Genomic DNA, 63,548 nt, shown 5'->3' on the forward strand with positions numbered 1-63,548 from the left:
CTCCAACCTTCTGCTCTCTGAATAGAGGGACAGGTAAGGATGATTCCACCTCACAATCACTGAGCATTTCTGCTGACAGGGAAGGAGCATGTGGGCAGTGCTGCTGGCTACAGAGGGTCCTGGCAGGCCCGGGAGTGTGTGCCCACTGCTGGGGGCTCAGTTCCTGCTGCGGGCAGCTGGCCCAGCCCCTGGCTTTATGAGGAGCAGCCCATGGATATGGTGCTGTCTTAAAGATCCGAGGCACTTTGTGGGCTCTGCCCTGCCTGGCTCTGCCCAAGGGGACAGTGACAAGGGACAAGGCAAGGCAAGCCTGTCCCCGGGATAGAGGGCCCCCAGGGTGGGTTTCAGAACCTGTCTCTGCCCTCTGCTCTCGAAGGCCCCCTTTGCAACTGGTCATGGCTGTGGAGCCCCTGGGCCAAGAAGGCAGCAGCTGCCGCACTGGACATGTCAGCCTCAGCTTCTCTCTGCAGACCCAGAGCTTGGGGTGCTGCCGCCCTGTGTCTGCGCTATTGCCAGTCTCGCCTTCTCTCCATCAACCTGCTCGAGACCCACGTCAGCTCCAAGTTTCAGCACGGAAAATATAGCAGCCTACAATATGTTGTTCTGGCAGAAAGCGACGGATTCTAGCAGGGAGTGTCTGTTACGGGCACCCAGGCAATTAACTCACTTGTCGGGAAATCAGAATTACTAGTTGGGAGCAGCCACTGTAGCTTCTGCTCAGGCCTTTCTTCCTGATGGGCTTGCAGGGGATGGACATGTTGATTTGGGGGTGAGGTGGGGTGGGAGTGGGGTACACGTCTTGCCCTGATTCTGATCCTCTCCTGCTGGGAAGATGGGATGGTGATTTACGGCCATGCCGGGAAATCTTGTGGAGGAATTCCGGTGGGTCTCAGGCTTTGTTGGGGCTTGACTCAACCTTGGCCGGACCTCTCCAGTCTTGCCCCCTCCTGGCGCTGCCACTGTGGTTGACAGGCAGAGCCGGGACCAACAAATAGGCTGAGGATTCCTGGTAAAGCCATTCCTAGGAGCTGGGGTGTCTGTGTGCTGCACCCCACAGCAGGCTGGGTAGGGCTTTGAGACAGAGTAGGGGGGACCAGCATCCGTGAGCCTTACTCAGCACCCCTTTTGCTGAGGCCCTAGAGGTGGGGAAGGGGAGTCCCGGGGAGGGCACTTTCAGGGCTCTGTTGGTCCTGCACTTCCCAGGGGCTTTCCCTGCTCTCACCAGGTCATTTCAGAGCCACCAGCAGATTATACCTTGACCCCCAGGACCCCTGTGAGCTTCTTCCCAGGGCTCTGTCTCCACAGCCTGGCTAGGGAGATGAAACCCAAGGCCGCTCTACCCCCAAACGAAGGTCTTGGCTCCTTGGGAAGTCCTTCATGCAGCAGTCACACAGGTAGATGGGGCATGTGGTGGGCTCCTGGCTTCTGCTCTCTCTTTTTCTGCTGGTGAAGGAGCTCCTGGTTCCTCTTGGAGTCTTTGCGTTCGGGAGTGGAAGCAGCCCCCCCCCCCGCCCCGCAAAAATCCCCCCAAGAAAAACACATGGCCGGCACATCCAGACTCCTGGGCTTTGCACCTCCCAATACTCCGATGGAAGATTCCCTGGGCTTTGCACCGCCTATTTCTGCAATGAGAGTTCCCCTTCCAAGGTGATGGTGGCCCTTGGGCCTTGTTTCTCCTCAGTAAGTGCCCCCCAAGTAAAGTGGACATGGAGGAATGGTGCTCTGCCTGCTTCACGCAGTGCCTCCAAGGGCCCTGGGCAGAAGGCTGCCTGGCGCTTGCTCTCAGGGCTGCAGTCTGTTGGCTTTCGTGGAGGGCCCAGCTTCCACTGCAAAGGCTGCAGCAGCTCCTCTGAGTCATTCCTGGAACCTTTGGGAGTCTCCATGGAGACAGGCCTGAGGGGGCCGGAGCCTGCACACCACTTCTCAACATCCCTCTGTTCTCATCCCCCTTTGCCACTGGAGCTGGAGTTGGGAAGCTGTCACTGTTCTGTTTTTGTTTTTTAAAAAATTGCAAAATGGAAACTCTCAAGGCTCTTTTCCTAGGGTTTCTAAAACGAAACCATGCCCCCCTCTCTCAAAATATATATCCTAGTCTTTACTTGACTCTGCTGAAGCCAGACAATACAAAAACTAGGCTTGCTTGCTTGCTTTTTCTTTCTTTCTTTCTTTCTTTCTTTCTTTCTTTCTTTCTTTCTTTCTTTGTTTCTTTGTTTCCTCTTTCTTTATTTCTCTCTTTTTATCGTTTTTATCATTTTCTCTCTCTTCCTTCTTTTTATCTTTCATTATCTCTCTCTTTTTTTCATTTTCTCCCTCCCTCTCCCTTACTTCTTTTCTCTCTTTATCTCTCTCTTTTCTCATTTTCTTTCTTATTTTTTCTTTTTTCTTCTTTTTCTCTTTTTTATTATTTCCCTCTTTTTTCTCATTTCCTTTCACTCTTTCCTCCCTCTTTCCCTTCCTTCCTCCCTCCCTCCCTCCATCCCTCCCCCTCCCTCCCTCCCTTCCTTCCTTCCTTCCTTCCTTCCTTCCTTCCTTCCTTCCTTCCTTCTCACTTGAACTTGACTTGGAGACCCCAGGTCAAGGAGGCAGGGCCTGCTATACTGGACGATTCAGTCTCAGTTTCTCTTCCCAGACTCAAAGCTCAAGACGCTGCTGCCCTGTGTCCATACCACTTGACACAGGGTCTCAAAATCATGTGCAATCCCATTCCTTGGAGCTGGATCACCCAGTACTCTCCTTATGTGGAGCAGGTCTTCACATGGAAGTGCTCTGTGTACAGCAGGCTTCTCTAGACCCATGTGGATGCAAGCGATTCCACCATTACTGTGCCAGTTACAGGAATCTCACCATGGATCTCAGGGAGTTTTTGCCAGCAGGACTAAGCATCCCAGTGTGTCACCCCTGTAATGAGAAATGCAGTTGCAGAATCTGGGGAATACAAATCCTCAGTCATAACAGCATGACACACCAAGGTCACCTTGTCTGGGAGTTAGAAAAGAGTTTGCACAGCATTAAAACTGACTTGGCTCCTAGACCTCTCCCTGCAAATCCATGGGCATCTCCATGGTGCCTTTGCACAGTGTGGGAAACCTTTGAAGAGGAGTGGAGCAAGGCTACTTGGCTTCTGTGTTAGCCTTTCCCTAGTAGCTCAGTTTTCTCCGGGTTCCACTTCCCCAGCCTCCCTTCAGTGGACCCTGAGGGATGCCAGCAAATCAAACTCACAAAATCCCACATCTTCCGACTCAGGACACCTGCTTTTACAACCGGGTCTTGTCTAATGGCTGTGCGGAGTCTTCAGATACAATTTTTGTTTTGGGGGAGAGGGGGCCTCCAAGCAGTGGTGGGTGGGGGGTGCATGTCACTTCCTAGGAAATTTGGCTCAATTATTTGGGACTCCCAGTTCAGTGCCCAGGCCACAGCAGTGTTGGGGGGCGGGTGGACACGCACAAAAATTCTTGGGAGCGGGAGGGCCATGCAGTGGCAGGAAACAAACCCAGTCCTGGTCCATGTCAGGCATGTGGTTCCAGTCCATTGAGCCATCATCCAGGGCCCAGGAAACAGTTTCTTTACTTTGGAGTAGGGACCACAGAGTCTTTCTAAAAGGTGATAAGGACCTTTCAAAAAGGTGATAAGGATCTAAGCTTTTGAGCTATTTCTTCAGTCCCTAACTCAGATTGTTAATAACCATAAATTAATCAAGTAATTTAATCAGTTAATTAATTTAAGGTTTGGTATTTGAACCAAGCAGTACCAAAGCAGGGCTTAGTCCTGGCTCTGGGCTCAGGAGACCATTTATGGCATGAGGAATCAAACCAGAGTTGGCTGCACGCAAAACAAGTGCCCTAACTCTGCTCAGTACCCTCTCCCCAGCCCCAAACTTGGACTTTGATTAGTCATTACTTATTTTTTAAAATCACAGTTGCAATTATGTTGTTCTATTTTTAAGTCTGCTGCTGTTCCTGTTGGGGCAAAGCCCCCTCTATAGTTTGCGTAACCTTTGTCTGTATGCATACTGCCCTTAAACTTCCAGAGGTTGGGCTAGCCTCTGTGTTGATTGCCCAGGGCTGTGAAAACAAACCACTACAAACTTGGAAACTTCAAACCACAGCCATTTATTTTCTGGCCATTCTAAAAAACCAGACTTCTTAAATGAAGTTGTTGGCTGGGTTCAACTTGCTCTAAAGGCTTAAGGGAGAAACTTCTCTGGCTTCTTTCAGCCTCTGGGAGTTCCAGATACTTTTCGGTTTGTGGCTCCATCACTGACTCCAGCCGTCCCCACCATCTTCCCTTTCTTTCTGTCTCTCTGTCTCTGTCTCTCTCTTGCTCTCTCATGCTAGCTCTCTCTCTGTCCCTCTTTGTCTTGGTTACTGGGCAACATTCAGCTCTGATAAAGACTTACTCCTGGCTCTGCACTTAGGGATCTCTCCTGGTAAGCCTTGAATGATCACATAGGGTGCCTGGGATCAAACCTTGGTTGGCCAGGTGCAAGGCAAGTGCCTTACCTGCTGTACTATTTCTCTGACCCTGTGTGTGTCCTTTTTTAAGATGCTTGTCATTGGGTTTGTGGACCACCCAGCTAATACAGAAGGATTTCTTCGAGGGAGTTTTAGCATAATCATAGCTGCAAAGACCCTTTTCCCCAAAAACCATAGGTTCCAGATATTGGATGTAGCCGAATCTTTGGGGAGACACTATCTACCCCACCTCTGTTATCCCCAGATTCCAACAGTGACTGACTATCTCTCAGAGCTCATGCGTTTGAGCATAAGGATTTGGAATTTAACCTCAGACCTACATACTCTGCCTGCTCCGCTCTGAATAAAGGTGGTCTGTGCTTGGAATTAGTCCAACATGTTCACCATATTCCATATTCAGCATCCCTTGGCTCTTGGAAACAGCTACCAGACTACGTAAATTGTTTCTTGCTTTCCCTAGGGATTTCTGTTAGAGCATTTCATGACATTGTTTTAACTTACCACATTTGAAGTATGCAGAAATTATCTAAAAATTAAGCAAATATGTATGAAGGTCCTTTTTCTTCTTTAAAATGGAGTTTTTGCAGATGTTCAGCACCTGAGAATAAGTTGCATTTTATTTATGGGATAATCTCTAGTGTATATGGTTCATAATATTTATTAGGATAAAAAGTTGCCATTTATAAGAGCATGTCTAAATACTTATATGTAAGTATTTATGTATAAGTTATGTGATTCTCTGATACCAAATAACAAATTGCACTTTTTCATTTAGATGATATTTTTAGAAGGGATGTTTTCTTTCTTTCTTTCTTTCTTTCTTTCTTTCTTCCTTTTTCTCTTTCTCTCTCTTTCTCTCTCTTTCTTTCATTTTTACTGTATTTAAATACCAATTGTTTACAAAGTTGGTCATACTACAGATATTTTAAGCAGTCAATGTCTCAACACAATCCCACCACCAAGGTCACCTTCCCTCCACCATTGTTCTCAGTTTCCCACCACCCACCAAGCCTCACCCTTTATCAGGTACAGAATAATTTATTTTTTATTGCTGGTTACAACAAAATGGCTAATAGAATTATTGAAAAACACTTCAGTAAAAGAACATATGTGAAAATTGTTATATCTCACTATGGGATCATCAGAACTGAGCTGTTTGTTGCTAGTTGAGCCTTCTGTGTTACTGTTTTAGTTTACTGAGTTTTGTTGGCTTCTGTGCTATTTTCCCATCCATGTTACTGGGATGTCAGTATTATGGAATTTGGAGATATTGCATGGCCATGTTTGTGGCCACATGCTCCAGGAATTCCAGGAACTAGAACTGGGCCAATGAGTTTCAGCAGCTTGGCTTGCATCTCTTCCAAGATGACAGGTGAAGCTGTGGATCTGGGCTGTTGCTTACATGGCAGCAGCTTGAGACCTGTTCTTTTCATTCGTAAGAAAATAAAGCTGGTGTTGGAACTGCAGTGACAGTACAGTTAGCAGAGCCCTTGCCTTGCACACAGCCAACCTGGGTATAATACCCAGCATCCCAGATGGTCCCCTGAACACTGCCAGGAGTAATTCCTGAGCACAGAACCAGGAGTAAGCCCTAACACTGCCAGATGTGGTCCAAAAGTGCTGGTGTAATAGCCCTAATAGAGATATAATTGATCTCCCTCTATTCTGGAGTGCAGATTTTAAGTTTTTGTATTTAAAAGCACCAATCTCACTTTCTGGATGGTTTTATTTGACAAGGTTAAAAGTGGCAACAAGAAGTCTGGCTTTGTCAGCAGGAACTTTCTAAAACAACCATAATGTGTATGTAATTCAAACGGTACATGCCTTGCAATTTCATGCTGCTAGTCATATTTTATTTATGAAATGTTTGGAAGCTGGAATCCAAAATTAGTGGAGGTCTAAATTCTTTGTTCCCTATTCATAGTGCAAATTAGTTCAAGTTGTTATATTTTCATTGCTTTTCTTTTAAAAAATCACATTCTCTTACATATAAATCAGAGAAGGGTGCTTAGTCATACTGTTGTGTCTTTTTAAAATCATCATTGCAATTTTCAAATAAACAAGTGATAGACTTAGAAGCAAGCCAGAGAAAAACTGGGTTTCTTGTCTGCAAGGCTCAAAGCATGCCATGAGCATTGGGGAATGGCAGAAACCTATAAGCGAGAGACCCAGGCAATCAAAATGCACCACCCAACATATGCTTATGTGGGAGTGTGGTGGTGAGACCTGAAGTTTAAGATGCGTTAACATCAGGTCTTTCAACTTCAGAGTAATAAAATCCAGCAGCAAGTCAACATCAATCAACTCCATGGGCCCGCGAAAAGAGCCCTGTGGACAGATCCACCTCTAAATGGAAAGGACAGTTAGAATTGCCTCCTTCTTGTCACGCTCTCTGTGCTGCGAACATTTTGCAATTGCCTTTCTTTCTTGCATGTCTTTCAATCCATTTACAAATGGACTGCTGGCTGGTCTGTGGAGAAAGCGGCTGATTTATCTACCACAGAGCTAGTAAGTCTCATTGTTTCAAAGAACTTTGTGCTTGATTTCTAAACTCCCTGACAACCCTATGTGTTTTTAATTAGCTTGTTTGAATTCAGATGTTTTAAACTCAAAGTGTTCCTGGATGAAGATTACTTTTATCGCGTTGTGTTAGTGTGTGTTTTAAGTCTGTGTTAAGCTTTTGTCTTACTCAATGCTGGCTGCAGAGTGGGGAAATCGTTATCTAAGGCTAACTTCCCTACATCGCTTCGTGGTGGGGGCTGAACAAATCATTTTTTATACCGTTCATTGAAACCCAATTAGTTGGGGGATGTGTGCAAGGAGAAGGATCTGCCCTTACTTCAAAACCCACTGTGGTTTCAAGTACATGCAAGAGTCAAAGGTGCCGTCTCCATAGCTCTTAGCATTGCAATAAAGGCTTTGGAAAAACTGCACTTCTGGCTGGAGAGATAGTACAGGGCTAAAGCACTTTCCTTGCAAGTGGTAGATCTGGGTTCAATTCCTGGCATCCCATATAGAACTTTGAGCCCTACTAGGAGTCATCTCTGAGCACAGAGCCAGGAATAAGCCCTGAATACCATTGGCTATGTGTCACCAAAACGAAACAAAACCTCCCCCACTTCTTAAGCACCTCTACCACATAAACATTGGGCCTTACAAATTCACTGTGTACAGCTGTCAATACAATCTTTTGATTGATCATATAGAGGTCACAGAATTTACCATATTTGAGAGTTGACAAGGGTGTTAATAGGATGGTATGACAGGACCACAGGTGAAAACCAAGACATCACAGCATATAGACTTAAAAGTTCTTCCTAAACAGATGGAATTATCTTTTGAAGCTCTGTGTGTGTGCTGGGAAGATTTCTGAACTACACTACCAGGCCTGGTTTCCTTCTGGCAGTGTTTTCTCCTTGGTCCAGTCTGTCTCCACACTCTCTCTGGAACCCAGGGTTCATCAAGCATGAGTCCTTCTTCTGCCTACTAAGCTCCTCTTGTCTTTCTGTCTTCACCCATGAAGACCCTGCTGATGTTTTGTGCCCCTCTTGCCCACCTTTACTGTGGAGAGAGAGCAGGTGGGGAAACTTTGGACACATCAATTCCCACAGTGCTGCATGTAGAACCTTATGACTCTCTTGTCTCTATTTTGTAGATCACCTCCATGGGACTACTCAACATCATGTTATGGCCCATGTATCAGTGTTGTAGTACTCAGGCACAAGTACTCCAGTGCTCACCAGTCCTCATTGGATGTGAGCTCCTTGTGTAAGCAGTATCCATGAGCTTATATTCACGATCACGACCATCCTGTTATTTGTCGATTGCCTCGAGCAGGCCCCAGTAACGTCTCCTTCGTCCTAGCCCTGAGATTTTTAAAATAAGTCTGGCAAACTCCCCGTGGCGTACCCAATATACCAAATACCAGTAACAATGATGGGTCTCATTCTCCTAACGAGCTTATATTAGTTCTGATATTTTGGGTGTATTCTTCTCTAAAATATTATAAGAGGCAAGTGCATAAGACTACTGGAAGCCTTGTTATGTCTGAAAGGCCCACACTACAGCTGTAGTTGAATCTTACCTTCTCCATTTATGTTGCTTTGCAAGCTTATGCAAGTAACTTAACCCCTGGGTTGGGGGGAATAATAGTCCCTACTTCTGAGGGTTCATGAGGACTGCGTCCTCACAGTAAAGAGCACGGCTATATTAAATAATCATGGTCAGTGCTTATGTATTCCTTTAGACTCTAGTTCCCATTGCTGAACTTTTGTTAATATTTTTTAATTACATGACATTATGGCACATGTAATGCAGACAGGCCTTCACACTCAAATATCAGACATACAGGCAATGTCCTCTGGATAGCTTTTGCCCGGATGACTCAAGGCACATGGGACATGCATGGGGACAAACTGATGAAGTGAGGATTGGTTACTGATAGAATCACGAAGTCCTGTTTTTCAATTTTATTTTTGTTTTTAGAGTCACACCAGGAAGTGCTCAGGGATCTATGCTCAGGTATCACTCATAGTGGGGCTGGGGGACCATATGGGGTGCCAGCGATCAAACCTGGATTGTCTAGGTGCAAAACAAGCACCCTATCTTCTGTACTATTGCTCTGACCTCAGGAAGTCTATTAGCCTTGACAAGCAGACAAGGTCACCGCACATTCTTCAAACTCAGGTCAGAGTCATGTTGAGGGACTTGCAATTGTTCTCCTCTGTCAAACGAGTGAGTTATATGCCCCGTCCCTTGGAGCATTCAAGTAAGATTATGATATTATGGGGATCATGATACTATGGGGAGCACTGAACCTGGTTCTGACGGGAAGACTAGCCCTTGGCACAGAGCAGCAGCATTGGTTTCCTGTCCTGGAACATGATGGGATGGTTCAGAGAAGAGTGTTAGGCATCCTGGGAAAGCTGCTGCCTAGGTCCATCAATAGTGGGGAAGCAGTGGCATGCATAGGGGTTGCCGTCCCGCTAACAGCGAAAATGCAAGGTGCCTTCCTTTCCTTAAAGAGGGGACTCCTCCCCTCTCTTAGGGTGCTTAGAACAGGAAGGCTAACATCCGCAGCTGAAACAAGCAGGTCGCTACCAACACCACAATGACCAGTAGCAACAAAAGTGGCACGAGTGAAGCCTACTAAGTCACAGGCTGGGGAAAGACGAGGAATCCCTAGAACAAGAATCGCCCATAGTTGCACCCCCCACCCCCCACTTTTTTTGACATGCCTGGCAATAATAAATGGTTACTCCTGGATCTGTGCTCAGGAATCACTTCTGGCAGTGCTTGGGAGACCATATGAAATGCTGGGAATTAAACTCAGGTTGACTGGATGCAAGCACCCTACCCACTGTACTACTGTTCTAGCCCTGCTTCTCCCTCTTGGAATTACATGCATGAGAAACCATCAATAGCAGTGTTGTAAACCATAGACTCTCAATCAGTAAAAAACAAATAAACAATCTTGCAGAAGAACAGCACCTTCAGGAGGATGGCCAGGGGAAAGAAGGCTGGGAGGACCCACATTTCCTCTGGGTGAGGGGGTCCTTGGAACTAATGGGTTGCCCTTGGCATGACCATTGCATCCTGCACTCCTAGTCTGACTGGAATTGGGGCCACTCCTGGTAGCCTAGAGCCACAGGATGTGCAGTTCTGTGCGCACACATCACAGAACCCTGCTTTGTGGGCAGAAGTTGACTCGTGTGAAAGCACATCTGCATGTCACCAGTTCATCTACCTCGTGCCAAAACTCCTCCAGGAAGGGCAGGAACTCCATCCATTTTTCTTGCACTTGATGCCAATTCTTAGCAATGTTTGTGGTTGTTTCAGTGCCAATTCCTCCCTCAACCCATGTGTGGAGAGACGGCCAAGAGACTGCCTTCTTCCCAAGCCAGCACATCTCCGATTCTCCTCCAATTCAGCTGCCTTCAGTTCATTTACATTTAGTGATGAAACCCTCTGAGTTAATTTCCACTTGGATTCTTTCTGTTCAAGGAGAAAAAAGGACTGTGTGACCTTTTAGCAGGCCAGGCTTGTGCTCCACCCTTTCCCCTGGGGTCGACTGAGCCATGCAGCCCGCTTCTGCAACATCCTTATTTCCAGTCTCTTTTCCCAGCAAAGGGATGATTCATGTGGATCCCCCACATGACCATGAGCTTAGCACAACAAATGCTCATTTGTGCCATATTTTCAACTAGTAGAAGCTCAGCTGTTCTTGCAACTTCCGGGGCTTTGAGCAACAAGTATCACTTTTCCTCAGGCCCCCAAAGTTGAGTTTGTAAATGAAAGAAAGTTCAGAAGTGACCTGGCCCCATGATGAGTCTTGATCCTGCTGAGGTCAGAAATGGACTGGCTTTATGATGGGTCTAGGTTTCGTTGAGGTCAGGAATGGCCTGGCTTCATGATGAGTCTAGGTTCCATGGAGGGTTTGGGTCTGGAGTACTTTGAGCAAGGGAAGGTGGTAAAGGGGGATTTCAAACAGACTTAGACTAAACTAAGGCTGCCCACCCACTGCTTTGGCACTGGTAAAAGTGACTTCACTGTAAGCACAGGCGAAGAGCCGCTGTAGGAGATGGGGCCGGTAGGGAGAATTTTATGATACTATGAAATATCTCCAAATATCCAAATATTTCCAAATATCCAAATATCTCAAACCACGCTTTACTCCATACTTATGAATGGGAACAAGTCCTTAGGTTAGGCAAAACAGTGCAACCTTGGGAACAGTGCCCAGAGAAAACAGTACCTCCTTGAATATTGTGAACTTACCTAAGCCTTATGAATTCCTCTAGAGACCAGAGAGATAGCACAGTGTGTAGGGCATTTGCCTTGCACATAGTGGACGCAGGTTCAATCCCTGGTATCCAATATAGTCACCCGGAGCACAGGAGTAATTCTTGAGTAGAGAGCCAGAAGTAATCCTTGAGCACCACCAGATGTGACCCCAGAACAAAATAAACAAACATAAAAAGTTTCCCTAGATTAAAAGGATAGTGTTTCAATGGTGCAGTTAGGATTGAGACCTTGGCCACAGACTACAACCAACTGAGAAAGGCCCATCAGGAGATTCTGAAATGTGGGATGACAGAACCAGATGGTTGGGCTCCTCCTCCATGGCTCCTTCTTGACCTGCTTCCACTCCCGCACCCAGACACTCCCAAGGAAGGACCATGGATGTGGTCACTATCCTGGGATGTGCACTGGAGGAAGCGAGAAAAGAGAAGCTTCAGATGATCCCATCACTGTGAGGGATGGGGTTCACAGAACCACAAACACACAAGCTCAAGGTTCCCCTGTGATTTCCCCCAAAGAGGAAGTCTCTTTAGACTGACCCCCAGTTAAATGGTAGAAGTCAGGGCTGGAGGCAGCCAGGGGCAGGGAAAGAGAAGCCCAACAGAATGCAGCTCAGTGAACAGGGGTGGAACAGGCAAGAAAAGCAGAGGGCAGGAAACTCTCTGCATGTCTATAGCACACAATGGATCTTAGAAACTGAGAGAAATGAAGACAACCTGAGAGAAATTTTGGCATTAGTTCACAAGGCCCGTGCTTGGCTGGACTCGGTTTGGTTTCTCTGTTAGGGTCATGCTGGGCAAAGACCACACCTGAAGCCAGGTGATGGGTTTGTTACTGTCAACCAGGCCCTCAGTGGCCAGGGTAGGCCCGGGGTGGGTGTTCCCTGGCCATTCAGATGCAATCATATTAAAAAGAATCAATGACTGAGTAGATGTTGGGATTGGGGGTGAGTTCGCAATGGCAAGAAGAGGAGGTGGTGGTGTGACACTAGCTTCAGTATTAGCATGTTTTCTGTGAGTTTCATCATCTCCAGTCAGGAAAGCTGCTGTCCTGGTCTCCTGGCTCTCAGGAGGAGGGTTTGTGACTTGGGTGTCCCACAGCTGTCTCTGTTGTTAGCAAGTAGAAATGGGAGGGGACAGGAAAATGCATACAACATTTAATGGTGTTTTTTTTTTCCAACTAAGTTTTGTTGCTGCCAACTTCCTCCTGGGAGAAGACATGGATTCACTATGGAACAAAAGCCTCATGTCTGTCTTGGAGACTCTCGATTGGTATCTGTTGAAAGGAACGGATAGTTTCCACGAACGATTCCGAAAATGGCTGAGAGGACTCAGAGCACAAGAAGTTAATGTTTTCATGTCTGTCTCCTCCTTCCCACAGATGAGTTTGAAATCCTTGCTGCGGGCCATATGGAGTGGATATTCCAGAAGGAAATTATATCCTGTTCTCTGTTTCTACTCAACTGCTTTTCACTTTGTCAAGAGGATCCTTTGAAGCAGTCCTCTCCTTACCTCAGTTTCTGACATGAATAATTGCTTAATTGCCTCTCAGTCTACACCCGATAAGGAACCATGTCTCAAAATTGCATAATTCTCTGAACTAAACAATAGTGGAACCACCCGGAGCCGTTTTCAAAGGAAGAGAAGACTGCCTCCCATATGTTTAGCATTTTACTCGTTTTTCAAGTGCCTTGCTTGCTCTGTAGCATTTCATTAAGTTGGATCATGCAGAGGAAATACTGTGTAAATTGGATCATGGAGCCCCAATGTAAGATTTTACAACAACAATCAATTTGATTTTCCAAACTAGAAAATGGGAATTCTGGAGAGAAGTTGTAGCACAAATCACAGCAAGTAGGTGGCACGTACTCCTATGTGGGTGGTGGTGCTTTGCTCAACCACATGGCAGTCTGTGTTTTGTTTGGCCCCACCAATGTCTGCTTCGGACCCCACCCAAATCCCTATGGCTCCAGTGAGAGGAGGAACACCTACAACCACATTAGAGGTAGCTAAAAAAGGTGTGTTTCCCAGCCTGGGTTACTGTGCACTGATCACAATGTCTGCCCTCAAAGATTGGAGGCAGAATGTGCCCTTTTTTTCTTGGTTCTGTTGCTGCCAATCACTCCAGCAAAGTCTTTCTTATAGACCAGGCAGAGGAGTGATTGCATTCCCTAAGTGTAAAGATATATCTATGGTTACTTTTTCTTGGCAAAAAACAGCAGCATTGTCTTTCAAAGAATCTCTCAACCCATTCCTCTCTGTACATTCTCCACTATGAGCATATTCTCCGGGGAGGTTGTTGGCTAATGTCAGGTGTGTCAGTAGATGGGCTGGTCAATACCGCTGGGGTGGGTGGGTGAAATCACAGAGGACTTACAGCTTCCACCATTCTCCTATCCCCAGCAAGGATGGAGCCTCCCCTGGGGGAAACAGGTGCACAGCTAAAGAAGTGCCTTCTACCACCTGCTAACTTGTTGGGGGTTGCCAGAAGGAGACGGAATTGGAGTAAACTGAAAGAGAAGGTTCTTTGTGCATCAAAGAACATAATATGCAGGGTACAAGGGCAATTCATAGAGTTGGAGAAAATATTTATAAGTTATATGTTGTAGCAGGATAATTGTGTAGTATAATATTTAGTAGGTATATAGTTAGATATGACATCAATTATTAATAATAATTAATATAATGGATTAATATTTAGGGTAGTGAGTTTATAGGGCTGGAACGATAGTACAGTAGGATGGGTGATGGCCTTGCATGCGGCAGATACGGGTTCAATCCTTGGTGCCATATATGGTCCTATGAGAATGACAGAACAGATCATGGAGCACAAAGTGAGGTGTAACCCCTGAGCAATACTGGGTGTGGACCCCAGAAACAAACAAAAATAATATTAGAGTTTTTGTTTGTTTATATTGGTTTATGGACATTTCCTGGCTGTGCCCAGGTCTTACTCAATGCTCTGTACTCAAGAACCACTTCTGGTGGTACTTAGGAGACCATATGTGGTACAGGGGATTGAACCTAAGTCAATTATGTACAAGGCAAGCACTTTAACCTCTGTCTTATCTCTCTGGCCCTATAGAACAATAGTTTTTAACTTCTAGTCCTTGGACCAGTCCCAGACCAATCTCTTTATTCATAGGTATAAAGAGATTGAAACCCATATTAATGGGTTTATACTGGAATATACTGGGTTTTATACTGGAATATACAGTTTTTAAAATTTTCAAAACTCTCTAAAAGTAAAACCAATACCTAAATTAAAAAATGAGCAAAGAGGGGGTGGTGATGCGCTCAGTGGTAGAGCACATACTTTGCATGTTTGAAACTATGGATTCCATTCCAGGTACCATAAAACAAAAACATGGGCAAAGGATTTGAAGAGACATTTCTCCAAAGAAGACACAGAAATGGTCAATAAGGATGAAAGGATGCTTAAGATCATTAACCATTAAGGAACTGCAACTTAAAGCCACAGTGAAATAGTGCTTCACACGGGTCAGGATAGCTGTTATAAAAATAAGCAAGAGATTTCCTAAACAAGATGATGACAATTGTTGGTAAGAATGTGGAGAAACTGGAACACTTGCCTACTGCTGGGGGCAAGGTAAAATGAGGCAGTCACTATGGAAAACTATATGGCAGTTCCTCAAAAAATTAAACAGAATAATTACATGGTCTAGAAATTCTGCTTCTGAGTATATGCATAAAAATGTGAAAGCAACAACTCAAACAAAAACTTACACCCTAGTGTTCAGAGCAATGTTATGAATAATAGCCAAAGATGGAGTCTAACTAAATGTTCATCGACAATGAATTGATAAAGAATATGTTGCATGTGTGACAATATTATATGATTCAGAAAAATGAGGAAATTTTGACATAATGCTATAACATAGATTTATCTTGGAAACATATGCTAAGTGTGATGAGACAGAGTTAAAAGTCTGATGCCAGTGGGAAGGCAGTCACTTGTAAGTGTTTTGGCTTCAATCTTCAAAAAGGAGGGGTTCTAATAAAATCTCACATAGAAGTTAAGACATAAAAGAAATAACGTAAAGCACTTTGATTGAAGCAAGTCTGGAGACCCCAGTGTATGTTTCCTTCCCTTTTTACAATGGCTCATGATAATGGGACAAAAAGCAACCAGCATCTAATTCTGTAGGCAGTGGGGGTGAAAACCACTCCCCAACTTTCAAATCATGATGGAGGGTCAGAACAGAGGCCCAAAGTCCTGAGGACCTACTCCTTCTAATAGTAAATGACTATTGTTTTGCCTTGAGTCTTCTGGACCAGTTTTGAAAGTCCTAGTTTTTGATTCTGCAAGGAAGGATGCATAGCTTTGTAGAGAATTTGTAAAGAATTTTCTCTAAACTCAATAACTTATACCATTGCCGCTTGTGTTTTGGATATCCATCTACTTCAGATTCTCTCTGAAGACTTAGTAAAAGATGGCATAGTACAAAGGATAATATTCTGGGCTTTAGTTATTTATTTATGTTGTCACAAATATTTATAACAAGCCATATATAGTGGTTACAAGTCTCAGCCATGGAGGAGATGTTTAATATTGATGTGGAATTCTCCTGGTGGAAATATGACCGACATGCAAGAAGCGCACAAGGTGGAGGCCCCATCTGTTCATTCCATGGAGCTGAGAATGTTGAAGAATTTTCTTAAATTGCTCTGCATAAGGAATTCTTTCAATTCCCTTTGGGCTTGGGGGCCACAGCTGGTGGTGCTCAGGGCTTTCTCCTGACTTTGCACTCAGGAATCACTCCTAGCAGTGCTCAGGGAACCAACCATCTGGGGTGCCAGGGATCGAACTCGCATCAAGAGAGTATAAAACAAAAGCCTTAATCCCTATGTTATGTCTATGAAAAACTTTATATCACTGAAAAACTTTGATTTGAATCTTATATTCTTATAGGTATATCACTGTGTAAGACTAGCTAGGGATGTGACTCAACTTTATCCAGGTAACTTATTCATAGGTAAAAGGAATTTTTATCTCTTTAAAGAAATAGGAAATCATCATACATGACTAATGACTTGGGGAAGATAATTTAAACAAGGGGGGAGTTTTAATTTTTAAAGGGCTCTATCATCAGACTATTGAATCCATTTTATTTTATTTTTTTAAAGGTAAATTGAACCTCATAAACATTTAAACTTGCTGCTATCAAGAGTTATTGTTAAGAAGCTAAATTAGGGAAAATATAAAAAAAATAACAGATAAAGGACTTGTACTTAGAATTATAAAGAACTTATAACTTAAAATGTAACAAATAACCAGAAGAATGGGGAGATTTGAATGGACACTTCACCAAAGAAGATTTTTCAGTTGCAAATATAAAAGGGTATTAAATATTATTAATAATTGGGAAAATGAAAATGAAAGAAAGCCATGCACTGTCATTTCATAAACACCATAGTGATTAAAATAGAAAACAATTATGATCCTTAGTCATGGTGAGGATGCAGAGTAACTGGAGGCATTGTCAAGAAAACTGAATACATTATGTCCATATTAAGACGAGTTTTCATAGAACCTATATTCATAGTAATCTCAGCTTGAAATAACCCCAGTGTTCTTTAATGAGTGAATGGGTAAGGAAATTAAAGTATAAATATATCATACAGAATGTATGTGTGAATCCATTTTAAGTTTTCCTGGTAATTTATATATGTATATATACACATAGATAAAAGGGCTGGAGCGATAGCACAGCGGTAGGGCATTTGCCTTGCATGCTGCCAACCCGGCCGACCCAGGTTCGATTCCTCCACCCCTCTCAGAGAGCCCGCAAGCTACCGAGAGTACCTCGCCTGCACAGAGAAACCTGGCAAGCTACCTGTGATGTATTGCATATACCAAAACACAGTAACAACAAGTCTCACAATGGAAATGTTACTGGGCCTGCTGCTGGGCCCACTCTAGCAAATCAATGAACAGCGGGAAGACAGTGCTACATGCAGTGCTATACACAGATAAACACTCCGTGACCTTACCCAGATTATCAATGAGTCTGTTAATTGTCTTATTCTTAAAATATTTATGGTATATAGATTGCCAATTTATGTCTTTAAATTGCCAAAGTATGAGGAATTTCCAGCTCTGATAGAACTAAAAACTGGATTTTGGGTAATATTATTTATTAATTGACTTAAACCCAGCTAATTAGGAGGTAGTTTGCTGGTTGTGTACTCCTTCTCTTTCCCTTCTATCCTTGTTCTCTTTATCAGGCAACCACTTTGTCCTGAGAGATGCAGAAGATTCCAGGGAAGTAATCTTAACCCCAGTTCCAAAGTTGGGTCATGCCATCTAGACCAAACCAAATAGTGCCTTCTGTGCCTCTGGATACGGCATTGGTTGCCGAGTGAGCATGTGACACATGGGGGTGGCAATTCAAAAAAAATCTAGGTACTTTCCTTGGCTAGCCTGGTTAGGAGGCTCTCTCTCCCTGCTGGAGTAGAATGAGGAAGTGCCAGCTGAGAGAGCTTCTGGGAGCCCCAGGGGAACTTACAATGAGGTGAGTCTTAGAATCTGATGCTAAAAAGAACAAAATAAAGAACTGGAAAGAGATTGGACTTTAGTTGACAACGTTGAGCTTCTGGATCAAGCCTTATTTGAAACTATACTATATTTTAGCGTTTTTAGTTAATTAAACTGTCAAATTGCCTTAATGATTTAAGTAATTTTGTGTGATGCTTTCTGTATTTGTGTCCTGATATTGCTTATGAATATAATATTATACAGTTTAGTTCCCTACAAGTCATACTTTCATACTTTATTTTCACAATAATCTCCCCGTAATATTTATCAAAGCTGTTATTCGTCTCAGATTATATGAATGAAGAGACTATAAAGACATTGCCATAGGTTAAACAGATTGGTCAGTAGAAAGCTTATTATGTGAGGACAGAAAGTATGAATATACTTTAGAATAGTATTTTCATCCCTTTTGACCTAACTTGTCAATTATCTATAGTAAATGTTTGTCGAATGAACAATAAACTCCAAGGATAGAGCTGGAATAGTAAAAAGAGTAATATATTTTAATTTTAGTGAATTGTCCAACGTTTACCAAATGCTTACAAAGTACTGGGCATGAGATTTAAGTGTTCAAATTAAATTTTCTTTGTGCCTGTACTTCTACTGAAAAATAAAACAAATATACAGAACACTGTTGATAACCTTAGATTTATTCTGCTTGCTTAAAGGTTTAAAATTGTTGATGTTTCCCTCCTTTTCATTTTCTTTCATTTTCGTTTGTAGTCACAGTATCCAGGGATTGCACCCTTGCTTGTGGTGCTCAACATTCTTGGCACTACAAGAACACAATGTGTTCACACCTGTGGTGCAGATCTCACTGATAGTACCAAGAATCATGCAGCATTGTGCAACAGTGCTGGGGACCAAAATCACTATTGCACACATGCAAGTCAAGCGCTATCCCACTGAGACACGTTTTCTCATACACTGGGTTATTTGTGTTTAAAGTTCTGCAATGGTTTGATCAAGAGGATACTTACGATGTACTCTTTATTTCCATCCCTCCCTCCCTCCCTCCCTCCCTCCCTCCCTCCCTCCCTCCCTCCCATCCTTCCTCCCTCTCTCCCTTCCTTCCTTCCTTCCTTCCTTCCTTCCTTCCTTCCTTCCTTCCTTCCCTCCCTCCCTCCCTCCCTTTCTTCCCTCCTTCCTTCTGACTCTCTTTCTCTCTCTTCTTTCTCCTCCTCCACTCTCCTCTTCCTCCTCCTCCTTCTCTTCCTCTTCTTTGGGCTTATTCCTGCAATTATGCTCAGGGATCACTCCTGGATCTTTGCTCAGGGTTTACTCCTGGTTGTGCTCTGGGGACTGTAAATGGTGCCAGGTTTGAACACAAACTGGCTGCATCCAAGGCAAGCACTCCATCTGCTGTGCGTCTATCTAGGCAAAGATTTTATTTTGTATCATATATATATATATATATATATATATTTCTGCCCTATTTACCTTGAGAATAGATATTTCTCAGGTAGGAAGCTACATTAGTCAGTGCACATAGTAAGTGCTTGATGTGGTATGAATACAACACAAATACTGAGTTATAAGCTTCTCCACGTCTAAGTGTCTCTTTGAAAATATATTAGGAAAGCCACGGATTCAAATTTCTGGGTCACTATTGAGATGGGATTTTTTTATCTTAGCAATTATCATTGTAGATAAAAGAAAGCCATACCTCACAGGTGAAGGCAAGACTTAGTTTTATTACTCTAATATATAAGATTTTAGAGTAACAAGTAAGTAGAAGGAGTCACTCTTATGAGAATAAAATAGTAGCCAAGTAGTTAGAAAAGGAATCTGGGGACCAGAGAGATAGTATAGAAGTTTAAGCTATTGCTGAACACGACCAATTTGAGCTCAATTCCTAGCACCTAAGGTCTCCAGACACCGCCGGAAGTGATCCCTGAGCACAGAGCCAGGAATAATCCCTAAGTATTGCTGGGTGTGGCTCCAAAATAAAAATTCAGGAAGAAAAGGAAGGAAAATAATCTGAACTGTAATTTTCCAGGGATAGAATGTATGACTGAAAGAGAACACAACTGAAAAATTTAAATCTTTACATCTAATAAAAATCTCAAAAGAATTAAATTCATAGAATTGAAGAACAAAAATTCTTTCAATATGTAAAACCTCAGCAAGATGCTGTTTGCTCTTTTCTTGTCTTGCATGAGAGCAGAGGGAAAAATGAGAAATGTATTTTGGATGAGTTTTGAAGGTCAAATTTTGGAAAATCAGTCACGAGGAACAGAATGAGCAAAAACTTTGGATTCAGACTGAACAGAGTTCCAATCCCACCTCTGACAATTTCAGCAACTTACTTCATCTTTCTGAGATTCATTTCCTCCCCTGGAAAACCGTGCTAATATTTACATCAATAGGAATTGCAGCAATTAGATATGTGTATATAAAGTGCCTGGCATATATCAGGCACGGAGGAGATGACAGCTGTTATTTTGTACTTTTTATGTAAGTAGGACAAACTTGGACTCATTAAAAAAGTGTTCTCACACTTGTTTTTTGCTTCTCTTACAAGAAAAAAAAAGATGTTTCTTCCGAAAGTGGCCAATAGCACAGAAAGGAAATAGCAAACGAAGAACACATGGCACTTTTGAAAGAATCAAATTTTCTTACTCAAAATTCAGTGACAACGGCATAATGAGGCTGAAATATTGCTCTCTTGTATCTCTTATTGCTAAATGTACTCAGATTCATCTAAAAGAGTGAGGGAGACTTGAGTGAACATCCTTGAATGCCGTTTGCAATGTCTCACGCTGATGATGTCTGGCCGGACCTTGAGTAAAGGAGGGGAATGAGTGGATTGTTTTGCAGGTTCTTGGAATTGCTTTGAAACTTAAAAATAAACCTGACAGTTTCTTAACTGTTTGTTCATAAATGTGGTGCTGGGTTCCCTTGGGTAATGGCTCTCATTGTTAAGGTTGAGCTCTCATCATCTGTCAATGTTCGTCATTTGGTCCTTCACTTAAACAAGCTTTATGATGTTAAGAAACAAAAGAAGCAGAGTGATGGGACTGATGCATGACTGTCACCTGCCAACATCACCTCCTCCAGCAGTGGATTAATTGTGCATTGAAGCCCAGTGCCAGATTTTGGGTGTGGGTGGAGGTAGCCCAGAAAACATCTTGGTAGGAGATAAATAGCCTGGGCAACCACTTCTGACCTACTTCTTATATACACTATTCTGGTTAGGGAAAATAACAAGGAGAAAGTTGGCAAATTGTATGCAAAGAAGTGTGGATTGCGCAATACTAACAAATCGGCACAAAGTCAATGGAGAATCAAAGCAATTTAGAAGCTGCAACTTCTTTCATCTGAAATGCTTGATAATTTATTGCTTCCTTTTTTTTACGATTATAGAAATTGAACTTAAAATCTAGAACACAGAGCTGGAGCAATAGCACAGCGGGTAGGGCATTTGCCTTGCATGCGACCGACCCGGGTTCGATTCCCAACATCCCATATGGTCCCCTGAGCACCACCAGGAGTAATTCTTGAGTGCAGAGCCAGGAGTAACCCCTGTACATTGCTGGGTATGACCCCCCAAAAGCAAAAATTAAAATAAAGAACAGGACCTTCTAAAACATAAATACATGTGTGTGTATACACACACACATATACACATATGTGGTTTTAGGGGCACAATCAGTAGTATTCAGGGGCTACTCTCTGGCTCTGCACTTAGGGTCACTCCTGTCAGAACTCAGAGGACCTTATAGGATGCTGGGGATCAAACCCTTTTGGCTAAGTTCAAGGCAAGCACTCTTCTTGTGTTACTGTCTCTTGGTCCCAAAACATATTTTTAGTCAATATCATTTTGTTATAGTGTTGATGTGAAAAAACTAACACTTAATGACACTGAATGAAAGATTTTATTCACCAACGTACTTTCGTTGTATGTTGTCTTGCTTAAAGACAGCTTCCAAGAACCTATCCAAGACTTAGATCCTGTCCAAGATTGAGGACTTAGGATAATTAATTCTATGATATTACTAGAGGTATAAAGTCTTGTTACATATTTAACCATATTGGTTAAGTTGCCACATATATAAGTACAAAAATGTCAATGGCAATGACTTGGGTGTTTTTTTTAGTGGGGGTGTTGGACCACACGCAGCGGTTCTCAGGACTTTCTTCTGGCACTGTGCTCTTGGGGATGCCAGGAATTGAACCTGGATGGATGTGAGCAAGGCAACTGCCCTACCTGCTGTACTCTCTCTCTGTGCTGCTTTCCCCAACTATGGTAAAGATTTTTAGAACAACTCAAATATGGAATTATCTGCCCATGTTATAACTGACCCATAAAAAGAAAATCTGCCAAGTACAGGAATACTTTCATGCAACTTCATTACAGAAAAAAGCATATACATTAATTAATACACATATAGAAAATTGCACCAGTTCTCTTCATTATTAGACATATAATTAGTCACAAATCAGGAAACTGAGGCAGAAGGAAGGAACACCTGTCTCAAATCGCACAGATGGCAAGGGCAGAGCTAGGGCTCAAATCCTGTTACTGTGGCTCCAAAGAGCCTCTCTGAAATTTCGGTGGGGTAGGATAGCACTGGGGAAAAGACCCACAGCTGTGCTTCCTGTGTGTGGATGCACACTTACCAGCTGTCCTTAGCCTCTGGGCATGTGTGTGTGTGGGGGGGGGCATTATAGAGAGTCTTTTAATTTAAAAAGAAAAACGTCACATATTCTAATTTTTCCGCATTCCGATATCACTTAGTTGGGATGGAACAACAAATTTTTTAAAAGTTGCAACATTGTCACACACATGGTCTTCCTTCTGACACTGCTTTGGTAACTTCAGCCCCAAATCCGAGTACGAAAGGACTGGCTTAGCTCCCCTAGTGCCTATCTCTGCTCAGCCTTTCATTGTAAAACCGCACAAGGACACAGAATGTGTTGCCTTAAGACAGAAAAAAGAAAGATTTCTTTCTGAACATTGTGTGCCTGTGATATTTTTTTCTCTCAAGGGAGTATCGCATGATTCGAAACATTCCAAAGGCCTGATTTTGGGCTCAGGCATGAGCACCTCTCACGTGAGGCCTTCTTCCCAGCACCCTGCTAATGTCCTGTTCTTTCTGCTAGAGCTTTGTCACAACCCCAAAGGAACTTAGTATAGGAAAATTCTTCTTGTTTTTTCCTTTTGCCCCTTGACTCAAATTATATTTGTTCTTGGGAGACCTGGAACAAATACTAAGGGACCTGGAAATAGTATAACTTTTCCTGGCATTAAGTTTTTCTAAAAGTGATGATACACTAGGGTCAAGGAGGGGGTGTGCTTCTTCTAAAGTTTCATCAACTTGATTGATCCAGGATAAAGCCTGGTTAGATTCTCCAAAAACAATAGTGATGATGACGGTTGATAATTCTTTAGGGGTTAGTTCTCTGCCCTGCCCTGTGCAACCCACTTTGCACACATGACTATTATTATTATTTTTTTACCTAAAGGATAAGGGCAGGATATGAGAGCAACTACTCTCCTTTCGGACTTTCATGGTCCAAGCAAGTTTCTACATGCTGTCAGAATTCAGAAATACAAGCACCAGGATCTGAACTCGAGTCTTCCAAGTTCAATGTCTGTGCCTGACTATCAGGTGGCTTTAAGACTGGAAGTAATTGTCGACTATTCTGTTTCCCATCCTCTCACCCTGGCAAGTGTATGGGCCAAGGGGCTGAACCAATTTTTGTGGCATGAATGAGCACATGGGTGAATGTATGAGCAGAACTACTATTTGCTGTAAAATAATTTTTTTAAAAATCCATTAAGCAAAGTAACTATTTTTGTTTGTTTTTTGAGAGGGGGACTTGGGAGTACTGGGGGTCAGAGTGTTCTGGGGTGACTTTGATTTCCTCAGTCTGCAGTTTCTTATATGTAAGGGAACTTGAAGCTCTGGGAAACAGGGGGGCAGAGTTTTGCTTAGAGTTGAAAATAGCAGTGGAGAGGAAACGATGCTAGGGCCAGTCCATGCTCTTGGGCAGGCAAAGACATATCTGCCTTAGGAAGGGACGCATGGCCAATGTTTCAGGCTCCAAGACGTGTATATCAGTCCTGCTACTGAGGCATGAGAGCAGCCATTGCTCAGAAAATGTGTGAGGCTGGTTTCCTTACAGCCAGTGAACTAATTTGTTTGTCTGTGACTCTTTTATCAGGTCCCCTGTAATACCCCTTCTCCCAAGGAAACCTTCACTCACCGTCCTCTGCTCTGCCTCTTTGTATTTATCTGTTTATCAGCTATAGCCTGTATTTATGAGTGAAATTGCTCAATCATTCAGTTAGTTCAGACACTGAACTTTGAACTTCATGTAGTTTTTTTCTTGGTGGGGGGCACACCTGGCGGTGCTCAGGGCCTATTGGCTCTGTGCTCAGGGATCATTCCTTGGGGGACTCAGGACTGCAAGAGAGCGCCCTACTGACTGTTGTCCTAGCACACACTTTATGTAATTTTTAATTCTTGTGAGCTATTGTTCTTTTGATTTTTTTCAGCTAGGTTTTTCTTTTCTTTTTTTGGTTTTGGGGCCATACTTCCTGGTGCTCAGGGCTCACTCCTGGCTCTGTCTTCAGGGATAACTCCTGGCAGTGCCGGGGGGACCATGTGTTATGCTAGGAATCAAGCCATGGGTTGGAAGCATGCAAGGCAAATGCCTTACCTGCTTGTACTATCAACCCAGCCCATTTTTCCACTCTTACTGAGGTGATATAATTAATGATACTGTTAATTGTAGTTTCATGCATACAATGTTCTAATGCGACACCCCCGCCCCCCCAGAGCATCTTCTTCCTTCTACCAAAGGCCTATGAATCCCTCCCATCTCCTCCAGTCCCCCACCCAGCAGGTAAGTTTAGTTATGCAGACAAACTTTCAGATTCTTTTACTTTTGACCGTTTTTGTTACTCCGTTATTATGTACCTATATCACAAATATGAGAGATCATTCTGTATCTGTCCTTCTTTGTCTGATTGATTTTACTCAGCATGGTACCCTTGTTGTTGTTCCATCCTTTTTTGTGGAAAATTGCATGATTTTGTCTTCTTAATGCTGAGTGATTTTTCATTGTGTGTATGTAGTAGCTGTTTTGTTGTATGTATGTATATATATATATATATTTTTTTTAAAATCTTATTTATGGCTGAACTGAAATGGACAGCAGACTGGACCCATGGTATTGGCCCTCCCTGCTCTAGAGTGCTGGCCAGTGGAAGAGTGAATCCTTTCACCCTGGACTCAGTGCCTGAGGCCAGAAGGGGCTAGGAAAAGCGTGTTTCCTTTGCAACACCTGTACAATGTGGAGTGAGTCACGGGAATTCTCAAGTGCCTCTATTTCTCCTTCCACAAAATGAGAGAAAGAATGGTCTGAGCTCAGGGGAGTACATGAAACAATGTGCTAAAGGCACTTAGGACAGTGTCTGGCCTAGAGAAGTGCTCACTTAGCACCACTCAGATCCTATGGCTATCGCATGGCCCCTGCTGTTATGGATGGAGGATGAGGAGGAGGAGGAGGAAGAGGGGGATGCAGGGAAGAAGGATGTGAGGTTCCAGCAACAGTGTGTTATGCTTGTTCCTTCTGAACCAACAATGATTTTAAAGGCATTATTGGGTTCCCAGGTCCATTGCCCCCTGAACCAGAGTCTGCTTATTTTAGATTAGCAAGAATTTTAGTCAGAAGGTCTCTCAACCCCGACTGCCACTTCCCATCCAAGATGAGATCCTTACCTGCAGGCCCCATTGAGAGCCTTCAAATGAGGTTTCACTATAGTAAAGTAAAGTAAAGTAAAGGCCCTCCCGTTGATCATCGATTTGCTCGAGCGGGCCCAGTAACGTCTCCATTGGAGACTTTGTTGTTACTGTGTCTGACATATCGAATACGTCACGGGTAGCTTGCCAGGCTCTGCCGTGCGGGCGAGATACTCTCAGTAGCTTGCCGGGCTCTCCGAGAGGGGAGGAGGAATCGAACTCGGGTCGGCCATGTTGGCTGTGTGCAAGGCAAATGCTCTACCGCTGTGCTATCGCTCCTGTCTCCCAAGGTTTCACTATATGCCCTTCAAATGAGATTTCACTGCTTCCAACCATGGTAACTGTTCTGGAGATAGGAGGCCACTGCCAGTATGTAAGTAGCACTTTTCTGTTCCTGGGCTTTTGTCGCCTGCCACATAATGGCTGCTTTGTGTTTCCCACCTTCACTCTCTGTGTCTGTATTCCATTTCCTCCTCCCACAGTTCCAAGATACTGTAGGCAGCTTGATTTGAGGCAAGAAGTAAGTCTTAGGCACTTTGTGACCCAAGCACCTGGCCCAGTACAAGTATCCATTCGCCTGTGTGGCACTGAGGCCGACCTTTGTTTCCCTACTTGGTTCTCATTAATAGACTCAAGACGCTCTCCACATGCCTCAGGCTTCCAGCCACAGTGGTCTCACCCAAAGGACTCTTAGATCCACCAGGAATGGGAGAGGTTAAAAACCCAAAGGTCCAAAGAAGGTTCCAGGCCCAGTCACAGGAGCTCCCACTGAGAAGGAGTGTTTACTTGTGCTGACAGGAAGTGGTGAACTCAGAGAACAACACAGCCAGAGCCCAATGAGGTCAACACAGAAGGAAGTAAAATTTTCCATTTGAATTCAACCATGACTAAAGTCGTTAGAATCAGTGCAAAAACTAAACTTTTCAGTTGATTTTCCTAGGTAACTCTCTTTCTGGTCTTTTATTTTCCTATATGTCCCTATTTCAGCTCACACAAGCCTTCAACAGATGCAATTGCAGGGAAAAAAACGATCCAAAGCACACATTGTATATTTTTGTTCATTAATTTAATAAACACTCAATAGTGCATATTATGCATTAGGTACTGTTTAAAGAACTTTCTATATAACCATGATATTATGCTGCCTTTATTCACTCAATAAAAAAGAAATTGAATTGCTCCTTTGAAACTACTTTGTGCTAAGTGTGAAAAGACATAAAAAATAGCATTTCCCCTCTCATGGGTGTAGTGGGAGAGACAGACAAGTAAATCAATAACACAAATTCTGTAAGAAGGGCACATAGCATATATCTTTAGTCCTATGGGGCTGAGAGGAAGAGCATGTAGCTTGGTCCCAGTTAGTTGATGTTTAAGCTGTATCTTGAAAGTCAGGGAGGGTCTTCTAGGTGAGTGAGGGAGACAGTGGCTGGGTTGCTGTGAGATCAAGTTAGCCTGCACCTCAGCAAACGGTAGGCCTGAAGCCTGGAGCAGAACTTGTATATATGAAGAGAAAGAGGGTCTTAGCCTGCTCATGCTGCCTGAACATGTTTGCCTTAGAGCGGGCAACTGAGACAGCAAACATATCCTTTTCCCATAGCTCTGGAGACTGGGCATTCAAGGTCAAGGGGCATCAGAGCTTTCTCCTGCACTCTTCTGGCCTGATGTGTGGGTGGATGCTGGCTCGCTGGACCCTCACATCATCGTGTCTGTGAGTCTCCCTCTCCTTATAGCCATGCCAGTTCTATTACAATAAACTCACCCTCAAGGCTTCTTTCAACTGAACTACTTCTGTAAAGGTCCTATTTCCGAGTACAACCTCTTTCTTCCACACTGGGAGGACATTTTGTTTTTAAACAAAGCTCTGTGATTTACAAAGTTATTTATAGTTGAGTTTTAGACATACAATATTGCACAGTTCTCAACAGCAGTGCCAATTTCCCCCCACCAATGTTCCCAGGTTACCTCACACATCTCATCCCTCTCTCCCAAGTCTTCCCTGCCTAAGTTTTGTTGTTCAAATTTGGGTCTCTTGATTTCAGTGTTGTTGACTCTGGTTTGGATATTTGGCTCTATCAGTCCTTAACACCACCTTTGTACCCGACTTCCGTGACCCGGTCCCCATTGCTTCTCATCTATCTCTTCTGCCCCTCACCTTCACTCTTTCCTTTTCCTCCCTATATTCTGGGGCTAAGGTTGATCAGGGCACACCCTTTCCCCTTTAAAACACTGCATTCCCTTATCCAGTTATTCTGAAACCACAAACATGTGATATCATCCTGTAATACAAACTTCTGTGGTACTGGGGACTTATGGTTCTAACAAATGACTTTGGGACGGGGGATACAACTCAGTCAGAAGTTATGAAGAGGGGGGTTGGAGGAGGACAGAGCAGAAGTGACAGCTGCTGAAAGAGTTGGGAAGAAGGCCGACAGGATCCATGGCAATTGGGAACAGAGGGGAGGGGGAAGCAAAAGATTCCTGAGATTTTTGGATGGAGGGAGGTGCAGGAGGAGGCAGCCAGTTGGCCAAGAGGACTGGGGTGGAGGGACAATGGAGGAGTGTGGGTGGGAGGGAAAGGAGAGGCTGCAGTCTAGGATGACTGGAAAAATCTGGCTGAATGATGACGATGCTTGACTGGAATGAGGGACCAAGGAACAGAAACACATCTGGAGGTGGGAGGACGATGACTAGTGGTGCCAGTGGAAAATCACTTGGGGAAGAGCAGCAGGAACTCCGGCTTGTTGATCTGAGAGTTGGAAAAGAAGTCTGGCTTTGTGTGAGATATTCAGGAATTATCAGCTTATTGTAAAGGAATCTTTAGAGCTAGGGATTTAGACAAAGTCACCCAAGGGAAAGAAAAGGGGCCAAGGACAGAACAGGAAAAGGAGAGGCATGGGAAGTTGGAGGAAGATGGGGAGAATGCAGAGAGCTGGAACTGATTAAATGAGCATTGACTAGCCTGCCAGTCACAGGGCTGGTGTATCATTTAACTCTTACAGAAGTTTCAGCTCTCGACACACAGCAAACATTTTTTATTGCACTTAATCTACGCCAAGCAGTGCTTTAAGGACTTTGTAGTAACTCAATAAATCCTCACAAAGCCCCACTACTTATGCATGAGGAGCATGCATAAATATAAACCGCACACAAGGGAGATGCGCTGGAAGTGCAGAGCAACACTTGGATCTCAAAGCCAGCTGATAAGTCTTCGAAGCCTGACTCTAAATCAAGTTGTTGTTCTGTCTCTCCCGGTGTTGTGTGAGTTTTAGAGATCAGAGTCTCAGAGATCCGAGATCAGAGACCAGAGATTCAGAAATTTTGCCTTGGGCTGAAGAGAGAGAACAGCGTTAAGGAGCTTGCCTTGCACTCCATAGAGCCCTTGCCAATCCCCAGTACCACATTCGGAGCCCAAAGTCACTGCCAGGAATCATCCATGAGCACAGAGCCAGTAGAAAGTCCTGAGCACCAGTGGGTGTGGGGTGTGGTCATAAACAAACCAACAAAAAAAACAGTAAGAAGAATTTTGCTCAATGTGATGTAGCTTACATTAGTGTCGGGTATTTAGACTCAGACCTTTGCGATTTTCACTATGCTAGGAAGCTTCCTCACAAGATGAGGGGAGAATTAGAGGGACAAGTGTCATTTCAGAAGCTAGAGTAGGAAGTGCCTGTGAGAAGGGACTGGAGCAATAGTAGAGTCCAGAGGGCGCTTGCCTTGCATGTGGCTGACCAGGGTTCAATCCCTGGGAACCCAATATGGTCCCTCAAGCCCTGTGCAGAGTCAGAAGTAAGTCCTGAACACCATCAGGTATGTTCCCCTCTCCCCCACCATGAAAATACTTTTAAGAGAGAAAATATTTCAAAAGAGAAGTTAGTACCATGGGTAGAATACTTACCTTGCATGTGGCCAACCTGGGTTTGATCCTCAGCACCCCATGTGGTATCCTGAGCACCACTAGGCGTGATTCCTGAGTGCTGAGCCAGGAGTAACCTCTGAGTACTACTGGGTGTGGACAAAACAAAAGAACTTCATAAGAAAGTGCAGGTTGGGATTAGAGAGATAGCACAATAGGTAGGTACTTGCTCTGCATGCAGCTGGCCCAGATTCCATCCCTGGCACCTCATATGTCCTTCCAAGCCTCACCAGGAATGAACCTTAAGCTCATAGCCAGGAGTAATCCCTGAGTATAACCAGGTGTTGCTTCTTCCAAAATAAGGTTTTAAAAAAAGAAGAAAGATACACGTGACATTTGGCTAACAGAAGTGCCTAGGCATAAGGTAAGGTTATTTTAGCAGTGTGATAGAACAGAAGTCAGGTCTAAAAATCCCGAACAATGAAAGGTAGGCAATGAATTCAGATGATTCTTACAGGGACTTTGACCATGGAGAGGAGAAGATGGGAAGTAGCTCAAACAAGAAGTGTCATGTCAAAATGTCTGCAATTCACTGTATCACTGTATCACTTCCATCCCGTTGTTCATCAATTTCCTCGAGCAGGCACCAGTAATGTCTCCATTCATCCTAGCCCTGAGATTTTAGCAAGTGCCACATTGGAGGCTCTTTCAGGGTCAGGGGAATGAGACCCATCATTGTTACTGGGTTTTTGGCATATTGAAAACGCCACGGGGAGCTTGCCAGACTCTGCCATGCAGGCAGGATACTCTCGGTAGCCTGCCGGATTCTCTGAGAGTGAGAACTAGACAGTAAGAAGTTGCTCGGGTGCATCAGCGCTTCCGGGAGCTTAGTCTTATAGTCTCTGGGTCTTGGCTGTTGATGGGATTACATGGCGCTGGGGGCAGTTGGTGAGTGTAATGCCTAGCTACTGGAAGATGGAGGATCTAGGTGGAGGAGGCCCAGTCCCGATCCAAGCAGCCTTGGAGATCTCAGGCCCGGGTCCCGCACACCTGGGTTCCTCTGCCAGTTCCTTCTAGCATGAGGCGTGTTCCGAGTGTGTGGAGAGTGGTCTTAAGCATGGCTGTGGCTGGTTCCAGAGGTCTTCAGCTGCCGGGGTTATGCTTGGTGTGGTGAGGGAAACTCAAACTGCCCCCTCCTCCAAGGGGCCCCGGTGAGGACAGCCAGGTGCGGGGGCAGGAGATTCTGCATTGTTCTCTTCTGGGAGCTTGGTTTGCAATTAATAAAAAAAAATTGTGAAGTAGGAAATATTTTAACTGCCCGAGTGCAGAATGTTGACCTGCGTCAATTTCTGGCACAGGATGGTACACCACCCCACCCCCACCCCCACCACACCAGTACTGCTGGGTTTATTGCCAAGCACTGAGCCAGAAAAAGCACCCAAATATGGATGGGTGTGATCCTAAGTCTCCACCTGACCCCCATTTCATTTTTGTTTAAGAGGGAGAACAATCTATAGAAATTTTATATTAACAGGAAGCCCAAGAGTGGAGGTGAGGGTGAAAAGTTACTGCATCAGTCTATTGTCAGTTGGGTTAATATAAGTCTGGATGTCTGACTCTGGCCGACTTTGGAGACATCAAGCTGAGAAACTGGGCCTGTCCCTCTACATTGGTCACAGAGCCAGTGACTCCAGTGAAGACACATGGAGACTGAAAAACTTCATCTTGTCCTGCTTTAACTGCAAATGATACAAACCCACAGAAACATCATTTTTTATTTTGTTTTTGTTCTCCTAGAAACAGTCTTAAATTTAAATCTGAATGGTACCATCAAAGTTAATTGAATTCTTGTGTTTGTAATCGATGGACTATCAATGTAAATAGCCAATGAGGTACCATGCTCTAGTACCAATGATTTAAATCCACGAGAATTTGCTCTAATGAGATGACAATTTGGTGAAATTCTTTTGGAAAGTAGTGGTATATATGTCAAAAATCTTAATTGATGTGGTGTTGCTTGTCTTAATTCAATTTCCAAGAGTTTGGATACAGAATAAAACTAATGCACAAAGATGTTCATTGCAGTATTGTTTACATACATGAGATAATACATCAAGAATAAAGAAATTGTATATGTGCTTGATGAAAAATAACAGAAGCTTATAATATCAGTTTTTGGAAATTTGATATGTGTATATATAGAATTAAATAAGAAATGCAGGATGAAATGAAATGCCTTTGAAATATGAATAGAACTGCATAAATACACCAACAAGATTTTTTGAAAACTAAAAATATCTCCACTACTGGTGATTATGTCTGCTGGTTGGTACTTTGGTAATGAAAGAGGAACTAAACATGAACCAGTCTCTATAGCTCTCCACTGATTAGCAATGGTTAACATTACAGTGAATTGTGTTCTTTCCATTCACTTTTCCACATCTTTCTCTGGTATCTTGCTGGTGCATAAATTATCTATAAAGAAATGCAGGTGTTTTACTGGAACTGCATCAAATGAAACCTCTAGATAATATCCCAAGAATTCATCTTTGAAACATTTTTATGATTCTTGACATCATCTTTCTATGCAAAAGAAAATACATTTATTTGGAAACTACAGAAAAATGGTAAGATCAGAGAACTATGGAGAAGCAAAAAAAATCGTATTCATCTATACAGATAATAAATGCTGCTATTGTGCTGTCAAGAAAACAGAAAGTCTGTTTCCTTAACAGAAAGAAGAAACTACTACATCTATCTTTATTGATTGTATAAAAATTCTGAGTTTTTTGGAGGGAGGGGGTGGACATTGGGATTACACTCCTTGGTGCTCAGGGCTTGCTTTTGGCTCTGTGTTAGGGATCACTTCTGGGGGTGCTTGGGAATCATAAACTGTGCAAACAACCGAATCAGGGCCAGCCAAGTGCAAATCAAGCTCCATATCTGCTGTACTCCCTCTGGCCCTCAAAATTCTCTTATTTTACATTCCATCCTTCAAAAATCCAAGGTATATGTAGGCACAGAGGTTTAAGGACTATCCACACACACACACTGAACTTGGTCTACATGGGGCTGATGAGGCTGGATGAGGAACTGCATTGGGTTCTATTTGTGGCAGGGAAGGGCAAAGTCTGCAGTGCTTGAGATCTATGTCCTGCATGATCTCTCCTAGAAGAACTCAGGGGACCAGGAGGTGCTCAGGGAACCATGTGGTGCTGGGAATTGCACCTGGACCCTTGGAGCAATCTCTCTGACTCCCAGAAGATCCACGTTAAACCTGCTCTTGAACTTTCTCAGTGTGAAAAGAACTTTTATGATTGTTAAGCGCATGTCTGGGGCTGGAGCAATAGCACAGCGGGTAGGGCATTTGCCTTGCACGTGGCCAACCCAGGTTCGATTCCCAGCATCCCATATGGTCCCTTGAGCACCACCAGGGGTAATTCCTTAGTGTATGAGCCAGGGGTAACCACTTTGCATCGCCAGGTATGACCCAAAAAGAAAAAAAAATGAGCATGTCCTATCAGTAGATCAAAGATATGCTATAGACAAAATAGAACTAGATTCCAGGAACAAGTCTGGCCATGGTGCCAGGCAACTGCACCCACCCTATATTCCTGGCACTGCTTGAGGGAAGAATCACCTGAACTCACCACTGAATCTCTAGCAACTTGGCTCTGAATCATAGGAGATGTGTAACATAACATTTGCAGAAATAAAAGAAAAAAGGATCGCCTGCAACTTCCTGCCCTTTCACTTATTAGCTAGATCTTTTCATCTACTTCTCTTGCTCCCATCTCTGTGTTTGGGCTAAGGATTAGTAGATCTCTATGATTAACCCCGTGTTTGCTCCAACTACTTCAACCCAGCTAAGTGCTTTCTTTAGATTCATTAGGGATCAGTGCAGACTGTGTAAATTTGATTTGTTCAGAGAGACTCAGCAATGAACATGGATCCTGGGGCAAAGGGACCCGTGTGTGTGTGTGTGTGTGTGTGTGTGTGTGTGTGTGTGTGTGTGTGTTGGGAGGGGTTCGGGTGGGGATGGGATTTATAAATGGAAGTTATTTATAGCCTGTGATTTAAAAGTGAAATGTCAGCATTCTTTAAGACCTGCATAGATCTAAGCCCTGGGTGCATGGTGGAAACATAATCACAAATGAAAAATATCCTCTAATTTTTAATCCTCTTTCAGGCCAAAATTGGGGTTCAACTAAAGTCCATAATCACAGCATTCCAGGAAGTGTCTGCCTGGACTCTAAACCTGGCAGCATTCTTCCCGAAAGCCGGGTTTGGCCTGTCAGAGCTTATCTTTGAGTACCTCCTAGCTGTTGCTATGCTAGGCAGCCCCGCGGCGGCTTCTCAGAATCCAGCCCGTCTGTTAGATGGGAAACATCCAGGGTTGCAGGAGAAGGAAATGGTCCTTCGGTCCTTTCAAATCGAGGAGTGTCCTCCTCTGATGTCTGCGTGGCAGAACAAACACACACACTGGGGCCTGGGGCGCTCACCTGCTGGGGAGCAGGGGAGGAGGAGGCCTGAGAGGGCTTCGGGTCCCCACTGCTCTGAACGCTGCGGCCTGTGCTCTCTGCAGGAGAGGGACCCACGGGATGCACGCACGGTTCTGCGAAACGGAAACACACGTTTGCGTGGAACGGAGTCCAGGAGAAGTTCTGAGGGAAGGGAAAGGCAGGGCATACTTTGGAGCTGAAAAACGAAAAGGGTGACTGAGGCACACGGGCGGGGAAGGGCGTCCAGCTTAGTCGGAGATCTCAGAGGCCCTGCATCCCAGGCAGACGACGAAGGGCAAGAGAAAGGCGCCTCCCGGCAGTGGGTGACGGGTCTGCGGCGGGTGCCCCGGGAAGCCTCCGGGGCGCTGCGCCCAGCCCCGGCCCCCTGGGGCGGACTCTCCTCTCCGCCCCGGCTGCGCTGGCCAGGCAGAGGCGGGCGGGCGGGCCGGGCGGAGGACGGTCCCGACGGGGGTGAGTAACCCTTGGCGGCTGCGTGCGGGCGGGCGGGCGGCGCGGCGGGGCCGAGCGTGCCAAGTGCGCGGAGCCGAGGCTCGGCCCGGGTCGTGCCCGCAGGCCGGGCGGGGCCGCGGCGGGCGCCGCTCCCAGGGCGCATAAAAGGGCCGCGCGGCGCGGGGCCGCTTTTCTCCGCGCCCAGCCGGCCTGGCCCGCGGGGACCATGGCCACGACGGCGAGCGCGCCGCCCGCCAGGCCCAGCCTCGCCTCCATCTCGTCGGGGGAGCTGCGCAGCCTGTGGACCTGCGACTGCGAGCTGGGGCTCCTGCCGCTGGCGCAGCTGCTGCGCCTGCAGCCCGGCGCCTTCCAGCTGCGGGGCGACCAGCTCGTGGTGCCCGGGCTCCGGGAGCCCACGGCGGCCAGCGGGGGCTTCAACGTCTTCAGCGACGGCCTCGTGCGCCTCGACGGCCAGTCCTACCGCCTCAGCAGCTACATCAAGAGGTGGGTGGCCTCGCCGCGCGCCCTCAGCCCCCACCCGCCGCCCCCGGAGGCTGGCCCCGCGCTGCTGTCCCCGGGGAAGTACCCGCCCGGCTTCCTTTGCGCCCCCTTCTAGACTTCACTCTTTGCTGATCACGCCTGGAGCTGCAGAACTAACTCCCTCCCAGAGCTGCACAGGCGGCATGCACCTCGCGGGACCGTGCACTTCCCTTTATGTCTCCATGGAATCAGATGAGTGCAAGTTGAGGACACTCTCTTCTGGGGGTGCTCACAGAGAGAGAGCCGCACAGCTCGGCTTTAGATAAAATGAGAGGGGGCTGGAGGGGTGCTATAGCCGGGATCGCACTTGCTTTGCACGCGGCTGACCTGGGTTAGATCTCCAGCATCCCATATTGGTCCACCCGTCCCCGCACCCCCCCACCCGAGCCTTGCCCTGAGCAGTGTGCCCCCTCAATCGAGAGAGAGAGAGAGAGAGAGAGAGAGAGAGAGAGAGAGAGAGAGAGAGCTCAAAGAGGAAGCTCAGATCGCCTGCCCTGTCCTTCCCTGACACTCTCCTGGGCAGTCAGGTCCTGAGAAACCCAGGGCCACAAATGGAGCTGCTTTCAGGACCTGATGTGCCCGGGGCGGATTCAGACCAAACTAAATTTGATGGAGGATGCCCAAGGTTTAACTGCTGTGGCTGGAGGGCCTGGCTGCTGTACATTCTCTTCCTTAGGGTTAAAAAAGAAGGCACTTCAAGCCTGTGCACCCCCACCCGGCCCTCTGTCGCTCTAGCTTGCTTGCTCTGTGTGTGTGAGTGTGAGTGCGCGCGCCCCCGCCCCCTCATAGGGGTTCTCATATGTTTGTGCTGAGTTCCAGGAAGTACGCAAGTGCCATTTGATCCAGAAAGAGTTCGCAGGTATTTAAGATCTAAAACCTGTGCAATTGGGGAGCACAGCCAGGCCAGTACCCTGTGAGTGGGCTAGAGTCAAGAGGAGCAAGGGAACAAAATGAAAGATTTGAAATGCCTTTTTCATAGTTGCTGGGGAAAATCTTGCTTTTGCTCATCGATGAAGGCCTGATAAACCATCCCCTAGCCCCAAGCCCTCCCTTTTATATTGAAATGAAGGTTCCTACCCTTACCTAGAGGCTGTTGGGAGAAGCTGAGGTAGACTGCAGATTGACAAAGTTAAAAAGAAGGTAACCATTGCCTTTGAGAACAGAGGATGAAAAATAAAGTCAGACATTACCTGAAGTTCTAGGTTAGACTTTTTTGTGCTCTGCCCCAGGCTTTGCAAACAGTGCTGAAACATTTAAAAGTGGGGGGAGTGAATTTCAGGTCGAGTTATTAAACTCTTGCTTTGAACATATACGTGGACAAAAGTTAAACAGCAGTGATCTCCTGACAGTCTAGTGTTCAAAGCAATGACCAGGCACACACCAGGGTGCTCACAGGAATCAACACATGCCAGTTTCTTAGGGTTTAAGCAATTGAGTGAGGGTTTTGCTTCCCCAAGAAACAGCACAGAGGCTCTCAGACTTACATCAGTGATGGAAGGAGTGATTAATCTTCCTCTCAGGGGAAGTACTTTGGTGGGAAGGCAGACTTTTATAACTGGGTGTCAAGTCCTTGCTGAGAACTGGGAGAGACCTGGTTCTCTGAATGGAGAGAGCCTTCTCCAAGAGCTGGGTTCTGGGCGACAGTGAGAGGTTTTGCTCTCAAGGGTCAGAGAGTAGGTATCATAGTTGGAATTCAGTCCTCTGAAGTTGCTGCTTTGCAGATTGGCTGATGTCTCCAGTTGCCTTTGGCTTTGTTGACAGCATTCTACTTCCTCTCTCAAAATGATGCTCTAAAAACAGTGATTCCACCCTTTCTTCTCCTTGGATCCAGTTTAAGAGTCTTGGTTATGTTAATTAATGAGACTTTATAGTCAGCAAATATTTGGGGTGGGAAATAAGCCCAGTGTAGAAGTAAAAAAATTTTTTTTTTTTTTGGCCTCAGAGGTATTTTCTGGAACTTTTGCAAAGTCCTTTCCCAAAGGAATTTAAAGGGCTATGGAGCTATGAACTCTGATAGTCACATGATTTACATACTTGTAATATGTAGGACTTGTAGGACAACTCAGTGGTCCAATTTACTCTACTTTGTATTCTGCTCCTGACCACTTTGGAAAATGCTTACTGCTAAGTGAATTTCGCATGGTGAGATGGTTGTGTGATGGCTACTAGGTACTTAAAAATGCTCCCAAAAGTCTGCTTTGGAATGATTTCTCCTACGTTAGAGGATTTATGATGAGGTTATTATTATTTTTCTTTTAAGGTCAGAATTTTCATCTATGTTGAAAGCAAAATCTACAAAGGTTCCTGAGTATAAATCATCACTAACACTAATTCTCTCTGTGTCTCTGTCTCTGACTGTCTGTCTCATACACACACACACACACACACACACACACACACACACACTATAATGCATCCCATTAGTGAGCTGTCATGGCAAACATTTGGCAAAGAGGAGCTCTAAATTTTCTTTTCAGTGGTCCTAGAGAATGAAAGAAGTGGATCTAGTAGCTCAAATAAATACACAGAAATAATGGTGGTTACTAATGTTTCTTTGAGTCCCAGAACAGTGGGCAGTATTTCATCCCTCTCATCTCATAAGAGCTTGCAAGTTGACACTGTTGTTGTTTCCTCCTTTTCACCTGGGAAAATTAGGAGTCAGGTGAGCGATTCACATGACCATGGTGTTGGTGAGGAGTGACCAGGGATTCTGTATAGCTTCTACTCAGGAGCATTGTCTCATGAGAAACTTGTGCTCTCAGTAAAACTTCTGAAGCCAGAAATCACTCCAGCCCACTCGAGACTGCAATTTTTTTAGAAATGTATCAAATCTACAAATAAATATCTGAAACAACATGAGCCAGCATGCATCTCCTAAGAAAGAAGGCCAATCCAGTGGTTTTAAGGAAGCCACTAGAAGCTGACAGCTGTGGCCAGCCCCCTGATCCCATGCCCACTCAGCTATTATATGGTCACAGTTTTGCCTACCTCCTGGGATAAGAGTTGGGGGGAGAAGGGAGGAAGAAGACTTGTTGCAAAGTGAGAACTAGTCAGATTTGAACTGGGGGGTTCTCACCTTCCTCCTGTATCAGGAAGTGTCCCTGAGCCCCAGCCCCTCAGAGGAGACCTTGATAGAGGCAGAGAAGTGGGTCTTCTCGATGCCTCATATGCAGTGTGTAATGCTGTCACAGTTGCTGCTGTCATCTCCTCAGGCTCCTGTTCAGGTAATGGGCCGACCACTCTGGTCCCCAGATCTGAGTCTTAGATTTGGTAACTTTGCCAGGACAGCAGCCCCTTACTTAGCAAGGCAGACGGGAATCCTGACAAAGTTGCTCTCCTGCTTTGGTCTGTGATCTTTGTGGGGTCCCATCTAGAGTAAGTGTGAACCAGGCTGAGAACCAAGAGCAGAATCCCTGCATTTGAATCTGACTTCTATATCTCAGTAATTCGGAAAGTGGCTTCCTATTCATCTCCCCCACTGTAAAATGGGAATGACCCAAGAGCAGCCACTTTACGGGACTGTTGCTCGGAATGAAAGCATGCAAAGTCCCAGCACATGGTGAGCACTTTTCATGTCAGCTTCTGCTATTATTAAGCCACCCACATAAGCCAAGTGTTTCACATCCAGTATTTTATCTTTTAGTCACCTCACACGGTAACTTTTGTTAGATTTTATAGATGTAGGAATGAATTTTAACAAGACATAGAAAAAAAATCGATGAGCTCACAGAGATAAAAATCAAAGCCAGACCTGATTATTCTAAAGTCCTAAGTCTACCTTACCCAGGACTTCCGCCCACATCTGTTCCACCTTGTCCTCTCAGCTCAGTTTTCCAGTGCCCCAGTTCCCATGGCTGTGACTTTCTCTGGTGTCTCCAGGGCCCTCTGTTTTTGTCCAGCTCTTGACAATATGTTGGCCCAACAAAATAATCTCTCTAGTAACTGTCTCAGCCCAGTAAATGGTTGTATTTTATCATTTCAAATGAAAAGCTGAGGTTCAGGGACAGACAACCCAAACACTTCCAGCTGAAGGAGGAAAGTGAATTCACCAACCCCCCACTTTGCTCTTTTTCATTTAAATGACTAGGATACAACCTATGGAACTTAGACATGGGTGCAGACAGATATGCTTTCTTTTGGCATCTCTGCATTTGCATGATAAAATAGTGTGTAGACCTCTGAATGAAGAGACTATGCTTTAGACCAGCGCTTCTCAAACTTTAAGCTTGCAAGTCTCTTGATGAACTTGTTAAAATTCAGATTTGTAGAAAGAATAAAGCTGCAAAGAGGCCTTAGATTCTGTTAGATCCTGCAGTTTTATAAGCTCCTTGACAATATCAATGGGGATAAGTCCAAAGATCACATTTTAGGAAACCAGTTTTATTCCTTATTCATTTCCTATTTAAATGGTACATTTTCTTCTCTGTTTCTCCAACAGACTCTGTTTCTTGAAAGAAATACTGTTTCCTTTTTCATGTTTGTGTTCCCGGTGATCAGCACATAGTAGGTTTTATAAGAGTTCCTTCTATGTATGAATGGTGAATGAATGAAGCATTATTTGACTACTCACTATGTTTCTCATATGCTGAGCATTATTGATGGTTAAGAATGAACAAAAGGGAATGCCCTGCCACAGAGATGGGGTGGGATGGGGAGGTGGGGGGTGGGAGGGATACTGGGATCATTGGTGGTAGAGAATGGGCACTGGTGGAGGGATGGATATTCGATCATTATATTACTAAAACCCAAGCACAAAAATATGTAAGTCTATATGTAAGTCTACAACTGTACCTCATACTGTTTCACTAATAAAAATTAAAAAAAAAAGTTTGGGCCACACCAAAAAAAAAAAAAAGAGAGAGAGAATGAATGCGTGCATCTTTGATTGGGGTCCCAGATATTAGAATGGTAAATATTTGAACTTTGCTTAATTTGGAGTGGAAGCAGGAGGGAAGGTAGTGAAAGAGAGAAGAAACTGCACAAGAAATTAGGATGAACTTTGTTTAAATTGGACAAGAGCAGGAGGGAAAGTGGTGAAAGAGAAAGAACTGCTTGAGAAGTGAGGTGCTACAGAAACCTAGATTCCCAGTACAGCATAATCATCTTGCTTGCTCCAAAGGACAGGATGACTGTCTCTGCAAGCTCTTGCTTAGTGCCAACGCAAAGGATTGTGAAAGTTATAAGCAATTTCTGAGACTTCTGCCTAAGAATTTTTCCTTTTTCTTGGTGGCACTTTTCCACATTTAAAAAAAATTTAAAACACAGACTCAGCCTCAAATGAAAGGTGGCATCCGTTTGACTTCTTATTTGTCTTTGAGCCTCAAATTGTCAGAGCTGAGGGGAATGTGGGGTGGCCAGAAATGATGTAAATGTGAAGGAATTTATGGAGAACTGTATGTACTTTTTTAGGTCTTGCTCATTTGTTTTTCAGATATGAATGTCTTTGTTATGTGGTAACTCAAATGGACACAGCTCTGGGATGTTTCAGAAACTTTTAGAACTTCTCCTCATGGCCAGCAGAGTTGGCAGGATTAAAAATACTAATGATTAGATTTTATAGATGTAGGAATGAATTAAAAATAGCTTGTAAAGTGTCTCCTCTGGACCATGTGTATGTATGTCTGTGTCCCATGACCTGGATGGGCACATTAAATGGGACATAGGCCTGCGTTGTTCCTTTTAAAGGTGAGCGATCAGTTTTAGCTGCGTTAGCTAATTCCCTCAGACTCATGGTGAGTTGTGCTAGACTGAGTTCACATGGCCAGTCAGCTAGCATGAACCAGATCTTCTCATTTTGAATCAATTTACTTTAAACCCCACATTTAAAGACTTTCAGTGTTTGGGTTGAAGCCAAGTGTGTCTAGATAGTCTCATTCTGAAAGCATTATTTTTGGTCAAGGCAACAGCAATCGAACTCGGGTTGGCCATGCTGGCTGCATGCAAGGCAAACGCCCTACCGCTGTGCTATCGACACAGTAACAACAAAGTCTCCAATGGAGACGTTACTGGGCCCGCTCGAGGAAATCGACGATCAACGGGAGGGCCTTTACTTTTACTTTACAACAGCAATGAAGAAATTATTTTATTATATTTTTGGTTTATTTTGGGGGGGAGGGCACACCTGGTCGTGCTCAGGGTTTAGTCCTGGCTCAGGGGTCACTCCTGGTGGGACTCACAGGACCATATGTGTTATCGGCTGCATGAAATGCCCTATTTGCTGTACTGTGTCTCCAGTCCCAGAAATTAGAGCTTAACCAACTATCTTTAAGTATTTGCTTTTCATCCCTAATGATATCCTCAGCAAATGTAATAAATATCCAGCACAATATTTGTAGTAGTAATTCAGAAATAGGCGCGATTGAAGAGGAAATAACTAGACCTGAATGTAACCTCAGTAAGGCTCATTTTGAAAGGAAGCCATGATGGAGTGTCAGATACTGAAATAAATACCTGTGATTTAGCAGCCAGGTACTCAGTCTTTTTGTTTCTTAGTGACTTACTTTTCCAAATTTAGTAACACTGGCTTCCAAAGGGATGCTTATGCCTATTTTTTTTCTGGCATTTTCAGTTGTTAAACACGTAGTTCAGAACTATTCGGCTGGGAATGGATGGGGAAAGGTTGTATTTCTTGTGACCTGGCTGAAATAGAACACTTAGTCAGGTGGGAACATTCCCCCATCTCCTGTGTCTGAGTTCTCTATCAAAACTCTCATATAAGCCGCACCCCATATGTCAGCAGAACAGTAGTGAAGACGAGGCACTGTCATAAGCTTTTCAGGCTGGTTAATATCCTAAAAGTGCCTCTAAATCATCAAAGGAAGATTAAATTTCAATCATTCAATTATGCTGTGCATCGTTTATTATTCAGAGCATCCTAGTAATTCAGGTTCTAAAATAGATGACTCACAGCTCTGCATGTGGATATCCAGAACCCCCTCTCACAACACACACACACACACACACACACACACACACACACACCACACATACACACATATTTGCCTTCTTGATTATGCCAAATAACAGCATTTTTTTAGCATTTTAATATTCAACAAAATCTTCCATAGAATTCTGGGGTGGGAGGGGACTTATTATTTTTCCAACCAGTAATCATTTTGTAAACATCTTCCCCCCCCATAAGCTGTAGATTCACTGGAACAAGAAAATCTCCCAATTGAATGTCAATTGATTTTGCAGGGAAGCATTGTAGTGCCATTTGTGTCAACAGAAGAATAATCAAAATGGGATTTTTCTGGGTGCCATGTATATATACCCAGAAGAATGACAATTAGACTCTGGGTACTGAGAGACCAGGGAAAAATACTAAATACTCAAGTAACTACAGATTAACACCATGGTAAATCTGGTGGGAGAATATAAAACCCCACCTTGTATAGAAACAGGTAGTAGCCCTCTCCAGCCCTGGTATCCTGCATTTGTGTTTTATTTTATTGGTTTTGGGATCACACTCAGCAATTATCAGGGCTTACTCCTTGGCTCTGTACTCAGGGATCACTCCTGGAAGGCTCAGGGATCATGTGGGATGCTGGGAATTGAACCCTTGTTGGCTGAGTGAGTGCAAAGCAAGCACCTTCGTGCTGTACAACCACTCATCTATCTTCTGTAATGCTTACCTTAGTCAAACTTCCCCTTTTCCTCTTCTGTGGAGGCAAGGGTTCCCCCCCCCACCCCCGTGCATCTCCTTGTCCCCGGGCCCTGTAATATCTCTGGCCTCTCCTCACCTTATCCCCAGGTTACTTCTTTTGTTTGCTCTTGGGCCACACCTGGTGCTCAGCGCTTACTTCTGACTCAGTGCTCAGGAACCACTCCCGGCAGGGCTTGGAGAAGCATATGGGGTGCCAGGAATTGAACTTAGCAAAGGCAAGTGCTTTATCTATTGTACTCTCTCCAGCCCTCCCCCGGCCACTTAGTCTGTCTGTACCAGGTCCTCAGCAAAGCAAAAGTCTGGGAAAGCACAGAGTTCTTTATCGTGTCCCCCTTCCATCCTATCCTCACTGTGTCAGTACCAAGCTCCTCAGATGGAATAGAGCACAGTTGAGTGTCTGCCTGGGGCCTGTTGGCATACATCATAGGGGTGAATAAGATAGGGCATAACCCCAGCTCACTGTGGTTCCCCCTTCTGCTTGGCGTCCTTCTTCTACGGCCTTATACAGCAGTTAGTCCAAGAAGAACCAAAATTCCATCTGCAGATATGAACCACAAGCCTGTCTCCTACGGTTCCTTCCATCCCAGGCACCCCTCCCCCTTATGTCATTCTCATTCCATTCTGCCCTGCCCAGTGAGAGAATCCCCATCTGCACGCTCCCCCTCAGCCCCATGCCTGTGGTCCTCCCCCAGGCACTCTCCATCTTCCTCTGCCCTGCTCCTACCCTTCCTGCCTAGACTCCTGAACATCTGTACCTGCTGCACCCCTTTTCCTTCCCAGGAAGGAGCCAGCCCAGAGCCTCCACGCCTCCGCCCCTGCTTCTGCAGTCATCACCACGTGTCCCAAGCTTGCGAGGTTAAGAGACTGAATTAAAAGCCAGATGAAGTAGAAAGCAAGAAACATATTAAAGATGCCACCAGGGGTCAGGTTTTAAAAGCTCTCCAAATCAGGTCTGACAAACCCAGAAAGAAAGAAACAGATAATGACACGTATTACTAAGAAACCAAGCTGGGAGAGAGAGGAGCAGAAGCTGTGTTTTTCTGACCCGGGAGACGGACTCTGGGTCATTGTGGTGTACGCAGGCACCTCAGATAGCATTGTGGGTAGTGTGTGTCTGCATGTGTGTGTGGGGTGGAGGGGTGCAGAGAGTTGGGCATGGAGCAGACTCTGCAACCCCAGCTGGCCTTTGCAGCTCTCTCAGGCTTTGATTTTCATGTCAAACACCAGAAGGACAATAAGATGAAAAAAAAAACATGAAGTTTCCATTGTTCCTGACTAGATGCAAGAAGCAGAAACATGGCAGTATAGCCAAAGCAGCTTGGGCGATCTGCTAGACCAGCCTAGTCATCTTTGTGTACACTGTGTCCTTTTTAGGGGAAGCAGCTAGAACTGACAAGGGATGGTGGCAGGTGAATCCTTCCACTTTCTGGGGCCTTTCAGCCGACCTAACAGCGGGTCCTAGCAGCCCTGGAACTTGAGTTGGGTATGGAATTGAGCGTCTTCAAGGAAGCCATTTTGCTCAAGGACCTGTCTCTTCATGACCTCCATGGGGAAAGCCAATAGCATGACTGCTTGGAATATTTGTAGAGGAGGGAGACAAAGCTAACATGCTGGATGACAAACTTAGAAAGAAAAACAGAACTTCCCCACCTGGAATCATCATTAAGCCCACTGTGGCTAAATTTAATAAGGCCCTGAGCAATATTAGGAGAGTTCCTGTGTATATGTTATCTATGTGTATGTTTGTGGGGGGTGTTTAAATTTCACTAGATCAAGGAGATATGAATTAGTGAGAATTCATGTGATTTTGGTTGTGTGATCTAAGGAGGGAGGGACTAGGAAGGGAAACAAAGAGAGAAGGAAGGGAAAATGTTCAACCTGCCCATTTAGACAGGATGTCTGTCATGGAGAAGACCTAGTTTATTTCTTGTGTTGAGTGTATTCTATTCATAAGTCACAGAGGTTTATAGCCTCAAATGGACTCATGTAGCCCCAAAGAAAAATGATATTGAAAAAGCTCCTTCTAAGAGGTGCATGTCAGTCCCAAGGATCTTGACAGTCTCTAGCTTGCATGCTGATCTCTTGACTGGTCTGGGAGAAGGGTCTGTATTGATCACTTGATCACTTGACATCCCGTTATTCATCGATTCACTCGAGCGGGCGTCAGCAACATCTCCATTCATCCCTGTCACGTGCTAATGTAGCCCAATGGCAAGGAACATGAAGAACCTCAAATCAATCGTTCAGGGTCTTGACGAAGAAGTCTGACCATCACATAGGTGGGCAGCCACGTAATCTTTTGACATCCCGTGGAATCCAGTCAGTAATGGCTCTAGTCCAGCGGTCATCTCTAAATCTCATTATGTGTCCAGCCCATCTGATTTTCGATGCCTTGGCAAATGAGACAGCGTCCCTGGTCTGTATATTGTATAAAATGAGGATGGCTCCATAAAAACCATTAGGATTTCCCTTAAGGGACCTTCAAGTAGAAAAGGCACCGTTATATCCCTTTCTTGACTTAGATGGAAGGGTACATTTTATTTGCCATTTCTCTGCTATTTTTGTAGATATGTGGAACTGACCAACTACTGCGATTATAAAGACTACAGAGAAACTATACTGAGCAAACCGATGCTGTTCTTCATTAATGTTCAGACCAAAAAAGACAGCACAAAAGGTAGGTCTATAAATAACTTTGATCTGGTACTGCCTTACCAGGACTTATGGCGTATTGATAAGGTGAAAATCAGGCGTAGAGAAATCAGGGTGAGTGTCAGCTTGTGACCAGGCTGAGAGGGAGAAACCTGGCATGTGGGCTTGTGCAGCATAAGCCCCCCCCCCCATACAAACCTCTAACTGGGCTGCAGGCAGAAGCCGTCTGTCTCTGAGTTTTCTTTTGTACTTCCTGTCTAAACAGGAAGTGATTTGATGTTTTCAGCTTGCAAGGGTTGCCAAAATAAATGGAGTTATGAAGATATTATTTAATACTATCTACCACATATTAAGCACTTCCACATGTGAGGCATACTCTCATGTCATTCACTGACACAACAGCCCTGTAAGATTTATCATCCAAACAGGTTTACTTCTGAGTATAAAAGTTGATTGAGTGCACAACTAGGATGCATGGTCCTCTACCTCTTCCACTTCCACTGTCTTCATTTTGTAGACAATGATGCAATGATAGAGAATATAAATAGTTGGCATGCATGCTTTTATATTTTATTCTATGAAATTTAAATAGAAACTGTAGGCACATCTTTTCATTACTTTGTCTAAGAAATCAGACCAACAACAGCTATATTAGCTCAGATTCCAGTGTCAAAATAATCTCAATTTTCCCTTTTTCTTGCTCAGAGTTTTATATGGGGAAAGTGCTGGGCCTAAGGTTTTATGATAAAGAATTTCTTTAAATTTTTTAAAATCTTTTTTTAATTTAGGTACTGTGATTTACAATGCTTTTAATGATGGTTTCATGGGCACATAATTCCAATGCCACACCCATCACCAGAACACCCACTTTCCCTTTTCCAAGGTCCCTAAAGCCCCTCCCCCTCAATTCCTGCCAGCAAGGAGAATTTCTTTTTTTTTTTTTTTTTATTATTATTAGTGAAACACCATGAGGTACAGTTGTAGATATACAAATTTTTGTGCTTGGATTTCGGTCATACCATGATCAAATACCCATCCCTCCACCAGTGCCCATTTTCCACCACCAGGATAATATCCCTCCCTCCCCATCCCCCCATCCCCCCCTGCCACTGTGGCAGGGCATTCCCTTTTGTTCTCTCTCTCCTTTTGGGTGTTGTGATCAGCAAAAGAGGCATTGAGTGACGAACATGTTCAGTCCAGTCTACTTTCAACCTGCATCTCCCCTCCTGGGAGGATCCTCCAAACACCCTCCATTTGGTGTTCCCTTTTCTATCTGAACTGTCCTTTCCCCTAGAATACCCGGCTGGCCTCTAAGCTATGGAGTAATCCTCCTGGTGTTGATCTCAGCTATTCTTGGATATTAATCTCATATTTTGTTATTTTATATCCCCCAGATGAATGCAATCTTTCTATGTCTATCCCTCTCTTTCTGACTCATTTCGCTTAGCATGATACTTTCCATATTGTACCACTTGTATGTAAAGTTCATGACTTCATCTTTTCTAAGAGCTACATAGTACTCCATTGTGTAGATGTACCAAAGTTTCTTTAACCAGTCATCTGTTCTTGGGCACTCAGGTCTCTTCCAGTTTCTGGCTACTGTAAAGAGTGCTGCAATGAACAAACAAGTGCAGATGTCACTTCGGCTACACATTTTTGCCTCTCTGGGATATATTCCTAGGAGTGGTATCGCTGGGTCAAATGGGAGCTCAATTTCTAATTTTTTGAGGAACGTCCATACTGTTTTCCAAAAGGGCTGAACCAGTCGACATTCCCACCAACAGTGAAGGAGTGTCCCTTTCTCGCCACATCCGCGCCAGCAACGGTTGCTTTTGTTCTTTTGAATGTGGGCCAGTCTCTGAGGTGTGAGATGGTATCTCATTGTGGTTTTGATCTGCATCTCCCTGATGATTAATGATGTACAGTATTTTCTCATGTGCTTTTTTTGCCATTCGGATTTCTTCTTTGAGAAAGTTTCTGTTCATTTCATTGCCCCATTTTTTGATGGGGTTGGATGTTTTCTTCTTGTGGAGTTCAACCAGTATTTTGTATATCCTTGATATCAACACCTTGTCAGATGTGTATTCGGCGAATATTCTTTCCCATTCTGTAGACTGTCTTTGTATTTTGGTCACTGTTTCTTTGGAGGTACAGAAGCTTCTTAGTTTAAGATAGTCCCATTTATCTATCTCTGTTTTCACTTGCTCAGCCAGTGGCGTGTCATCTTTGAAAATACCATTAGCCTCAATGTCATGGAGGGTTTTGCCAACTTTGTCTTCAATGTACCTTATGGTTTCTGGTCCGATGTTGAGGTCTTTAATCCATTTTGATCTTACCTTTGTACATGGTGTTAGGCAGAGTTCTGAGCCCATTTTTTTGCACGTAGCCTTCCAGTGATGCCAGCACAATTTGTTAAAGAGGCTTTCCTTACTCCACTTCACATTTCTTGCACCTTTATCAAAGATTAGATGATCATATGATTGAGGGGAGATGTCAGTGTATTCAACTCTGTTCCATTGGTCTGCAGTTCTGCCTTTGTTCCAGTACCATGCTGTTTTGATTATTACCACTTTGTAGTAAAGTTTGAAGTTAGGGAGGTTGATTCCTCCCATTTTCTTTTTCCAAGGAGAATTTCTTAAACTCTTAAATAATATTCTTAAAATGAATCCAGGATCCTAAGAAATATCTCCAGATTCCTAAGAGATGTCCTGAAATAGTCACCCTCATTGTGCTTCTCTGCTCATTTCATTGGGAATCATTCTGATCCTCTGCTCACCACCTGGTGTAGAGTCCAAGTACTCTGGGGAGGCCCATGGCAGGAGGCTCGGTAATAAGCCATGCTCATTCCTGCCAGACCCTGATTTGACTGGATGATGCCAGGGAGCCTGAGACTTTTCTTGGAATGCAATTCATAGAGATATTAAGTATAGCCTCAGCTTCCATCTCTTTGAAGGAATCGTAAGAAAGACTAAGAGGTCTTTCCATGTTAACACTTTAATGAAAGAGCAGAAATGATACCAAGAGGTATTTGTGCGTGGCTAAAAATGGCACACACTTATGACAAATATTGTGGAAGGAGTCGGCAGAAACCCAGGGCTGTTGTTATGAGGAAAGCCTTGAAATGACAAGACTCTGTAATACAGAAATTTAAGACAGTCAAGTTTAAATTCTGAAAATTCTGATGAAGTCACCATGGCTAATGTTATTTTAAACTGGGCTTTTGTGTAAATTTGAAAAAGAAAACAAATTTACCACTAACTCATAATCATTCATTATGTCTTCCCAGTAATTAATCACAATAAAGAGACAAAGATACTGTCTATGAGTGTGATGTGGTGCAGGGTTGGGGGTCTCTTGCACAATCTTCCCGACAGCACAAGTATGGAGTTCAGTGGTCTGGGCTATTTCATGAGTCCCAAGGACTTGGTTTGTTCATTCAGGTTTTCAAGTTGAGGTATAAACACCTCACCTGGCTGGGTTTATTTATCTCTTATGTCAAAGAGAATATAGAAAGTTTATATCTAATGTGCATCCCCATCCCAAATAAATAATTTTGGATAAAAGAAAAGGGATTCATTAAAAGAAGATGACTAGACTTAGTTAAAAAAATTCATAGAAAAGGCACTCAAGGGTGTAGAACATGTTGAATTACCTCCTCACACGTGGTGGACCACGGGTTTGACACTTAAGGCCAACACAAAAGGTTCAGTCTTCAAAGATCACATGTATGGGCCGTGTCCTTTATACAGAGGGCAACAAGCTATGTGACACATTCCCCTAGATCACACTTGAGTGATGAGAGCTGTTGGTCTGAGAACTGGCTGTGTTGGGGGCAGAAAGGAAAAAGATGAACTTCAAATTGCCTTGAAGTCTAGACTGGCCCTCTAGCTGGATAAATGCCAGGTCAATGGGGGACAAGGCAGCAAACTCTGGTGAGGAGAGAAGACAGGGAATGAGGACACGTGGGTGAGAGCCAAGTTGCTGTTTAAATATTCAGCGAGACAATAACATGAGACCCAGCCAACTGAGTTTTCACTTTAGCTGAATGTGTGCCCCTGAGGCCCCCGTCTCATCTGTGATAATTATCCCAGTGGAATTTTGATTTCTGAGACCAGTGACAAACCCCACTCCCAGGGCAGTTGGTTTCTTCACCTGCTCTTCAACCTTTTAAGAAATCTTGCCTGGCTTTTGCTCTCGCTTTTGCGGGGCTAAGGGACCAAGGAAGTGAGTTTCAGATGAATGTATTAACAGTATTGTAAACTGTGGAATCTCAATGAATGGCATCAACGACAGCAAAACAAAAATAGAAGAGTTACAGAGGAATGGAATGTCCAAATAGGTGGGATCACAGCTTGATCAAATGCTGAGATGCATGTTTATGTCACCTATGTGCTCATCTTTATGGATTCTGCTTCCTAATTTCTAGAAAGGACATATGCGTTTCTTGTGAACACAAGGCACCCCAAGATAAGAAGACAGATAGAGCAAGGGATGGACATGGTCATTTCCTCTGTGATCGGAGAAAGCTACCGGCTCCAGGTAAGCCTTAGCTTGTCCGAATTCGGGGCTATTCACATCATTCTGAGGCCCAGACTTAAGGATTACTGAACTACAAAGACATGTTGACTTTCTATGGCATCATTAGCACTAGCAGTAGAAAAAGCTGTTCCTAGCAATAAGAAATTGTTTTCTAGAATTGGAGCTAAGAATAAATTATACACACATATATAACAAGATCATGTTATATATGTGTGTATCTAACATATATGTAACATATTATATATGTAACATATGTTTAGTTTGAGGGCCACACCTGGTGATGCTCAGGGCTTAGCCCTGGCTTTGAGCTCAGGTGTCACTCTTAACAGGATTCAGGGGACCATTTGCAGTGCCAGGGATTTAATTGGGGTCAGCTGCATGCAAGGCAAGTGCCTTAACCCCCTGTAATTACTATCTCTCTGGACTCAAGATATTTAGATAGAGATGCAAATACAAAATTCTGTCTATAAAACTCAAGGCAATTATTAAATGCTGTCTGTCACAATGAAATATATGAGATTTGATATTTTGAATATTTGGGAAGTTCATAGTAATATATAATTTTAAAAGAAGTTTTATCCATGAAATTAATTAATTAATGCTTCTCTCTTTCAGTTTGATTTTCAAGAGGTAGTAAAGAATTTTTTCCCTTCAGGACATGAGGTGGTTAATGGAGAAAATTTGAGCTTTGCCTACGAGTTCAAAGCTGATGCCTTATTTGATTTCTTCTATTGGTTTGGGCTCAGTAATTCCACTGTCAAAGTGAACGGAAAGGTTTTGAACTTGTCAAGTACAAGTCCAGAAAAGAAGGAGACAATTAAATTATTTCTGGACAAAATGAGTGAACCACTAATTCGAAGGAGCAGTTTCTCTGGCCGGAAATTCAGTGTGACTTCCAGAGGTAGGTCACTATACCTAGCTGCCTGAAAGCTTGGCACTTACATAAAAGTTCCAAAGAACACATGGGAGGAAGAGAGAATTCATGGAACAGTCAAGCTCTCTTGATAAACAGCACAAAATTCAGAGAAGTCAGAGAGGAAAAATGTCAAGCACTGACAAAGAAACTTAGGGCTTTTCTTTTTAGGCTCCTTAAGGTTTTCTGGTACTGTTATATTTAGGGCAACACATCCAGGAAGAAAATTTGAAATGCATAATCTAAATACATATTGGTACTCATTAAAATCATATTTCAGTGCTTTAACTGTTATGAATAAAGGAATGATTCTTCTTGATGTGTATATTCGGTATATTAGTAACACAGGATGTCAACTAAAGGTTCAGTTCAGGGAATCTGTGTGCTAGCTATCTTGCAAAATATTCGACAGGGTTCCACAGAGTTTATAGGGCCACAAAAGAGCTTTTTTTGTTGGTTTGTTTTGGGGCCATACCCAGTGATTCTTAGGGATTATTCCTGGCTCCTCACTCAGGAATTCCCCTGGCCACACTCAGGGGACCATATGGGATACTGTGGATTGAACCTGGGTCAGCCGAATGGAAGGCAAGCACCATACCCGCTGTACTGTCACTCTGGCCCACAAAAGAAAATTAAAAAATATTTTTTTATTTAACTAAAGAAATGTGATTTACAAAGTTACTGGTAGTTGGGTGTTTGGGGTTTAGGTTATAGAATATTTTGACAATATTCCCACCAGCACTGCCAACTTCCCTCCACCACTGTTCCCTTATTCCTCTTGACTCCCCCTCCTCTGCTCCCGTCTTACCACCTGCCGCCTTTTGACAAGCACATTTAAAAGTTTTGTGGTTGTAGTTTATATCTCATGTTCTCAGTGTTACTGAGTCCAGGCTTTGAATATGTAGCTGTAGCCCTCCCCTACATCACCAGTAAACCGAGGTTCCTGACACTTGCTCCCCCATTTCTTCCTTTTATCTTTGTCTTCCTCCCCTTCTTGACTTCCTTCCTTCTTTGTCTTTCTCCTCCCTTTACATTGGAATCAAGGCTGTTTTATGCATTCCCTCCACTTTACTACATTACATCTCCTCATCCGGTTATTTTATATAACACAGATAAGTGAGATCATCCTTTATTTGTACTTCTTCTTTTGGCTTACTTCACACAGTATGATATTTTCCAGTTCTAATCAGGTTATAGAAAATTGCATGATTTCATTTTCTCTTGAATCTGCATAGTATTCCATTGCATATATATACACAGAGCGATAGCACAGTGGGTAGGGCGTTTGCCTTGCAAGCGGCCAATATGGCTGACCCGAGTTCGAGCCCAGCAAACTACGGAGAGTATCTTGCCCGCAGCACGGCAAAGCCTGGCAAACTACCTGTGACGTATTCGATATGCCAAACACAGTAACAATTGTCACAATGGAGATGTTACTGAGCCCGCTCCAGCAAATCAATGAACAACGGGAGGACAGTGATTCAATCCATTCATCTGCTCTTGGGCACCTAGGTCAGTTCCAGATTTTAGCTGCTGCACTAAATGCTACAATCCATAGTAGTGTGCAGATGTTCTTTTGAGTGAATGATTTTTTGAGGAGAATTCACTTCATTGCAACTCATAGGTGGTGAGTTCTGGGTCTTAATATCCAGTGCCTCTCCCCAGGAGTTGGCCTGAATTTTCAGTCTGCTATGAGGAAGGCATCTATCATGATTTGCCTGCATTTGTCTTTCGCTGAGTCTACTCTCTGGCCCACAACTAGTCCGGGATGGCTGAATTACTTCTGACTGCTCAAAAACAAAAATCAAGCAATAAAACCAGAAAACAACAGTTTATGGACCTGCAGTTTTTTTTTTAAAAATCATTTGCAAAATTATCTTCATTACTTGTATTCCATTAAAATTACTTGCTTCCAATGTTTACAACAAAACAGTGTTTAGTCCTAGATATTTCCTACCCTGGATGTGATAAGAGATGCTCTCTTTCCCATTTGCTGTTCTTTTACTTCTTTTCCATCCTTCTTGATTTTGGAGGAAGAGGAATGGGTCAGAGTGGGGGAGCAGGGGTTCTGGCAGTTTGAACCTGTCAGGTGCTTAGGTAATTTGGTGTCTCACTGTTTTCGTGCTATGGTTTATGGTGCTTCATGCTGGAGTGTTTGAGTGCCAATGCCACGTGTTGCTGGGGATGAGACTGGGGCCTCCACACGCAGAACATGGATTTCAAACTGTGAACCATCTCCTGCCCCCATCTTCTTCTTTCACTCTTTCTCCTTCTCCAAGTTATTATTACTCTTACTTTTTGATTTGGGGCCACACCTAGAAGAGCTCGGGGTTTATTCCTGGCTCTGTGCTCAAAGATTACTGCAGAAGGGGGCTTAGGAGACTCTTTGGAGTGCCAGGGAATTAACCCCTGTTGCCTACATTCAAGACAACTGCCCTCCCTGATGTACTATCTCTCCAGCCTCTATTCTTCCAAGTTATTTTAGCTTTCCCTACTTGCCTTTTCCTCAAGATATTCTTCTGAAAGTGGATCCTGGGAACAAGATTGATTTTCCCAGTAGTGGTTCCATCGTGGATGTCTCTATCCTTTCTCTGACACCTGCTCTGGTCAGGAAGAGAGCTGGACCCATTTAACATAACTGATCTGTCATGTAGGGTTCCCAGTAGAAGGTTCTAGGCTGAGCTCATCTGGCTCTGTGTTGCTGAGCCAGTTAGCCTACTTCATCCCCCTCTCAAATACTGATCTTTGTTCTAGGCATCTGTTCCCGAAATATGGGCCTTTTGCCACTCAATGTGAAAGGGTACACACACCACATAGCTGCCCCGCCCACCGGAAGGTACAAGTCCATTGTCTCACGGAACACAGCAGTGGCTTCCTGATTAGATTTGTAGATTTTTCTAATCACTTTAATTTTTTATTAAAATGGTTATGTATGCCTGTTCCAAAGGCTTTGCTTTTTCATCCGTGGCACTGATGCATGCCCCTGTTTGCTTCTTTCAGGTTCAATAGATGACGTTTTCAACTGCAATCTGTCACCCAGATCATCTCTGACAGACCCTCTCTTGGCAGAGTTTCCATTTCCAAGTGTTCTGGAATCGGATGAGACACCCAACCAATTTGTCTGATCTGATGGAACATTTTGCAGTGACTCCTACACCCCAGACCTGTGCCTAAACTGGAAGTTGACAGGACAAGGAGGTGGAAGGAAGACCCTTTACTCCACCTGTCAAGCCCTCTGGCCCTCCTTGACTCCTATGAAGATATCTTCTCCACTTCTGTGGGCAATGCTATTGCAGGCCCACTGATGCAGCTGACATTAGAATGGGAGGCTTGGTCCTATGTCCTGGCGGGGCGGGGGAGGGGGGCGGTGATTCTCCTTTAAATACTTCTCCAAAGAGGCAGAGGGAACAGATTTTTGCCACTGTGAACACTTTGCTTAGTAGCCTGGAATCCCAGAAGTGCCCTGGCAATGTTTGGGGAACAATCTGACTTGAGACTCGTAAATCAGGGTTTGGTCCTCTGCTGGGAATAACCTTACTTGAATCCATGGTGTCAAGCATAAGGTTAGCACTGCTGTTCTTTTGAAAACCTGAATGGAGAGAAGATCTTTCTTTCACTGGAAGGTGAGAATCTTTCACTGGAAGGTGAGAATGATTTTTATTTTTCCACAGAAGGAACATTTGGAGTAAGGTTTCCTGAGGGTTGATGGGACCTCAGTTCTGCCATCCAGCCACTGCCTGCAACACATTTCCCTTGGAGTCCTTAACAAAGTGGCCTGTGTAGAAAGAGGCCAGGTGATGTGGTACCAAGCAGCGACAGGATAATGTATGCAGCAATCTTCCTTTTATTGAAAGCACATTATGTCAGTTGGGTATTTTAAGTAAACTGTTAGGAAAACTAAAGCTAAAAGCAAAATAGAAGAAAGCTATAACATTACCATAACACATCGTTAGCCCCATATATTTTCATCTAACAACTACAGTGCAATTTTTCAAAAAGAAAAAAAGCATCTTATCTTCATGTAAAAACCTGTATGAATGAATTGCTACATAGTTATATAATGAGGATGATTTATGGATCCTGGGTATAGTTTTTCTGTCCTTTTTAAAAAATTAAGTGTTCTTGTATTATACTTTTTGATAGCACTACTGATAGTCCTTTCATTTATTTTTGAAATAATACGTGCTACATTTGTACAATTAAAATTTTTCTAAGTACTCAAGAGAATTGATTAAATTTGGAACTCTGCGTGCATGTTATCTGTCTATTGTGATTTGCAAATAGTGTTTGCCTTGAAACTTACTCAATTATAGGAATAATTTTGTGATCTTTCACAGTCACTTTCCAAAGAAAAACTGAAAAACAAATTTCTAACATATCTGGAGAACAAAAACACAATTTCATAATGACCTTTCAAAGGGGAAGGAGTGATTTTTAATAACAGAAGAAGAGGAACACATTTTATACACCTCAATGGAAAATGAAGCTTATTAACAATAAATGAAGTTCTACCAGTAACTAACAAAACTTAAGATAATATGCAATATTACATTCTTCCCCAAGGTGAAGGGGGGGCGTTCCGGTCCGTCCTTCACGCCCTACCGAGGTCACCAGTTGCCCCCCATGAACGGCTCTCCAGCATGGCCACAGCCCCAGAAGCACAAGGACTTAATGCAGAACCCAGCAGCTTGGAGCAGAAAAGTGAAAGGACTATGTGTTAATCCAGGCCATCATGTCTGCCCGGAGGGGAAAGGGTGTTGGTCCCTTCCGCCCTCCTCCCTCTGGAAAGAAAGGTGGCGGCCACATGGGAGCCTTGTGGACAGCAGGTATGAGCCGGGGGTGTGGGGGCGACTAAAACCTCATGGGAAGGGGGGCGTTCCAGTCCGTCCTTCACGCCCTACCGAGGTCACCAGTTGCCCCCCACGAGCGGCTCTCCAGCACGGCCACAGCCCCAGAAGCACAGGGACTTAATGCAGAACCCGGCAGCTTGGAGCAGAAAAGTGAAAGGGCTATGCGTTAATCCAGGCCATCATGTCTGTCTGGAGGGGAAAGGGTGTTGCCCCAGTCGCCTTCTCCTCTCTGGAAAGAAAGATGGCGGCCGCATGGGAGCCTTGTGGACAGCAGGTATGAGCCGGGGGAGTGGGGGGGCGACTAAAACCTCATGGGAAGGGGGCGTTTCGGTCCGCCCTTCACGCCCTACCGAGGCCACCAGTTGCCCCCCACTAGCGGCTCTCCAGCACGGCCACGACTCCAGAGCACAGAAACCAATTTCTTAACTATCTGACTTTCAGTAGAAATACTTCCAGGGTCAATAAGTAAAATAGCAGAAATCCAAAACCAACATTTAATTCTTGAACCCAGCTGTAGAAAGCAAATCACGTCACAATGCTTTTTCAGCATGTCTGATTTGGGGGGGGGTAAACTCTAAATTATAGTGGTGAATCTTTTATTGAAACAATGAATCTAATCAAAGCAGATAGAGTGTTAACTAGAATTCATCTGCCCCACAGGGACTGGGAGGGGTGGGGGGTGGGGTTTTATTGGGGTTCTTCATGGTAAAAAAAAAAGTATTGGTAAAGGGAAATGTGTTTGATATTTGCATGACTGAGACCTAAACCTGAAAGCTTTGTAACCTTTCCCAAGGTGATTCAATAAATAATAAATAAATAAATAAATAATAACAAAAAAAAATAAATAAATTCTTCCCCAAGGAAATAAATCTACACATAAAAATTGACACAGATATTTTTGGAAAGTGGCTGAATTGAGAAAAATCATCAATAATCAATCCAGGAATGGACCGAGTAGTTGTAATATTTCTTTCACTGTTAAAAATGACTTTTCAGGGCCTAGAGGAATAGCTCAGTGATGTAGAGCACCTGCTTTGCAAGCATAGTATCAGGAGCTCGAATCTCCCATGTTCCTCATGGCCGAGTTTCATCCTGGCAGCTATGCCGTCTGTGATCTCCAGCATTGACACGTGATTCCCAGGAGTGCTATAGCCAGGGGTATGTGTGTCTGTGTGAACCCCACAACTGAAAAAGATACAAAAGTGCCATAGCCTGGAAGTCCAGCTCTTGTGGGTAATGTGGGTGAGTACAGCACAGCTATAGGAGTGCAAAGTCCTGTAAGCACCAAGGCTGAGTGTGCAAGCTTGGCGATCTAGTGTTCCACTCAGGTGAGGACGACAGCTACATGTGTGACCAGCACATCCCAGCACATGTGTACACATCACAATAGCAGCAGTGACGGAATTCAAAATAGAAAGCAAAACAGTTTCAGTTAACTCTGAACCAAATGCACTCACTCATTCAATATCATACAACAACATTTTATCAAGTGTCTATTAGGATATAATCACTATGCTCATGTATTTTGTCTATTTATTTTGGTTAGGGGGGCCACACCTGGTGATGCTCAGGACTTATTCCTGGCTCTGTCCTCAGGGATCACTCCTGGCAGGACTCAAAGGAACTATATGGGGTGCCAGGAATAAAATCTGGGTCAGTCGCAAGGCAAGCATCCTATCTGCTGTTTTATTACTCCAACATTGCTACTGCATTTTATTAGCAAATACATTGGAGGAAATATCAGGCACTCCTTAAAATTGATTGGAAGATACTTGGGACATACCTTACTAGATGAAAGAGATTTCAATCTCTATAAACGAAATACAGATTCAGAAATTTGAACCATGTGAGACCAACAGAAATTGATAGGACAACAATGACCTAAGCAATTCATCCATCCATCTGTTTATCCACCCAATCCATCCATCCATTCCACACCTCTGACTGAGCGCCTTCTCTGCAATGAGGTACATGCTGGTATACAATAATGCCTCACATGGCCCTACCTTTCAAAGAGTTTACAGTCTCATAAAAGAAGACAGGTGCACAAACAAATAAAATAAAATAAGTGCCCCACGAGAAGCCCAAACAGTGATACGAGGTGAACTAAGTAAGGAATTGAAAAGTTTTATTCATGTGGACTAGATATAACTAAAGCAAGTGAACTGGTAACAGTCAAAACAACTAACTCCTGGATTAAGCGAAAACTGGCGGTTATCAGAGGGAAAGAGAAGAGGGAGTTGGAGGAATGTGTAGAGTAACATTCTGGTGGTGGGATAATATTAGAATGTTATGGTAGGAGTGGTAAGAATTTTATGCATGTTGTGATACAGAGCTAATCATCTGAAATTCCATACTTCTGTAAAGAAATGTTAAGTCAATACATAATTTTTTAAATGAAATATCAGGATGCTGGAGTGATAGTACAGCAGGTAGGGTGTTTACCTTGCATGTTGAGACCTGGGCTCGATCCCTGGCACTGCATATGGTCCTTCAAGCCCACCAGGAATTATTCTTGAGTGCAGATTTATGAGTAAGCCCTGAGCAAACAAAAATATTGAAGAAACAAAGAGAAAAATCTCAAAGTGCTTATGATGCAGTTTTGGAGAGAAAATTAATTATAAAAATTAATGCATTTGGGGCTGGAGTGATAGCACAGCAGTTAGGGTGTTTGCCCTGCACACGGCCGACCTGGGTTCGATTCCCAGCATCCCATATGGTCCCCTGAGCACTGTCAGGAGTAATTCCTGACTGCTTGAGCCAGAAGTAACCCCTGTGCATCGCCAGGTGTGACACACACAAAAAAGAAAAAAATTAATGAATTTAATTTTGTAGAAATATCTAAGCACTGGTTGGGAGATAACTCAAGAAGTAAAGCACATTCCTAGCATGTGTATGTCCCTGATTTTTTTGTTTGTTTGTTTGCTTGTTTGTTTCTGGGCAACATCTGGCAGTGCTCAGAGCTTACTCCTCTCTGCTCAGGGATTATCCTTGGCACTTCTCAAGGGACAATATGCTGTGTCTAGGATTGAATCACATGTAATGCAAGTGCCTTACCTTTGTCCTGTCTTTCTGGTGCTGAGAACAATATAAATTTCGGCACCATATTATTCCTGTCCCCAACATTACCAGGAGTGGTTCTGCAGGTCTCAGAGATACTGGGAGTGGCACCTTAAAAATATGTAAGGACTAAACACAGCTGAGCCTGATTTGATCCCCAGCAACTCATATGGTCCCCCAAGCACTGCCAGAGCAGGAGTGATTGCTGAGCCCAAGACCAGGAATAAGCCCTGAACACTACTACATGTGGCTCAAGAAAACAAACACAACAAAAACAAGTAAGGATCATATGCCCAAGTGACTGATTTACCAAAAAGCTTTCAGTAAAAGACTTACTCAAGAGACTTATTTATTCCAGCAAGAAGGCAAACCCCACCTCATGGTTGTTTTCATTACCTCATGAATTTGATTTTTGGTTAAAGGACAGTATAGCCCAACTTGATCATTTACATGATCAGCTCCAACATCTTTTAATGTGCTCATTCGAGAAATTCAAACAAATGTGCATCAGTCTGCGAGGGAATTTTCGGGGGGGGCTAGAGCTATACTATAGCAGGTAGGGCACTTGCCTTGCAAACAGCTGACCCCGTTTCTATCCCCAGCATACCCCGTGGCCCCCAAACCCATGAGTGGTGATCCCTGAGTGAAGAGTCAGAAGAAATCCCTGAGTATAGCCTGGTGTGCTCCCAAAACAAATACAAGAAAAAATAATACTTAGAAACAATTCTAAACAATGACAGTGTTATTAGAATAAATTATTACCTGAAAAAAGAGAACATTAATTTGAATGTGTAAACTCTAACATTACATTAAAATGTGTTCATTACTTGAATGTATGTGTGTACATTACTGGAATGAATGTATGTACTCTACACTATAAAATCCAGCTCCCGGATGAGAGCAATGCAGTCTGCCCCCGCGCCTGGCTGTTCCTCGCCGGGGCCCCTTGGAGGGGAGTGGGTTGAGCTTTCCTCCCCGCCCCGACCAGGGCTCCGGCAGCCGAAGACCTCCAGGACCAGCCACCACCATGCTGAGACCACTCTCCGCACACCTGAAGGTACTGGCAGAGGGACAAATCCACGTGGGTTCCGGGGCCGAGATCTACAAGCCTACTCGGATTGGAGTTGAGCATCCTCCACCCAGATCCTCCAAATTCCAGTAGGCGGGGGTCACACCCACCACCTGGCCCCCTGGCGCCGTGTAATCCCATCAACGGCCAAGACTCAGAGACTATAAAATCCAGCCCCCGGAACCGCGCGGCCGCGCGACATCTTATCAGGACATATTTTATGACATCTTATCATCTCATTCCTACTTTGGACAAACTTGCAGGCTATCGAAAGTAGCCTGCCCACAGGGCAGAGTCTGGCAAACTCCCCGTGGCGTACCCAATATGCCAAATACCAGTAACAATGATGGGTCTCATTCTCCTAAAGAGCCTTGAATATAATCTCAGGGTTAGGATGAAAGAGACGTTACTGGGGCCTGCTCGAGGCAATCGACGAATAACAGGATGATGAAATGAAATGAAATGAAAACTCGAACATTACATTAAAATGTGTTCATTACTTGAATGTATGTGAGGAAATAAACAGAGTTACCAACACACCAACAGTGTGTTGGTAACTATCTGTATTAGGTAATTTGACAGATCCACACACTGAGGTTCAGAGAAGTCTTTACCCCTAGATCCCCTGACATAAGGTACAAGGAAATCAGTGAATATTTCAACAGTTTCACAGCCTAAGATGCGACAAATGTAAGATATTAATAAGATGCACTTTTTAAGATTCCATATAGTCACTACTCCATTTTAAAAATATACTCCTCTTCAATTATATTATGCTAATTAGTGTTACCATTTCCAGACAGTAATCTGTTATTGGGTGTTACTTTCCTAATTTAGCTACCACTACTAAATCCTAATTTTAGACTCATTTCTTTTCATAGCACTGACAGAAGCTGATACCTTCTCATAGCTTCCACCGTTTAAGACTTTACAATTTGAGTCTAAAGTGTGTCATATTCGTTCCACTGTACAGCTAAGCATCTACTCTCAGAAAGTTTAACTTCATCTTTTGGTTTTGTCTTTTGAACTACTCCTGGCAGTACCAGGGATCAAACTTGGATCTTTCACATGCAAAGCATGTGGTCAACCTGGTGAGCTACCTCTGGTGAGATATGACACTATTGGGATAGAATGTTAAGGGATCTCTACTCTGATACTTGTTCTGTCTCCTTTCATAATCTTCCCTTCAATTACACTTCACTCTCCACCGAGGGCCCTATGTTCTCAAAGTCTGTGTAGGGATACAGGATGTCCTGAATTGCGTTCTAGATGCTGCACTTACAGTTTCCAATGTGCATCTACTGGTTTCTCTGTTCATCCAATGGGCAATAGCCATGCCCCAATCTGGACATGTTCAATATTACTAAGCACCTATAATGAGTTGAACTAGTGGACAGTTTGCCCCCCAAAAAGGAAGATCATGAAGCCTCCAATGATAGTGGAAAACAAACACACAGAGACACAATTTCCCTCTAACAATCGTGGAAAACAAACACACACAATTCACTTTTGGGGTAGGAGAACCATTAAAATCACATTCATAAAGCACCATGGTGGTGGCAAGGGACACATGGTCTGGAGCAGAGACAGAAGTCCTCACCCTCCTGACATCTTCTTCTGTGAGAGGGGCCCAGGAAGCCTGCTGGATAGCCAGCTGAATACCTGGGACTCTGCATTCTGACGAGAGTTCACTTCCACAAGATTGAGATTCAGATTCTGTCCCTCTTGCTTCCTTCCAAATTACTGTCAGTCCCCCCCCCCCCCACCCCACCCCACCGTTCAGTTCAGCAAAAGTGAAAGTCAGGCCGAGATGAAAACTTGCAGTTGAGTGTTCTGCTTCCCCTAAAATGAAGAAAATACACGGGAAACTCATTGCACAAACAATGCAAACACCCCCAAGTCTGGTGTTCAAACAATGAGAAAAGGGGCTTTTAGCACCCCCCCCCCAACTTAGTGGAACCTCCTATGTACCCTGCACCTTCACCTGGAGCTGCTAAGGGACTCTAATCTCTATGGTGATGCGTCACAAAGCAACCACAACCTTAGCGCAGTCCAGCTGGTTCCAGGGGCCCGCAAGGGCCCGCAAGGGGCCCACGGGGCCAGAATGGCATCGTCTGGGCCCAAGAAGGTCCGGAGTTCTCCAGGCTCCGGCAAGATCCCAAGTGAGAGAGGCAGCAGCAGTGGGGCAAGAGCTAGAAATGGGGACAGTGTTTCCCATGGGAAGGGCGCCAGGAGAAGGAATCAGTGCTTTCCTGGGACCGGGTACTGCTTGGAGCTTGTGTCTGCCTCACTCTAGGGCGGACTCTGCTTGTTTCTTTCTTGTTTTTGTTTTGTTTTGTTTCGTTTTTTAGGTCTCACCTGGCTGCGCTCAGGGATACTCCTGGCTCTGTACTCAGGAATCACTCCGGGCAGTGCCTGGGGGACTATGTGGGTGGGCTACTGGAGATTGAACCCCGCCTCTGTTTAATGCGGGGCCTGGAGTCAGGAAAGACGTTCCTGCCCCTGCCCGTTTCCAGACCTTCATCAGGAGCCCTGCCAAGCCAGCCCCCCTAAAAACACTTAAAGATTCGCCCTGTCCTCCCCACCCCACCCCAAAGGTCAGGCTACACTTGCATAAATTGGAAGAACTGCCTAGTGCCTTTCCAGAACTAGCCTAAAGTGACCAGGCTCTGGAGAGGAGACGCGCATGCTCAGCAGCGCTGGGGAGTGCTCAGGGGTCTGGGTCCTGGGTGAGGAGCAGCAGAGCCGCAGGGAGCACCCCCAGACTTGGGCCGGCTCAGGCGGGACCTCAGTGGGCCCGAGCGGATTCTGGGAGCTGGGCTGGCAGCGCTGTCTTCTAACCTTGGCTGGTTTTTCTTCCAAAGTGATTTGTATTTCCCAGATTTAGTGCTTTCCGTACAAATTTTGTATGCAAATGCTGCAGATTTCCTAACTCAGCTTTTTGTGGCGTTGGAGAGCTCCTTCTCCCTGCAATGCGAGTGGCGTGATTACTGCGCAGTCAGCTCCACCCGGCCTTTCTCAGAGCAATAATAACCCGCGGAAACCTTGTAGCTGGCTAATTGTTCCACAGAGGGCTACAGAGCAGCGGGAATGGCTCGACTGAAAATTCCCTAGAATTGCTGCCCCGCCGGAATGAATGAAATGTGTGTTTCTGTTCCAATCACCTCACTGTCCGAAGAATAGAAAACAAAACTATTTAACTGAAAAATTGAAGCCAATGAATACAGGCATCAAGGTGATTGTCTTGCATGTGGTACACCGAGGTTCCATCTCTCATACCACATAGGGTCTCCCAAGCACACTAGGAATGACCACTGAGCACTGAGTCAGGAGTAGTACTGTCCTTCCGTTGCTCATTGATTTGCACCAGCGGGCACCAATGGCTGGGTGTGGCTCCCAAACCAAAGCTAACAAAACAACCCCCCTCCGAAGGAAACAAAACGATTTCAAACACCACTTTCTGTATGATGGCAAGGCAAAGACCAAGGCAAAATCTCCCCACGATTTCTCCTCCCCTGCTCCTTTGACTCTTTGCCTTCTAGCGCCCCAGTTTTGCGTTTTCTCTTGTCTTCTCTCATCGTTGGTTAGAAATGTGGGTATCCTCAAAGTTGGACCCACTGGGGCTCATGTGCTCTAGGGGTAGCCGTATCCTCTTCCAGGGCTTAAAGTTCGCAAAATAGCTGCAACGGTCCTCAGATGTTAATGTCTAAGCATTCTGTCTTAATTTTCAGACTAAAATAGCTGTCTATCAGATTGTTCTATTTGGATTTCATAGAAAAGCCACAATTCAGCATGTACCAAATTATGTCCCTATACTTTGTCCTCCTGTATGTCACAAGCTCAGGAAGGTCCCAGTTACTCAAAGTGGA

At 44.2% G+C, this 63,548-nt stretch overlaps 2 protein-coding genes and 1 pseudogene across 2 annotated transcripts in view; 2 read left to right on the forward strand and 1 right to left on the reverse strand.

The window, feature by feature from the left end:
• LOC130019502 (uncharacterized) overlaps positions 1–56 on the reverse strand; it is a 125-nt pseudogene extending 69 nt beyond the window's left edge.
• A 34,558-nt stretch (positions 57–34,614) lies between these two features.
• Positions 34,615–54,957, forward strand: MEDAG (mesenteric estrogen dependent adipogenesis). The gene is made up of 5 exons (XM_056109271.1): positions 34,615–34,894; positions 45,164–45,273; positions 49,675–49,787; positions 50,403–50,688; positions 53,701–54,957. The coding sequence occupies exons 1-5, from the start codon at positions 34,617–34,619 to the stop codon at positions 53,823–53,825; spliced, it is 912 nt and encodes a 303-aa protein (XP_055965246.1). The 5' UTR covers positions 34,615–34,616; the 3' UTR covers positions 53,826–54,957.
• Positions 54,958–61,783: 6,826 nt separating this feature from the next.
• The window catches only part of TEX26 (testis expressed 26), a 25,487-nt gene continuing 23,722 nt past the window's right edge, over positions 61,784–63,548 (forward strand). The window contains 1 exon segment of the mRNA XM_056109057.1: positions 61,784–61,841. Coding sequence (XP_055965032.1) covers positions 61,784–61,841 — 58 coding nt within the window.

This window comes from Sorex fumeus, unplaced genomic scaffold, assembly GCF_029834395.1.
Source record: "Sorex fumeus unplaced genomic scaffold, SorFum_2.1 ptg000008l, whole genome shotgun sequence".
In the NCBI taxonomy this organism is placed as follows: Eukaryota; Metazoa; Chordata; class Mammalia; order Eulipotyphla; family Soricidae; genus Sorex; species Sorex fumeus.

Bases quoted from the DNA above. Each gene is read 5' to 3' on its own strand.
- MEDAG (XM_056109271.1), top strand. From the start codon at position 34,617: ATGGCCACGACGGCGAGCGCGCCGCCCGCCAGGCCCAGCCTCGCCTCC. The intron at 34,895-45,163 runs GTGGGTGGCCTC...CTATTTTTGTAG, and splicing joins CTCAGCAGCTACATCAAGAG to ATATGTGGAACTGACCAACT. The intron at 45,274-49,674 runs GTAGGTCTATAA...CCTAATTTCTAG, and splicing joins CAAAAAAGACAGCACAAAAG to AAAGGACATATGCGTTTCTT.